The sequence below is a fragment of the Salmo trutta genome, chromosome 13, assembly GCF_901001165.1.
Source record: "Salmo trutta chromosome 13, fSalTru1.1, whole genome shotgun sequence".
NCBI classification, from domain to species: domain Eukaryota; kingdom Metazoa; phylum Chordata; class Actinopteri; order Salmoniformes; family Salmonidae; genus Salmo; species Salmo trutta.
The window spans coordinates 51,158,598-51,220,825 of NC_042969.1; the positions used below are offsets into that span (position 1 = coordinate 51,158,598).

General features: G+C 43.5%; 2 protein-coding genes across 4 annotated transcripts; one reads left to right on the forward strand and one right to left on the reverse strand.

Annotated features, from left to right (window-relative positions):
• Positions 1-7,310: 7,310 nt before the first annotated feature.
• Positions 7,311-25,697, forward strand: LOC115205971 (transmembrane protease serine 4). Of its 2 annotated transcripts, none has more exons than XM_029772429.1 (13): positions 7,311-7,584; positions 17,612-17,666; positions 17,826-17,969; positions 18,293-18,445; positions 18,654-18,780; positions 18,959-19,078; positions 20,079-20,122; positions 22,396-22,558; positions 22,930-23,096; positions 23,517-23,612; positions 23,762-23,904; positions 24,117-24,266; positions 24,548-25,697. In XM_029772429.1, exons 3-13 carry the CDS (start codon positions 17,858-17,860, stop codon positions 24,557-24,559), a joined length of 1,287 nt encoding a protein of 428 aa, XP_029628289.1. In that variant the 5' UTR covers positions 7,311-7,584; positions 17,612-17,666; positions 17,826-17,857; the 3' UTR covers positions 24,560-25,697. The 2 variants fall into 2 exon arrangements, with proteins under 2 accessions (XP_029628289.1, XP_029628288.1); XM_029772428.1 differs by lacking the exon at positions 7,311-7,584 and adding an exon at positions 10,590-11,412.
• A 4,912-nt stretch (positions 25,698-30,609) lies between these two features.
• Positions 30,610-56,588, reverse strand: LOC115205973 (sodium channel subunit beta-4). Of its 2 annotated transcripts, XM_029772435.1 has the most exons (6): positions 55,820-56,588; positions 34,371-34,534; positions 33,975-34,194; positions 32,870-32,999; positions 32,265-32,331; positions 31,930-32,101 (listed from the first exon to the last, which is right to left on the reverse strand). In XM_029772435.1, the coding sequence occupies exons 1-5, from the start codon at positions 55,911-55,913 to the stop codon at positions 32,283-32,285; spliced, it is 657 nt and encodes a 218-aa protein (XP_029628295.1). In that variant the 5' UTR covers positions 55,914-56,588; the 3' UTR covers positions 31,930-32,101; positions 32,265-32,282. The 2 variants fall into 2 exon arrangements, with proteins under 2 accessions (XP_029628294.1, XP_029628295.1); XM_029772434.1 differs by lacking the exon at positions 32,265-32,331 and having other exon boundaries at positions 30,610-32,101; positions 55,820-56,587.
• Positions 56,589-62,228: the final 5,640 nt, after the last annotated feature.

The window sequence follows — 62,228 nt, forward strand, 5'->3', positions numbered from 1 at the left end:
TTTGGCTGTCGGTTTTCTTATTTTTGTATAGTGTTCTTTCGTCTATTAAATATTCAATGATGAACACTAACTCCGCTGCACCTTGGTCTACTCTCTCTCACGACAGCCGTTACAGTATCAGAGACCATCTCCTTCATCAGAGCAAACTGAGGATCTGCCTCCTGTGACTATATTAACACTGATCATCACTTACCAGTGTTCCATGAAGTTCTGTACATGTTCTGAGCCAGTCGATCTCTGTTCTGCCACACATAGGGGACAGGCCAAAAGATCTTAGAGGGAGATAGCCAGTTAATATCAGAGAGGGAAATATCTGCAAAACAAATTTCAACAACACAAGGAACCGAGACTTCAAAGAAATATCGTCAACATGTTAATCGCTTTACCCACACACAGTCACACATGCATTTACAAATGAGTGTTATCTGTCATTAACAAATACACTTGATACCAAAACAGAACTGGCATGGAAACACATATCCCAGAGACAGATACGTGAGACAAACAAAGACAAAGAACCTGATGTATAAATTATCAAACTGACCTGAAATGAGACTTTAGAGGAATGTTTCCTCCAGCTTATAAGAAAGGAGATGTGACTTTCTGTGGTTCGCTTGTTGACAAGCAGCTAAGGTGCCATTCTCTTTTTCGTCATCATCACTCTTTCCTCCACAACCAACCCCTTAGTCTCACACCTCTCCATGTTTTCCCACTATTAATAGAGACACCCTAACCCACAAATTGGTTTTCATCCAAAGATGACAAAGCGTGATGGCTGAATAGTAATTACATGTATTATTTGGTTTTGTGTTATGATGGAAACAAAATGTGGTATTGCAACAAAGTTCAAATGAAGTCCCTGTTTTGTTTTAACTCTGTTTCACGTGGGCCGGAAGAGGGAGAGGGTTGTTTGAGGTCTGTGTGGTGAGATATGAGTGAGAGAGAGAGAGCATTAGGAAACATCGAGGTAACTGATGTGCTCCATCTTATGTGAGCGTACCTAGGGGTCATGCTTTAAAACACACGCTCCTCCGTTACTCTGCATCAGCGCCACACTCAAGGGACACAAAGGTTATGCTACGTAAGTCTAAGGGAAACTTTATTGGTCCGCACGAGACAAACGTTTGCCTTCTGCTTTTTTATATCCAACCCCTTGATATATGTGCACATCGCAGCGCAGCGCCCAATGAAGAGTCAGGGGGTTAAGTTCCAAGGGAACATTAGCGGTAGGTGGCACCTGAGATATTGATGCCAGAAACCCTCTTGTTACCAGCTCACTCCCCGTCAGCCCTGGGATTTGAACCGGCAAATCCTCCGGTCGCTGGCCCGCTTCTCTAACCTCAAGGTTACTGCTGCCCCCTCTACAGAGACATACTGCAGTATATTCACAGGAGACACAGTTTTATATTCAAACACAGTCAGTAACAGTACATTATTGCTTAGTCACACACTACCGATCACAAGGTCAATTCAAGGTCATGGATCATTTTTTCCTGACCACCCAAATCATCAACTGCTTTCTTATTGATTTAGTACTAGCTGTCTGATGAAGTTGAATGGGTAAATCAATCATTTGCTAAATGCTGAGCACACACACACACACACACACACACACACACACACACACACACACACACACACACACACACACACACACACACACACACACACACACACAGCCCAGTCTCATTTAAATCTGGTTGGAATTAGTTGGTTGGGAAGACCAGCAAATTGAAAACCAAACACAACCATCTTCGTAGCTCCCATCAGTGTCTGAGAGGAGAAACACTGGACAGGTAACACATTAACCACCCAACAAATTCATCATCTCCACATCAACAACTCTAGATGGGGAAGGACTCGAAGACGCACTCTGAGTAACACTTCACTAACAGTGTTGACTAGTTGTACATCCCAGGAGTCCCTCAGTGTTTCCCCGATTGACTTTTACATCTGGAGTTACATTAGCTAGAGTTACAGAGGAGTTACATCAGCCGACGGAAGCTAAGTGTTTATGTACCTGTTTATGTTTGAGTAGCTTTCAAGGCTAATGCGTGACAGTCACACTAGCAGCAGCTTGACTAATGGCTGTGTAATCCCGGAGACCTGGCAAACAGAGTTCAAGCTTCCGTGCTCGAGCGATAAAGAACAATTAGCCAACAATCTGAATCGCTCGGTAAGAGTGCAAAGACGTGTGCTGCGGAAGTTCTCTCCGCTACTCTACAAGTGTTACTAAACATCTGTGGAGTTGGCGACTCAAAAGCAGTAAATCACCAACAGTGTCCAATAATGTTGAATATACTGGGCACTACATACTGTAGTAAAGGAAGTAAACACACACCACAGTCAACATTTTAACCATTATGTTTCTTTAGTAGAAGCAGTGGCTTAGTTTTTCTTCTCCATCGCTGAATTGCCAGGCTCTCATTTTGGATGTCCCCCTCTCACTCTCCTCTCCTCTCTTCTCCTTTTCGTGAATGTTCTGTCAATCACTTGATTCGCGTTTGGCATATATATGTCCTTTATTAAATCATTGTCCTTAGATGTTTGGACCTGGAATCGTCTCTAATGTTCTGTCATGTGTATTTCAATACGTTCCCAGCTCCTCATAGCTAGGATCCCAATCTTTATTCTTTTAGTCGTTTATTCCCTGTGACATTTAATCACCTAATCCTCACCTAATCCTCACTATCTTTATTTAGCATTACATTCAGACATTCTCTCTCCCTTCTTCTCTGTGTCCTCTCTTTCGCTCTCGTACTTGGGACAGAGTGAATGGGTAAGCAATGCCTCTGGCATTCATTATCTTACAATAAAAGTTCAGTTCACTTTTAGCGGTCATTTAAACACATTTTGTATTTTTTTAAAGGAGCACCACAAATTCATCACTGAAACAGAGGTATTGACATGGCAAAAGCTTTGCAGCCATCTTAGAGCTGTGAGTAGCCTTCAGACTCAGACCAGAAACACCTTACCTACTCTAATTTGAACATTACAATGTGCCTTGAAAATTCCCCATGCATGTATTCTCTTAACATAGTGACATCCTCTTCACATATACTATTTGCCTTAAGGGTAGAGCAGCATTACGGTTTGTTCATTTCACACTGTTGACAAGAGGCTTCAATGGTAGGCTTGACACACAGCTGTGCATCTGCCACCTTACTCACAGTCCACGTAAGGGAGACACCTGCTGGCTGACTGTGATACTGCACGTTGTGCATCCGTGATTTGATGTTGGAATTTCCATTGTTGCATCTCAATCGTCAATATCTCCTTCGTCCTGAAGTGTGCACTTGTTCACTACGCTCCACACAGTTGAAGCATTGCATTGGCGTAGGCCTGGGCTAGAGGGAGTTTCCACATTCTTGTAATTTTCTTTCAAAGCCATGAAGGGGAGAAAGGAGAGATTGCCCTCATACCCCTGTAATGTAAGAAGGTTTTCCCAAAGAGGAGAGGGCTTTAACCCCTCATTACCAAGTTCCTATGCTGAACACCTACACACATGCATTTTGGGGTTCTCAGGTACTCTTCATACACGTGTTTATGAGCTTTTTTATTTATTTATATTTGTACCCAAACAATTCAACCAAAAAATCCTCTCTCAGTTAATTTCCTGTCTTCCTTTCTCCTGTCTGAGTTGTCTCCATGGAACCTTTGTGTCACAAACCCTGACTCACCAAACACATGAAGCTTTCGAGAATTAGCCCCAATGCTGTGTGATCATCACATCTTTTCTTGAGCATGGCCCAAACGATTGAGTAATCCTTGCACAACATCATCGGAAAGAGTTGAAAATGAATTCATGTTTATTGCCTTTGTGGAGCTGTATTATCCTTTACAACCACTGTTCATAACAGCTGCCTCTGCTAATCAGAGCTGCTCAGTTGAGCACAGTGGGAGGATAGATGGAAAGAAGAGGGATAGAAGGGTGAAGAGATGAGCTTGAGAATGAGGTAACGGTTCCCCTCAGGAAGACTCTTAGGCTACATGCTAGTCATCGGAGCATTTCCCCTTCTGGCTCATTTCTGGGTAAGATAGGCACGGCTACCAGTAAGGGAGAGTAGTGATTTACCTCACACCAGGAAGGAGACATTTTGGTAAGACAATGTGATAAGTATGACACAATAATAATGGAGAAAGGTGGGTTGAAAGACACACAAAACCTAGGTCGTGTAATGAATGATTTCAATAAACTGGTTCCCGTCAACCACAAAAGACACACAATATAGATTACACACAAAGCCCCAAGCCCATTCAGTGCCCAGGAGATATCCAGTGCCTTGAGAAAGTTTTCATGACCCTTAACTTATTCCACATTTTGTTGTGTTACAGTCTGAATTCAAAAGGGATTACATGTTTTCTCCTCTCTCACCCATCTACACACAATACCTCATAATGACAAAGTGAAAACATGTTTTTAGCACAATTTGTTTTACAAATGTATTAAAAATGTAATACAGAAGTATCTCACTTACATAAGTATTCACACCACTGAGTCAGCAACTACAGTTGTGACTCTTTCTGGGTAATCCTCTAAGAGCTTTCCACAACTGGATTGTGAAACACTTGCCCATTATTCCTTTCATAATTCTTCAAGCTCTGTCAAATTGGTAGTTGATCATTCATGTCAAAACTGTAACTCGGTCATTGAGTAACTTTCACTCTTCTTGGTAAGCAACCCCAGTGTAGATTTGGCCTTGTGTTTTAGGTTATTGTCCTGCTGAAAGGTTAATTCGTCTCCCAGTGTCTGGTGGAAAATAGACTGAACCAGGTTTTTCAAGGATTTTGCCTGTGCTTAGCTCCATTATGTTTATTTTTTTATCCTGAAAAACTCCCCAGTCTTTGACAATTACAACAATACCCATAACATGATGCAGCCACCACTATGCTTGAAAATATGGAGAGTGGTACTCTGTCAATTGAGTGGTACTCTGTCAATTAGGCAGTGGTGTGAAGTACTTAGGTAACAATACTTTAAAGTACTACTTAAGTAGTTTGTTTGGGTATCTGTGCTTTATTTTACTATTTATATTTTTGACAACTTTTACTCTATTACATTCCAAGAGAAAATAATGTATTTTTTACTCCATATATTTTTTTAATGCTTTTGAATGCTTAGCAGGACAGAAAAATGCACCCATTCATGCACTTATCAAGAGAACATCGCTGGTCATGCCTACTGCCTCTGATCTACCGGACTCACTAAAAACAAATGCTTTGATTGGAAATTATGTCTGAGTGTTGTAGCGTGCCCCTGTCTATCCGTAAATGTAAAAACAAGAAAATTGTGCCGTCTGGTTTGCTTAATATAAGGAATTTAAAATGATTTATGCTTTTACTTTTGATACTTAAGTGTATTAGAAATTACATTTACTTTTGATACTTAAGTATATTTAAAACGAAATACTTTTAGACTTTTACTCTATTATTTTACTGGGAGACTTTTCACTTTTACTTGAGTAATTTACTATTAAGGTATCTTTACTTTTACTCAAGTATGACAATTGGGTACTTTTTCCACCACTGCAATTAAGTTAGTATTGTGGAGTAACTCCAATGTTTTTGATCCTCAGTTTTCTCCTATCACAGACATTAAACTCTGCAACTGTTTTAAAGTTGCCATGGTGAAATCCCTGAGCCGTTTACTTCCTTTCCGGCAACTGAGTTAGAAAGGAGGCCTGCATCTTTGTAGTGGCTGGGTGTATTGATACACCATCCAAAGTGTAATTAACAACTTCACCACGGTCAAAGGGACATTCAGTGTCTTATTTTTTACACATTTTTTTTTTAACCCATCTACCAGTAGGTGCCCTTCAATACGAGGCATTCGAAAAAAAAACCTGGTCTTTGTGGTTGAATCAGTATTTGAATTGCACTTCCTGACTGAGGGACCTTACAGATAATTGTATGTTTGGTGTACAGAGATGAGGTAGTCCTTCAAAAATCATGTTAAAAACTATTATTGACCACAGAGTTAGTCCATGTATCAGACCTCAGGATAAGACCCAGATGCAGACAGTTTTTACAAAAACAGGGGCAGGCAAACGACAGGTCAAGGGCAAGCAGAGGTCAGTAATCCAGAGCAGAGTCTGAAAGGTACAGAACGGCAGGCAGGCTCAGGGTCAGGGCAGGCAGAGGTCAGTAATCCAGGGCAGTGTCACAAGGTACAGAATAGCAGGCAGGCTCAGGGTCAGGGCAGGCAGAGGTCAGTAATCCAGGGCAGTGTCACAAGGTACAGAACAGCAGGCAGGCTCAGGGTCAGGGCAGGCAGAGGTCAGTAATCCAGGGCAGTGTCACAAGGTACAGAACAGCAGGCAGGCTCAGGGTCAGGGCAGAATGGTCAAAACTGGGAAAACTAGAAAACAGGGACTAGAGATGAAAACCAGTAGTGCGGGAAAACCGCTGGTAGGCTTGATCAGACAAGACAAACTGGCAATAGACAAACAGAAAACACAGGTATAAATGCACAGTGGATAATAGGGAAAATGTGCGACAACTGGAGGGGGGTGGAGGTAAGTACAAGACAGTTCAAACAGATCATGGTGTGACACCATGCAACTTATCACGTGGCTTGTTAAGCAAATGTTTACTCCTGCACTTATTTAGGCTTGCCATAACAATGGGGTTGAATACTTATTGACTCAAGACATTTCAGCTTTTAATTTTTAATTCTTTTTTTGGGGGGTGGGGACAGAATTCCACTTTGACATTATACGGTATTGTGTTTAGGCCAGTGACAAAAAAATCTAAATGTAATACATTTTAAATTCTGTCTGTAACACAAAATAATGTGTAAAAAGACAAGTGGTGTGAATACTTGCTGAAGGCACTGTAGACACACAGCATTGAGACTATGTTCCTATCTCTGAGTGCATAGTTACTGACAAATAGTGTTGGCATCGGGTAGGGGTCTGACTGTTTTCCACATACACCTACACCGGTGTGTATAGAGGGGATACCTTGAGGTGGCGAAGAAAAAGCTTCACAGAGAGTAGGAGTATCGTGCATGACCTGCCTGTTGTCTATTTTGACCTTGATGTTAGACAACTTTAAATGTTATCAATCCAATTCCGTTTTATATCGTCATCACAGAGGAGTATTTTCCCTGAACTGTTTCCTTATATCCAATACCTCCAGCACACAGACAGAGGTGGTGTGTAACGTGAGAGTGAGGGCACTGACCAGAAACGAGTCTGAATATGTTTCCCTGTATTCATTCTCAACCCCCCAAGCAAAAAAAAAAAAAAATACACAGAGATAGAGAGGTGGGATCACATAAAATGAAGGTTGCTCCCTAGGTAGGCAGGCTTGAGCAACACAAACAAAGAGAGAGGGAAGGAAGCAGGAAGAGAGGATAGATTCTGGCATGTAAAATGTTATATTCAACGTTGTAGTCAAAGGGACAGAGAAGGTGTAGAGAAGTGCAAGCATATTCAAAGCTTCTACCTCTGCAGTCTTACTATAAGGATCCAGGTGGACCCCTAAAGACAACCAGGCAAACACTGACTCCAACAACCAGAGACCACCTGATCAGGACTGAGGGTGAAAGACTGACAGGCAATAGTAACTGGTTAACCTCATGTAAGTGACACAATTTGATAATTTAATTCTTAAGATTCCAAGCCGTGGAATGACCATCTTGTTTAAAGATCTTGTTTAAAGATGGTCATACCATGGATTGTTTAGCTATTTGATTTTGAATTGTAGGTATGTAAATATTTTTCTAAAAGTATTTTATTAAATATTTTATTAAATATATAGCTCATAGAAATGCATTGAATAACACATTCATAAAAGACAGTCAAAAAATAAATCATGTGGAATAAGGTTTTGAAGTGTTATATATATATATATAAGGGGGGTAGGCACAGAACTACCTCCATACTTCCATTCATTTTTTAACACAATACCGGTTACCTTCACACTTGTGGGGGTCGTGTTATTGACAGTCCCCCCTTTCCATAGAATGGACATAATAATCTGTAGGCCAAAACGTTCGGACACTACAGATGTTTTTTGTGAGAAGATACATTTTTGGGATGTCTCATGGTCTGACAAACACCGCTGTAGCTCAGCCACCTTCCACGCAAATGCAGAAGGCTGCCACAGATTGCAGATATTTCTAACGTAAACTGACAGATTTTGATGGGGATTTTTTTATTATGTTACTTAAATTGATGCATCGGTACATCAATAGACTCTATGGGGTTCAATAAGCAATGTTGTGTTGTGTATTGTTGTGTATTGCAACCTGGACTCAGGGGTAGACGTAACATAGTAAAATGAAATCCAGGATACTCCAATTATTGTGATATGTTACGTTTCGTATGGTACATATGGTGCATCTATTTTGTACGATATGTTACAAATTACAATTTATATGATATGTTCCGATTTGCAATTCTTACAATATTTTATGAATTTCAATTCATATAAAACTTTACGAATTTACAAAATGTTTGATATGTTCCGTATTCCAATTTGTGTGGCTGACATTAGCTAGGTGGCTAATGCTAACTTTAGCTAGGTGGCTAATGTTAGCTAGGCTAGGGGTTAGGGGTTAATGTTAAGGTTAGGGTTAAGGTTAGGGTTAGGAGTTAGGTTAAATGGTTAAGGTCAGGCTTTAGGGGAAGGGTTAGTTACAAAGTAGCTAAAAGTGGTAATTATCTAAAATGCTAAAGTTGTACTTGATGAGATTTGAACACAAAACATTTGGGTTGTTAGATGTTTACTTATAACCCTACCCATTCACCCTGTCCAACCACCCTACTTTTGTTTTTGCATTAAGTAACCTTCCGTCTCATGTAACCATACCAAACGTAACATATCATACTAATTTGAGTGTCCCGGATTTACATTTACTATGTTACGTCTAGTCTATGAGACCAGGCTATGCATTATTGTGCATTTTAGTGTAATGCAATTATGTCGGGGCACCATTGCTTGTGCAGGCTTTATTTTATTTCTAAATGACAGTGTTGAGAGTGAACAATGGTTGTAGAACCTCATGAAGTTTTGTGTTTCTGTTTAACAGAAGCCAGGCCAGGTCAGGAGAGAACGATGATAAAAATGATCTTCGGCAAGAGGATGGTCAATGTCCATTTTGATTGAGCTTGCACTAAGATTTAAAGATAGGGATTGTGAGATACTCAAGGTTAGGTATTGGGACACTAAAGCAAACGTAATAAACCACTCCACACAACTATAGAGACCTGAGGGTAACGTTAGTTCAGTCTGGATAATATTTAACCAATCCCAGACAATGTGGTACAGACTATGCATACATAGTGTACATGTAAAATGCCGTCCAAATCCCATGAATCGACCTCATGAAAATTGTGACTGTTGTAATTTATCTATACAAATATCCACTGGTGAGGAACACTCACAAGCAGCTAATTTGGTTTGGATAGCTCTTATATGTTGAATGAATATTTTTGACAGTGAAATAATCTTTGGTACGACACTGTAAGATACTGTCTGTGCTGTAGAGACGATTCAAATTCCTCTTTTCCCTCTCTTCCTTCACACTCTCTCTCGCTCTGCATCCCTCACTCACTGTCTCTGTCTCCCTCCATTCAGACTCTTTATTTCAGTGTCTGAACTTTTTATCACAGTTGGGTGGAAATAACATGAACAGTTCATGGTGACACGTCGATTGTACTGTAATGTGGAACAGCGTTTTGTTATCTATTGCTGACATATTAATGTCATACTGAGGAGATATTTTGGTTTGGCTGTGCTCATTAACGGAGGCCGAACTTTGAAACCAATAGAAAGCTCTGCACTTGCATTACTTCCTTGTTCTGAAGTGGAAAACAGTAGTGTGATGAGAGGGCCAGGGGTCACAGTGTGGGTCATTATGGATGACAATCAGCTTCTGTTCTCAACAGAGGACCATTCTCTTTTATCCTGTCCTCTCTTTGTCGCTCTCTCTCTCTATCTGTCCCTCTCTCTTGCTCACTGTCTCATAACCTCTCGGACAACACGAAACCACATAGGTTCTGCAAAGTAAACCAGGCAATTTGCACATTACATAGACTGTTTTGACTGTGTTGATCCCTTGAGTACATTGTAAACCTTAGGTATAACTCCTTGATCCTTTTGTATAGCATGACCACAAAGCCACAGTTTTGAAGTCAGAGTTCATTTGTTACTGCTCGATGTTGCCTAGCAATTCAGCATTGTTCAATGAGGAAACAGTCGGGCTCACAGGGAAGTAAGTGATTGGGTTAGAGTATGCAAGCTGTTAGTTGAAATCAAAGAAAAAATTGACCTATTGTTGACCATTGACTGGAAGGAAGGAAACATTGAGAACCCAGAAGAAAACTGACAGATTATTTACTCCAGTGACACAATTAAAACATTTCCAGAAATGTCACCCATGTGCCACACTGAGCCTGAGGGGTGGAGGGGTATTGTATCAAGCTTTTAGCAATACGATTGTCAAATCCCCTAGTGAGGAGGGTTTTTGAAAAAGAGGAGTTACAGTAGAAACAAGTTTCTGTCCCAAAGTATGATTGTGATCACGTATGCATTCCTGGGTTATGAGACATATGTCCTCTGGCTCAGAGAGCAAAGTCGGACTGGAACTCCAACTGATTCTACAGACTCCTAATTATTCAGTCAAAACAACATGACAGGACTGGCCCACGCCCTGACCTGAAGGCCACTCACTACACACATCAGGTGTTTGTGTTTGAATGTGTGCGTGCACGTGTGTATGCGTGTCTGTGTTTGTCCGTCTGTGTATGTCTGTTCCTGTGTGTCTGTGCTTATTTGTGTATATGCATTTTTTTCATACATTCATGGACGAGAGATAGAAGAACAGAAAAAGAGAGAGAGATAGAGCCACCAGATCAGTCGAGGTAGTTTGCGTGAGGAGAGAGATAGAGGAAGTACACATGTAGAGAGAGGAGGGCATAAGGTGTCCTATTACAGATAATGGTTTGATGTTGTTTAGCGAGCATGGGCTGGGTCACTCACAACAGATCCCTATGGATTTCAGCAGCACGGATACGCACAGAAACACACCGGCAGTCGCTAACACAGCACCATACTTTTCCAGCAGCAGGGCAAGTTAGGCAGCCTGCAGGACAGATCAAGTTTCACTGCCTGTGAATTGAGGGACAAAGAACAGGGTTTCGAGAGGAAGAGAGAGAAAGATAGAAAGAGAGAGAGAATAACCATACGGACCGGCACAGAGTTGTGAGAGGTAAAACTGTAGAGGAAGAGGGAGAGAAGGCACAAGACGAAGGGAAGGGAGACTCTGTTGAAGGGAGACTCTGTTGAAGGGAGACTCTGTTGAAGGGATTTCTACTTGCTCCAGAGAGTGAAGTACAGTGCATCCTCTGTACTCTGTGACCTGTGTGTCTGGGCCAGCTGAGAGGGGACTTCAGCACCATGAGTGTGAGTAGAGATGGAGACTACAGTCTGTGAAAATAGGGGATCAGGCTAATCGCCTGTGGAGTAGTATTGATCACCTGTCCCTCAGCTCTCACTGTGGACTCGTACAGTAGTGGTTTACAGGTTCACAGGGATGAGACTTTAGAGAAAACGAAACATATGGGATAACATGGCCATGTGTACCTGTATATAAATGTACGGTCTGTGTGTTTAAGCGATCCTCAACTGCATTTTAAAGTATTACCATGTTGAAGTTTTAAAGCCTCATTTTGAGGCGACTGTTCTGACAATGTCTAGATTCTTGTGAGATCTATATGTATGAAATAGACATAGATTAGGGTTATTGGGATTGTACACGTCTGTAGTTTTTGTGGTCAGCCTGCAGCATTACGTAGGAAGACGATGTGCCTTGGTGCCAGAAAGACTGTTCAGCGATCAGTTCGTGTACGGAACTGGTGTGCATTTGAGTGTGTATGCCCATGAGTGCGCATGAACGTGTCTGTGTGCTTGTTGCTGGAGATTAAAACTCACAAGTAACTTCTCTAAAGGCCTTTCTTGCTCTGTCACTTTAAAGTACAATCCACAAAGGAGAGAGAGCACTTTTTGATACACCAAGGTGAAACATGCCAAGTGATTTTATCAGTGAAACCTTCTGTGGCTCAGCTCTGCTTCCCAAGGTGCTTCCTCAAATGCAAACTGGGTCTAGTCCCAGTGTTTAATCTACTGCATGGGCCAAATGGGCCAACCTACCTGAACACACCTTTGTCTTGTTCACTCACAAGCATATACATCTCCATACATCTGTCTACATGTCTCTTCTATGTGTTTAACTTATCCTCTCTCTCGCTCTCTCTTTCTCTCTCTCTCTTTATCTCTGTCTTGCTCTGCATATTTCTCTCTCTTTCTCTGTCTCTGCATATTTCTCTTTCTTTCTTTCTTTCTCTCTCTCGCTCTGTGTCTCTGTCTTGCTCTGCATATTTCTCTCTCTCTCTGGGATTTTATTCCACCACACCTTGTAAGTGTATGCCAACTGTTTGTCAAATTGAATTTGAGCAATGAGTTCATCATTGACATACAGCAGATTGTGTGATTCAGGTTTGGGTTGTACTTTTAGATATGTTGTTGCAAAGTATGCGATCCTTCAAGATACACATTGAGTAAATTAATGGAGAAGGGCCAGCAGTTAGGGATCTCTAGTTTATATGTGGTCTACAAATCACTAGGAGTCTATGTTTTCAATAGTTTGCTATGTACTATATATTGCTGGTCACCTTTGATGAAACATTGCAGGCATTTCTGTTAAGTTTGGTACTGGGCAGTCAGCTGTCAGCTCCAAGATGTGTATAGTCACATGTCAAGTTGAACTGGCTCACCCTCCTCTTCTCCCACCTCTGTAGTCTACCGTCCATTCTTTCTTTCTCTCCTTTCTGCTCGCTCTTTGTAACCATATTTCCTGGTCACATAGCCTGCTGATGTTCACCTAGATTAGTTTATGTTTACAGTACATCTACATGGAGAGTTCCACCAACCAGCAGCGTTTCTATGACTCATGCAAATCATAAAGGATTTTGAATAACACACTCACACGTCTCTGTGCGTGTGAGTGTGTCATTCAAATCAACATTTACATATTGTCCGTGTGCACAGGCATGCAATCCGTGTTGTGTTTAATGCTAATCTTATGGGACCGATCTCTTTCACTTATCTGCCGTTGTCTTTCAACACTTTTCCTAAATGAGCAAGCATTTTCCTTAGTGAAAGACTGGTATCATACCCTGTAGCCGTCCAAATTATTTTATATAATGGAAGATTATACAGTAAATGAATCAAATATCAACATGAAATTTGCTTTTTAGGTAAACTTTTGTATCTCTGGTCTCACTGTTGTGTTAGATGTGGAAGCACTCCAAGGCAAACTGAATGCAAACCCATGTCTAGCAGTTACTTCATTTGAGGCTTTGCCATAGGACGCTTTGCAAACGTTTGCAAATGTATAAAACATTTAAAACAGAAATACCTTACTTACACAAGTATTCAGACCCTTTGCTATGGGACTCTATATTCAGCTCAGGTGCATCCTGTTTCCATTGATCATCCTTGAGATGTTTCTACAACTTGGTTGGAGTCCACCTGTGGTCAATTCAATTGATTGGACATGATTTGAAAAAGCACAAACCTGTCTATTTAAGGTCCCAAAGTTTACAGTGCATGTCAGAGCAAAAACCAAGCCATGTGGTCAAAGGAATTGTCCGTAGAGCTCCGAGACAGGATTGTGTCGTGGCACAGATCTGGGAAAGGGTACCAAAAAATGTCTGCAGCATTGAAGGTCCCCAAGAACACAGTGGCCTCCATCATTCTAAATGAAGTTTGGAACCGACAAGACTCTTCCTGGAGCTGGCCACCCGGCCAAACTGAGCAATTGGAGCCTTGGTCAGAGAAGAGACCAAGAACGCGATGGTCACAATGAAAAAGCTCCAGAGTTCCTCTGTGGAGATGGGAGAACCTTCCAGTAGGACAACCATCTCTTCAGTAGAGACGGAAGCCAATCCTCAGTTAAAGGCACAGGACAGCCTGCTTGGAGTTTGCCAGAAGGCACCTAAAGGACTCTCAGACCATGAGAAACAATATTCTCTGGTGTGATGAAATCAAGATTGGAGGAAAATTGGCACCATTCCTATGAAGCATGGTGGTGGCAGCATCATGCTGTGGGGATGTTTTTTAGTGGTCAGGACTGGGAGACTAGTCAGGATCGAGAGAAAAATGAACGGAGCAAAGTACAAAGGGATCTTTGATGAAAACCTGGTCCAGAGCTCACAGGACCTCAGACTGGGGCGAAGGTTCATTTTCCAACAGGACAACAACCCCAAGCACACAGCCAAGACAACGCAGGAGTGGCTTCTGGACAAGTCTCTGAATGTCCTTGAGTTCAAAGCCAGAACCCGGATTTGAACCCGATCAAACATCTCTGGAAAGACCTGAAAATAGCTTTGCAGCGACACTCCCCATCTAACCTGACATAGCTTGAGTATGTCTGCAGAGACGAATGGGAGAAACTCCCCAAATACAGGTGTGGCAAGCTTGTAGCGTCATACCCTAGAAGACTCAAGACTGCAATCGCTGCCAAAGGTGTTTCAAAGTACTGAGTAAACTGTCTGTATACTTATGTTGTAAATGTAATATTTCAGTTTTTATTTGTAATACATTTGCAAACATTTCTAAAAAACTGTTTTTGCTTTGTCATTATGGGTTTGTAGATTGAGAAGGGGGGAAAAACAATTTAATCAATTTTAGAATAAGGCTGTAACGTTTCTGAACGCAATGTACATCTGACTGCTCTTTTTCTCCTAAGTTGTGGTTGCTTTGCTGTTCTTCTCCTCTGTTGGTAAATCCCTCTGTTTTAGTTTCCAATTTTAGACCAGTCTCCATGGAGAATAGACAGGAAGACTTGATGCAAATGATGGGATTTCACTGGAAACTGATTTGTTTAAATAGGGGACACTGTATATTAATACCACTTGAGAACAGCTCACTACCTTGCTGCTTGATGTCAACACATACAGCGCAAAAGTATTCACTCCTTGGCATTTTTTCTATTTTGTTTCATTACAACCTGTAATTTAAATGTATTTTTTATTTGGATTTCATGGAATGTACATACACAAAATAGTCCAAATTGGTGAAGTGAAATGAAAAAAGTTACTAGTTAAAAAAAATGCTGAAAAAAATTAAAAACGGAAAAGTGGTGCATGCATATGTATTCACCCCCTTTGCTATGAACCCCCTAAAGAAGAACTGATGCAACCAATTACCTTCAATAGTCACATAATTAGTCAAATAAAGTCCACCTGTGTGCAATCTAAGTGTCACATGATCTGTCACATGATCTCAGTATATATTTATATATACACCTGTTCTGAAAGGCTCCAGAGTCTGCAACAACACTACGCAAGAGGCACCACCAAGCAAGCGGCACCATGAAGACCAAGGAGCTCTCCAAACATGTCAGGGACAAAGTTGTGGAAAAGTACAGATCAGGGTTGGGTTATAAAAAAAATGTCTGAAACTTTGAACATCCCACGGAGCACCATTAAATCATTAAAAAATGGAAAGAACACGGCACCACAACAAACCTGCCAAGAGAGGGCTGCCCACCAAAACTCATGGACCAGGCAAGGAGGGCATTATTCAGAGAGGCAACAAAGAAACCAAAGATAACCCTGAAGGAGCTGCAAAGCTCCACAGCGGAGACTGGAGTGTCTTTCCATAGGACCACTTTAAGCCATACACTCCACAGAGCTGGGCTTTATAGAAGAGTGGCAAGAAAAAAATAAGCAAACATGTTTGGTGTTCGCCAAAGGCATATATGGAAGACAGTACTCTGGTCAGAAGAGACTAAAAGTGAGCTTTTTAGCCATCAAGGAAAATGCTATGTCTGGAGCAAACCCAACACATCTCATCACCCCAAGAACGTCATCCCCATAGTGAAGCATGTTGTGGGGATGTTTTTCATCGGCAGGGACTGGGAAACTGGTCAGAATTGAAGGAATGATGGATGGCGCTAAATACAGGGAAATTCTTGAGGGAAACCTGTTTCACTCTTCCAGAGATTTGAGACTGGGACGGAGGTTCACCTTCCAGCAGGACAATGACACTAAGCATATTGCTAAAGCAACACTCAAGTGGTTTAAGGGGAAACATTTAAATGTCTTGGAATGGCCTAGTCAAAGCCCAGACCTCAATCCTATTGAGAATCTGTGGTATGACTTAAAGGTTGCTGTACACCAGCAGAACCCATCCAACTTGAAGGAGCTGGAGCAGTTTTGCCTTGAAGAACAGGCAAAAATCCCAGTGACTAGATGTGCCAAGCTTATAGAGACATACCCCAAGAGACTTGCAGCTGTAATTGCTGCAAAAGATGGCTCTACAAAGTATTGACTTTGGGGGAGTGAATAGTTATACACGCTCAAGTTTTCCGTATTTTTTTGTCTTATTGTTTGTTTCGCAATAAAAATATTTTGCATCTTCAAAGTGGTAGGCATGTTGTGTAAATCAAATGATACAACCCCCGCAAAAATTGTAATTCCAGGTTGTAAGGCAACAAAATAAGAAAAATGCCAAGGGCAGTGAATACTTTCGCAAGCCACTGTACCGATAAAAAAACTAGAAAAACTAAAATAAGTATATTTGGATTTGGGGTTTAATGGTAAAATCTGTAAACAAAAGCACAGAACTTTAAATACAGAAGAACAGCAGCAGTTAAGCACTGTGTTTACCCAGCCACTAAAAGCCCTCCCTATAGCAACCACCTTCCTTGTCCCTCCGTACAGTATGACCCTCCATATCTGCGGGATGGTGTATTGTATGGGGGGCGCCCATATTAGGACAGCCTCAGTCTCAGCAGGACTTGGGTTCACTGTTGCTCAGCGTGTCAGGAAAGACCAGGTGACAGTCCGTAGACTGTACACATAGTGTATTAGTCTGGTGACAGATTTGTACAGTATTTTTGCCGCCAGTTGGAGAGATTGGACAAAACAGCCAGTACTGTAGATACCTAACAGACTGCTTGAGAGGCTAGTCTTTGGTATTTTGGGATGTTGTTGCTTTCGGGTCGTGACGGTTGTTTCACCAGTCAGCAGGTTTCATCCACCGAGGCAATGACTTATGACTCATGACAGTTATGATGGCAAGTACTTGCGTTGCTGTACAACTGAAAAATTCTATAATCATGAACACAATGGCATATAGAGAACAGTTAACTAAGTATATATTTTATAACACAATATATTTGTAAAGCTGGGGCAGAGCTGTCAATTACATAACTTGAATTAAGTAATGTATATCTTGACTCATTATAGTACTGTGTATATAACCTGCTCCACCATTTAAGATCTATTGTCCTTAAACGGAGTGGAATTGAACATCGTAAAGCAAAGACATACAGAGCAAAGAACCACACCTGAGCCTTTGTCATATGACTATCTCTGTCTCTGTGTCGGACCGGGCCTTGGAATTGTGCCCACTCCGTGTTTCGTGCGTGTGCTCCTGATCCAATCTGTCATGCCTCCCCTTCTCTCGACCCTAGAACCTCACACTCTTGCACACTGTCACACATTCTGCACTGAGCACAGTAAGATCCCCTTTGTCTCATTCACTCTCCCCTCTCTCTCTCTCTCTCTCTCTCTCTCTCTCTCTCTCTCTCCAGACTGACACCTGGCTCGCTGAAGAAAGCAATAGGCCATTAAATTCTAGACAGCAAGGTAAGCCATTGTTGTGGAATTGATACATTTTGAAATGATATTGCACAAGTATTGAATAATATGCAATGTCATACTGTCCAATTATGCTTTAGTTGCACGTGTCTACGTTTGAAATGGCTACAAAATGCTGATTGCTCTGTCTCTATCTTCCTCTCTCAGTTGTAGTGCGGCCTGGTCGAAAAAGAAAACCGATGACGGCTCCGAACTCCCAGAAAGGGAAGTCCTCGTCGAGGAAGAGGGTCCTGATCACCGTGTTGATGGTACTGGTAGTGCTGGGGATCCTGGTCACGGCTGGCTACTTCAGTGAGTCCAGCTTCAACACCCATCATAACATGCATCCCAAACTGCACCCTATTCCCTACGTAGTGCACTACTTTTGAACAGCGCCCATAGGGATCAAGAGTAGCGCAGTCAAAAGTAGTGCAATATGTAGGGAATAGGGTGCCGTTTGGGACGCTCAACCATCTCTGCACCCTCTCCTAACCTTCGCTAACACAAGACATGCTAGTACTTATCCCCCCTTTTGTGAATGTTTAATTTCAGTCGCCAAACAATACATTTTTAGAACCTGTCTCTGTCTTCTGTACTCTCTTCTCCTTTCATCCCCCCTTCCTTTCTGTCCCTAGTCACACAGCTGATCAACAGTAAGTACTTCTTCTGCTCCTGGTCGGTGAAGTTCATTCCCCTGGACAAAGCGTGTGATGGGATGGCGGACTGTTCAGGAGGAGAGGACGAGCTCACCTGTGTGACCAACATGACGGTCAACACTACCTTTCCAGGTAAACACACACACACATACACATGCACAAACACACAAGCATGCATAAGTGTACAAACACACACACACACACACGGACAGGAACTCACACACACCACTCCATCTATACATCTTTATACATCTGTCTCTGTGTCACTTCTATATGTTTCCTCTCATTCTTATTCTCTCTCTCTCTCTCTCTCTCTCTCTCTCTCTCTCTCTCTGTGCAGTGCGTCTGGTCTCTAAGCAGAGTATTCTCCAGATCTACAGTGCCGGGACAGGATGGAGGAGTGTGTGTAGTGAGGACTGGACCCAGCAGCACACAGAGAAAGCCTGTCAGCAGCTGGGCTACACCTAGTGGGTCTCCTCCCTCCCTCCCTCCCTCCCTCCCTCCCTCCCTCCCTCCCTCCCTCTCTCCCTAACTCACTCACTCACCACTGATCACTGGGCAACTTAGCTACAGTTTCCCCCTTTACATATTCAGTTTCTCTTCAATGTCTTTAAAATGTCTCTCCGTCTCCACTCGTTCCCACAGTAAACCCGTCAGTAGTACCATCTCAGTGCGGAACTTGTCCTCGTCCCTGAAGACAGGACCGTTCTCAGGGGTCAGGGTCGCAGCCGAAACCACCCCCATTTACCAGACTGTCATTGACCGGTAAGCATTAGAAGATGGGTTGTAATTGAGCCTGTTACCGTGGTGTGACTCTACTGTGTTCTGGCGCTCACTCGGACACTTTCCAGCTATGAGATTAAGTTTCAACAGAAAGGAGAACGGATCAGTTAAAATATACACAGTTCCTTGGTATCAAATACGGTTGGATAATTATCTTCATCAGGGCAGTAAATGGAGAATTGAAACAGGTCTAAATTAATGTTCCCCACTTTGGGTACTTCTGTCTGTACTTCTCTTATTGTACTTGGCTTATTTTCGCCAGACCACAATTGTAAACAGTCATTTGTTCTTTATTGAACTGCCTTGTAAAATAAAGGTTAAATAAAAGTAAATGACTATATTGACCATGCAGCTATGCCTGCATCACTGTTACACTGTTCACTATGCAGTGTTTCTGTTGGTTCACTCCCATCCCACTGCCACTGTTTGTAGTAAGATGGCAATTTAGGCTCAGGCAGTTGATACATGCCAAATAGAATGCATGAATGCCACTCATGACAGATGGCATGACACCACCCTGTCTGTTTACTCTAAAATAGCCAAAGGAACTGGAAAAACAGGTCCTCTTCTTTCCTTCTGTTTCCTTTTCTTGTCTCTCTCTACTTGTGATGCGTACAACTGCGTCATTGTTACGTATACTCCCTCTACGACTCCCAGCGTACACGTTACAGTCATCTCTCTCTCTCTCTCTCTCTCTCTCTCTCTCGATGTGTGTCACTGACTGTGCAATACTCTCTGTTTTCTGACACAAACAATTTAGGAGTTTCTGTTCTTTCCCCATCCTTGTTTCCGTAATTAGAGGAAACAAGAAGAACGAGTATGTTATGTCTGACTGACACTAAACCAACACTGAAGATTAACTCTGGAATCTGACTGTCTACCTATGACATTTGGTAATTGCGTTTTGAATGTGTTTCTATGCATACCACATGTGATGTGTGTATGTACTGTGTGTTGAATTCCCCTCTCTGTTTGATTCCAGCCAGGTGTGTAACTCAGGATCCGTGATCTCCCTGACCTGCTCCGGTAAGCCTTGCCTCTGCCTCTGATACCCAGCCTCACACTGCAGTGCATTCGGAAAGTAGTCAGACCCCTTGGCTTTATGTTACTTTAGAGCAAGGGTGGGCAATTCCAGTCCTCGAGGGCCTGATTGGTGTCATAGTTTTGCCCCAGCTCACACACCTGATTCCAATAATCACCTAGTCATGATTTTCAGTTTAGAATGCAATTTGATTAATCAGCTGTGTTTGCTAGGGATGGAGAAAAAGTGACACCTCTCAGGCCCTCGAGGACTGGAGTTGACCACCCCTGCGTTACAGCAATATTCTAAAATGGATTGAATAAAATAATTCCTCAACAATCTACACACAATACTCCATAACAACAAAGAGAAAACAGGTTTGTAGACATTAATGCACATTTATTAAAAATAAAAAACAAATACCTTATTTACATAAGTATTCAGACCCTTTGCTATGAGACTGAAAATGGAGTTCAGGTGCATCCTGTTTCCATTGATCATCCTTGAGATGTTTCTACAACTTGATTGGAGTCCACCTGTGGTCAATTCAATTGATTGGACATGATTTGGAAAGGCACACACCTGTCTATATAAGGTCCCACAGTTGACAGTGCATGTCAGAGCAAAACCTAAGCCACGAGGTTGAAGGAATTGTCCATAGATTGTGTCGAGACACAGATCTGGGGAAGGGTACCAAGGAATTTCTGCAGCATTGAAGGTCCCCAAGGACACAGTGGGCTCCATCATTCTTAAATGGAACAGAATTGGAACCACCAACACTCTTCCTGGAGCTGGCCGCCTGGACAAACTGAGAAATCAGGGGAGAAGGGCCTTGGTCAGAGAGATCACCAAGAAGTTGATGGTCACTCTGACAGAGCTCCAGAGTTCCTCTGTGGAGATGGGAGAACCTTCCAGTAGGACAACAATCTCTGCAGCATTTCACCAATCAGGCCTTTATGGTAGAGTGACCAGATGGAAGCCACTCCTCAGTAAAAGGCACACCACATCCCACTTGAAGTTTGCCAGAAGGCACGTAAAGGACTCTCAGAACATGGAAAAGAAAGATTCTCTGGTCTGATGAAACCAAAATTGAACTCTTTGGACTGAATGCCAAGCGACACGTCTGGAGGAAACCTGACACCATTCCTACGGTGAAGCATGGCGGTGGCAGCATTATGCTGTGGGGATGTTTTTCAGCTGCGGGACTGGGAGACTAGTCAGGATCAAGGAAAAGATTAACTGCACAAAGTACAGAGAGATCCTTGATGAAAGCCTGGTCCAGAGCTCTCAGGACCTCAGACTGGAGCGAAGGTTCACCATCCAACAGGACAACGACCGTAAGCACACAGCCAAGACAACGCAGGAGTGGCTTCAGGACAAGTCTCTGAATGTCCTTGAGTGGCCCAGCCAGAGCCCGGACTTGAACCCGATCAAACATCTCTGGAGAGACCTGAAAATATTTGTGCAGTGATTCTCCCCATCTAGCCTGTCAGCGCTTGAGAGGATATGCAGAGAAGAATGGGAGGAACTCCCCAAATACAGGTGTGCCAAGCTTGTAGCGTTATACCCAAGAAGACTCGAGGCTAATCGCTGCCAAAGGTGTTTCAACAAAGTACTGAGTAAAGGGGCTGAATACTTCTGTAAATGTGATAGTTCTGTTTATTATTTGTAATACATTTGTAAAAAAACTGTTTTTGCTTCATCATTATGGAATATTGTGTGTAGATTGATGAGGAAAATAAACTATTTCATCCATTTTAGAATAAGGCTGTAACGTAACAAAATGTGGAAAAAGTCAAGGGGTCTGAATACTTTCCGAATGCACCTTATGTCACCTCCCTCTCCCACTCTACTGGACTCCCCCACTCTTTCCCCCTGACTGGTCATTGGGAAAAGACTCGAGTGATATGCATCATCCAAGTTCTCTAGGAGTTGAGTTATACAAGAGATTGAGACAGAAAGACTGAGACACAGAGACAGACAGACAGGTTCGGACTACAATCTCCATCTCTGACAGTGATGGAGAGTGCAGGCAAACATGACAGGATCCAGGCAACAAGCCACTTTGTAAAGGGTCAGTGCTAGATTGAGTGTGTTACTTAACTGACAGGTAGCAATGCTAACTGCCAAAGTTCTAATTTGCGTTATACCCCACTGCTAATTCTACATTTACACATCAAACTACCTTCGTGTACAAGGCAACTCCTGTGATGCTACCTTTAGTACTTTACAAAACTCTTCAGTGGACTAAACGGTCTTTCCCCTGTGTGTGTGTCAGACTGTGGAGAGCGGGGGCGGTCTGACCGTATCGTGGGGGGGGTGGATGCGTCTATAGAAGAGTGGCCGTGGCAGGTGAGCCTGCAGCAGAACGGACAACACACTTGTGGAGGGTCACTGGTGTCACCACGCTGGGTCGTCACAGCAGCGCACTGCTTCTCTGGGTCAGTACCACTGGACATCCAACAGGGGGGCGGGTAGCCTAGCGGTTAAGAGTGTTGGGCCAGTAACTGGAAAGTTGCTGGTTCGAATCCCCGAGCCAACTAGGTGAAAAATGTGTTGATGTGCTCTTGAGCAAGGCACTTAACCCTAATTGCTGTCTGCTAAATTACAAAAATGTCAAATAATATACACTGTAGAATGTGTGTGTATCTACTCTGGATATCTACAGCTGGCTTAACGAGACAAAGGATTTAACTCTGACCATCCAATGTGTACCTCCCATAAAGTGTGCAATCGTATACTATGCTTAAACATCTAGAGACAGAGGTCCTGCTGCTAACCCCTGTACCTCTTCCTTCTCCTGGTCCTACAGTAGCAAGAAGGAGCTGAGTCGCTGGCAGGTGGTGTCTGGGAGGACCTACATGGGCACCATGGGAGGCTCGTATGTAGACAGGATCATACTGAACGGACACTACAACGCAGCCCGCAATGACTACGACCTGGCCATGATGAGGCTGACCAAACCCATCACTGTAGGAAGTATGTCACTTCCCCCAACGTGACATTTTAGCAAAGCACAGACTGTGGTACTGAATTTGCTGGACAGTTCCAGGTTTCTCAAAGGCTAGACATAACAAAAGCCCCACATCCACCTATTCTGGTTTTGAATTGACTTACCATGAAGAACATTTCTCAGCACTCTCAAAAATGAATGCTAAAGCACTACATAATGATATGGAAATATCTACTTGTCAAAACAGTTTGATTCAAGGAAGAGTGAACACATTCATGGTAGATTCTGACCTCTAGTGGCCAATTTATCAAACTGTCAATTTCAATGAGTCTTGCAACATGGGACATCCCTCGAGGGAATTACTGTATATTTAGATTGTGATGAGAGTAGGCTGTGATTTATTTATGAAGAAGTACATGTCAATAAAGTTCTGTTTCCTCCACCAGACTCTCGTCGGCCCGTGTGTTTGCCCCCTAATAACCTGGGCCTGAAGTCAGGAGACACTATGACGGTGACAGGCTGGGGCTACCAGGAGGAGAAGGGTGAGCATACAGCAAACAAAACTTGCCTTTCTCTCACCCTCTTCATCTCTGTCCAACAAGCACATATACTCAAAATTATTCTCACAGAATGTTAATAGTCACTTTCTCCTCTTCTCCTTCTCATCCCACTGTCACCTTTTCTCTCTCAGGTAAAGTGTCTCCTGTCCTCCAGAAGGCTACCCTTCCCCTTATAGACAGTGATCAGTGCTCCAGTCTCACTGTCTACGGTTCCTCAATTACTCCCAGGATGCTTTGCGCTGGTTACCTGAAGGGCAAAGTGGACGCATGTCAGGTACGAAGTGGAATGTTTGCTTTGAGAAAAACAGAAGAGAAACTAAGATAGATTTTGGCGTGAACACGTTCAACGACTCGTCCTGTAAGAAAACAAATGGGAAGACCTTATGACACTCTATCGAGTATCCACCCTCAACTTTGACAGTTGCCATAGGTGTATAGTGCGTAATTCCGGTGTACCTAATGCCATTGTTGGGTCATGTGTTGTAGGGAGACAGTGGTGGTCCTCTTGTGTACCTGTCAGAACAATGGCAGCTGGTGGGGGTGGTGAGCTGGGGGATCGGCTGTGGCAGAGAGGGTAAACCAGGGGTCTACTGTAACGTGGACGATATGCTCAACTGGATCCACACTGTCCTGGAGGTAAGTATGTATGTATGTATGTATGTATGTATGTATGTATGTATGTATGTATGTATGTATGTATGTATGTATGTATGTATGTATGTATGTATGTATGTATGTATGTATGTATGTCTGCTCACACAGGAGAGGCAAGGAGCTAGTGCATTTTAATAGTGTTTCTTTGCACTTTGTTCTATGTAAAGTCTAGATGTTGTATGTCGCTGCCCTGAAAACTAAGACTAATAATAGTGTGTTTTACACTATATAATGGTTTGACCATGTGTACTTTATTGTTCTAGAAAAACCCTTGAAGCCTCAAACCGTGACCAAAATGCCCTATTGGGTTGGGCTATCCGAATGGATTTCGGCGGATCTACATAGAGCTCTGTTATGGGAATTGAAGAGGAATCCTCTTCAAAGTGCAATTTAAAACCCCTACAACAATACATAACTCAAACCAACACGCACACACATGCCCGCACACTCAGATAGGCACAAAAGTGCACGGACGCAAACACACACGGACACACACAGCACTCCTTCTTTACTATAACAGGTTTTTCACGGTGTGGCTTGTGCCATTTTTAGGTATCTCAGGGACCACTGACGTGGCAATGTAAAACGGTCGCTTAAGACGACAGTCGGTCTGGGCCCGCATCCCAAATGGCACCCTATTGCCTTTTATAGTGCACGACTTTTGATCAGAACCCTGCGGGTGAAAGTGGTGCACTATCAAGGGAATAGGGGGCCGTTTGGGTCGAAGCCTGGGTTTTTCACATGGCTGAGCGCTTGAGACAGAACTCTCACCAAGGGCCTCTGCTGTCTTTTATGTCAATGAGGTTGCGAGAAGACAGCCATGCACACTGTGCCTGACCACGTTTCTAAATGTAACGTGGTCATGTGACCACGTCTTTACGTGAGTATCGAAACGCATTGCACAGTGTTCAACATGTCCACCCAACTGTCCATGGGTGAAATGTCTCCATGAAAATATACGTCCATAAAGTATATGTGCCATGCAGTTTAAAATGGCATTTTTACCAAATGTTAAATGAGTATGGCGCTGTGACGTGACGTGAACCTCTCTTCATATTATATGTCAATTGAGGGGCCATTAGTCTCGTCGAAATACCGTGCTGTAAATCCCATCATGGATTCACTTGTGCACTTTCAGGTGGTCAGACCTCTTCACGATGTGCCAATAGATTTCCAGTGTGCAATTGGAATAATCCCTACGATATGCACATGTGCAAGGTTCTGATTAATGACATGTTTTTTTGTTTGTTGACGTTGTGAACATTTCGTTTCTTTGTATAGCTGTGCATATTGTATACTACGCAGAAGTTGTTGTGTAAGATCAGAATGTCTGTATTGCACGTGTTGTTGGTATGTTTTATAAAAGGATGCCTGTGTTAAATAAATGATCAGATTGGGATGAACTTTGAGTAATTGAATGTCTCGGAAGTGTCTGATTGTAATGCCTAAACCCTGTATTCATGATGTGCAAGCCTGAGTCATCCAGTTGGCTATATGGGGAAGTTACAAGACAGTAGTGACAGTAAAGTTACTCCACAGCCTCAGCAACAAACAGACACAAATACTACAATAACTCCTTTTATGCAAACCTTTATTTGATATATATATATATATACTTGTTTTCTACAGTCCAGAGAAAAAAACGATTGAGGTGCATAGTTATGAGAGGGGAGAATGTGGGACATTAGTACAGAGACATAGTAAGGGGAGTTGCACATTCACTTTATAGTTAAACGAAGCATCGTGTTGGAGACCGAGGGAGTTGAGTTGGGTCAGTCATTGACTGCCTCACAGTAAGTGGGTGAGTATGTTTGGTGGGTAAGAGGGCGAGCTGTTTTCTTCAGCACAAGCCACGTTAGCCCTCATACTCAGCTTGGGCTTGACAGTGGTCGTTACAATTTAGCAAGACATTATGGAAGTACAGCACTCTTTAATCCCAATAACAAATAGCAAATGTACTGTACTTAGTCATCAGTTAGGATGATATTGCCACTTGAGTCCATCCAAGCCTGGCCGTCTAGTGACTACTACCCACAGACAGTAACGCCGTGGGTGAGGCCAGCGAGGGAGTGAAAACAGCCCCTCCTCAGAACCCTGGACAGCTCCTTGGAGTAGAGGATGATGGGTAAAAACTTTGTACACCTATAGGTGTGCGTTGTGATTCTATCAGGCAGTAACCTGGCTACCTGTGAGCTCAGAGTAAAAGTCCAATCTATTTAAATATAGAGTAAACTGTGCTGTGGGTAGCTTGAGTTGGCTACAAATGCACATGCACACCCATCGTAAGAAGGATTCAAATATATACTTTTTTTGCTTGTTTGTTTCACTTGGCCTTGGTGGGCTCAAACAGTGCACAACAGAGCCTATAGAAAAGGAGTTTTAAAATGCCTGTACTATACTGTTCTGTACAGTATGCTGCAGGTTGGAGCAGGGGGTGTTCACTGCATTTGGAATGTGGCAAGCAGAGAGCAGACTTCACAAACTCTTGGCTTGGCAGTGTGAGTAGGAGTCGCTCCGGCAGTGGGCCGCAGGAAACCCATATTAGTATCAAATCAGATGATTATTACATCTACTATATACGAAGCAGACAATGTTAGGACTGAGTGGATGTATTTCTATTTCTGTCCCCTGACTGTCATTGTCGATCTTTATATTGGATAAATATACCTTGTGGCAATGTAATCTACAATGCTTTGTTAGAAATTGGAGTGTTCTTTTTTGAGCTGCAGAATAATCATATAACATAATTTGTTTCATTTCAAGGTTGTGCAAGTGTGATGAGAGTGTATCAAATGCTGCTTAATAAGACTGTGCTATAACAGTACTCATAATACTACCAACCATGCTGTTAGTCTGTGTTGCCTGAGACATTGGCTCTCAGGGTGAGTCATGTGGATCTGCCATGCTGATGCAGACTTGAGCTGATTGCAGCTTTTAGTCTATCATAACATGCGATCCACAATGCATCACTGCGGCTATGCGGCTGCCTCTAGAGCAGCACTACATTGGGCATGCTCACTGCTGCACCCCACAGCTCAGGCATGCACAGTCAAGCTCAGAGCTTGTGGATCTCAACTCAGACATGGCTAGTCGAGCGCAGAGCTTGCGGAACTGAACATACTGAGGGGCTTGAACAGACAGTGTTCTTCTAGAGATACTGAAACTGTGAACGATAACTCTGTACTTAGTAACACACACGACATGAAATACCGATGGTATTTCTGGACATTCTCAGATCTGATTAAAGTTACAGAAGGGAAAATGAATCTGCTAAAAACAAGATACAAACACAGTAACTAGCCTCATTTTCTTCATCGACATGATCCTTCTGAATACATCCACAGAGGCATATTATTATTATTATTATACAAAGACACTGACAGACAAGGATCAACTGAACAATATTGCTTTTCTCCCAGATGCAGGCTTTGGTGCTTTTCCTCCAATGTGAAAGGAGTAACGGTTCACAGACTTCATGTGGAACCAATATTGTGTGTGTGTGTGTGTGTGTGTGTGTGTGTGTGTGTGTGTGTGTGTGTGTGTGTGTGTGTGTGTGTGTGTGTGTGTGTGTGTGTGTGTGTGTGTGTGTGTGTGTGCATGACTCTGTGTGTTTCTGGTTTTCTACGGAGTACCACAATGGACAGAAGAGCCACCATGGACCACATAATCACAAACAGTTGGTACATCAGTGCATAGAACAGGCAGCACACCACCTTACCCAATATCTAAATACATGAGCGGATTCATGAGCTGTTTTACTACAACAATAGCACATTCAAGTTGTCAACCTCATTGCTTCTATTAAACATAGGTATGTTTGAATAAAATATGGAAACCACAGTGGAGGTAAATAGTGAACAAGGTGATACGTGATTCTGCAAGAACCTGCTGAAATGTCGTTGCTATATCACGTATGCTACCTTGTGCTCTCTAAAGCTAAGACATTACTTGGCAAAAGAAAGTCCAGTGCCACTACTACATCCATCAACTGATCCTATTAGATTCAAATCACAACCATGGGATATGGGTATGGCAGTGCTCTGTCTGAAAGCATTCCCTGGCTCTCCACGTCACCAGTGCCCCTTGGTAATACAACAAAAAAAGGTACTGCAGGTCAAGTGATAAGGAAGACCTTTCCAAAGGTGCTAACCTCAACACGGTGAGGGAATAGAAGAAGGGAGGTCTAGAATGGATTACGCCCGGACAGACTAGTTGTCCATCTCAAACTCTTTATCTCGCTATCACCACACACAATCTGGTTACAATCAACCCGGGCGACCGTCACCCTACCTGCAAAGTCTACTAGCACACCTCTCTCTAAATCTAGAATCGGCTTCCTATATCGCAGCAAAGCATCCTTCACTCATGCTGCCAAACATACTCTCGTAAAACTGACCATCCTACCGATCCTCGACTTCGGTGATGTCATCTATAAAATAGCCTCCAACACTCTACTCAACAAACTGGATGCAGTCTATCACAGTGCCATCTGTTTTGTCACCAAAGCCCCATACACTACCCACCATAGTGACCTGTATGCTCTCGTTGGTTGGCCCTCGCTTCATACTTGTCGCCAAACCCACTGGCTACAGGTTATCTACAAGTCTCTGCTAGGTAAAGCCCCACCTTATCTCAGCTCACTGGTCACCATAGCAGCACCCACTCGTAGCACGCGCTCCAGCAGGTATATCTCACTGGTCACCCCCAAAGCCAATTCCTCTTTTGGTCGTCTTTGTTTCCAGTTCTCTGCTGCCAATGACTGGAACGAACTGCAAAAATCTCTGAAGCTGGAGACTCATATCTCCCTCACTAACTTTAACCACCAGCTGTCAGAGCAGCTCACAGATCACTGCACCTGTACATAGCCCATCTGTAAACAGCCCATCTATCTACCTACCTCATCCCCATACTGTATTTATTTATTTATCTTGCTCCTTTGCACCCCAGTATCTCTACTTGCACATTCATCTTCTGCACATCTACCATTCCAGTGTTTAATTGCTATATTGTAATTACTTCGCCACCATGGCCTATTTATTGCCTTAACTTACCTCATTCGCACTCACTGTATATAGACTTTTTGTTTTCTTTTGTTCTACTGTATTTTGTTTATTCCATGTGTGACTGTGTTGTTGTATGTGTCGAATTGCTATGCTTTATCTTGGCCAGGTCGCAGTTGCAAATGAGAACTTGTTCTCAACTTGCCTACCTGGTTAAATAAAGGTGAAATAAAATTTTAAAAAATAATATTCCTCACATCCACCACATTCCAGATGTTCATAAGGATACCCTATATTAGTAAAGTGCCTACAATACCCCTCCTAAGTCTACAGCGCCACCCTCTCCCTAAACCCCTGCACATTGTATGATCTCAGGGTTGAGGAGAAGTATGGAGAGGAGATGGAGGGGCCTATTACATTTCCATCTCAGATGAGTAAACCCTATGAAGTGGACATTCATGTATAGTCCTAGCTCTGCAACTACAATGATACTTTATACTCGCATAGATGTAGAGAGGTGTGGCCGTCATTTCAAGTGGCATCTCTGAATTTGAATAAACGTGGACAAACTAATAACACATTTGCCTTAGAAACAAGTTTGAAATAAATGCATTTAAACAGATATGTTATGGCTTTGCCTAGTTTGTCGTGGAATATTATCGCTTTGAGAATTGCATGATTTACATTAACCAGGCAATATGACATTCATTCTTGAGGGGACAGAGTCCTAAGGGGAATGCTTTGATGAGTGACAATGGATCTTTATACTACTTGAGTCATTGCGGTCCGTAGTTCAAATTCCTACTCCCACAGCTGTCTCTATTTTGGGGAACAACCAACAACAGTGGGTATTCATTAAAGAATCATGCACATCCGTAGTGGGGATTTTGGTTCATATGGTGACTGATTTGAATACGGGACACAAGGTCAAGGGGTACTGATGATGAGCCTGCTTGGTAGTTGGCATCAGAGTCATCAATACAATGTTTTGCACTGTTGAAGTCGTGGGGCATTATCCTGTATTAGGCCAATAGCCACATTAACATGTTAGTCCTATGCGGTTGAAGTGGATGTGAATAAACTGCAAGTAGCCTACAGATTCACTATACATACAGGCCAGGTGATGGCAGCACACTAAACAGCAGTCTTTCCTGGGGTATGGACGTGTCGCGTACATAAACAACATTCACATGCTAAAAAAATGCATTTGTTATTTGTTAGAAGCAGCGTCATAAACTTGAATTCATTTTTATAGGGAAATGGGTTTCTGGGAATTGTCTTTAGTTTAGGTCTTGTTCTTCATGTTATTTCCGTTTCTTTGTGTGTTTTTTTTTCTTGTTGTGTGTTTTTCACAGCGGTTTTAAGGCTCCCTAAAAGCGAAGGGAGCGGGAAGTGAAAACAGGCACCTGTGTTCATCTAATGCAAAAATGAATCAAAGCATTTCTGGGCTGGATCTAACATACACTCCAATGACTCCCATCTTCCTCTTCTCCTTTATCACATTCCTTTCCTCCGCAGTGACACTGTCCTCATAACCAGGCCACTGCTTTGCCTTCCAAAGCTTCTGAACAGTATTTGTGTTCAGTATGCAGATCTAATAAAGAGCCTTGACCTCAATAACTGTATTGTTGATAATTGTGGTAAACATCTTTCAGTTACTATATATACTATGGAATAGGCACAATTGATACTGGATGAAATTTGTTCTGCATCAAAAATGGACTGTAAACGTTCGTTATAGTTAAAGGAGGGAAGCTGTTTGCTCCCTGTAAAAGGTTTGCAGAGAGTATAAAGAATCTCCATTGGGCAGTAGGCAACCTTAAACATGGCTCTTAATCAAAAGAGCTGTAGAGATGGTCAGAATATATTGATCTGTTATAGATATACAAAATGGCAGTTAGTAAAACTTGACAGTGTGGGAGTTACTGTGTGTGTTTGTGTTTTTATGCAGGTTGGCATTTATTGGGATGAATCTTGTCCTGGAGGCAGTTCTGCAGGGTGGTCACTTCTGGCCTAGCCACAAAGTCTTAAAATGTGATTTTAAACCAGAGGAGGCTGGTGGGAGGAGCTATAGGAGGACGGGCTCATTGTAATGACTGGAATGGAATAAATGGCAAGGTATCAAACATATTAAATATATGGAAACCATGTTTTACTCCTTTCCATTCATTCCATTCCAGCCATTACAATGAGCCTGTCCTCCTATAGCTCCCCCCACCAGCCTCCTCTGGTTTAGACCTAACCTTAACCCTGACCATAATTACACTGTTAACCTTATGTCTAACCCTAACCTTAAATCTAGCGGAAAATGCTCAGCTCTGCCCCGATGACAAGATTCATCCCCATAAACGTCAATCTGCTGTTTTTACGTAGTGTACATGAATGAGTAATTGGTGAGACGTCGATGTTGATTCCAGAAATGTTTGTACAGTAAATAGACGTTGAGCTGATTCAGATAAATACTGCAATAAACCCCAATCTGAATACAAAATATATAAGGTGTCATTGGAGTGTCTGATCCAGCCCTGATCACCTATCATGTTCCCCAAATCTCAAGCACAATTTAAAATATACATATAATTTCACATTGGTTCATGTTATACTTGTGTCATTAGATAAAGATAAAACAGTCCATTGATAATAGCTTTCTTTCTATGTCTGTTCAATATATTTGCATGTGTACATGTATACAGACATATATGTACATATACACAGCTGTATATGTTTCATGCCTTTGGTGTGGCTTTGTTGTCCGCTTTGGCTGCGTTGAGTCCATTGTCTGTGTTGTCCTGTCCTGAGCTCACAAGGCACTCTTTACTGAGAGAGAGAGAGAGAGAGAGAGAGAGAGAGAGAGAGAGAGAGAGAGAGAGAGAGAGAGAGAGAGAGAGAGAGAGAGACAGAGAGAGAGAGACAGAGAGGGGTCAGAGTCAGTGTGAAGATAAAAAGGCAAGTAAAGAAATGTTGATAAAGGCATGCATACCAATGTTCCATGACAGTTTCAAAGGGGGGAGGCGGTAGCCGAAGAGCTGTCGGTTCGAATCCCAGCGCTGACGGGAAAAATGTGAAGGGGGTGAGCTGGCAACCAGAGGGTTGCTGGCATTAATATCTCAGATGCCCTTGAGCAAGGCACTTAACTCCCAAACAGCTCAATGGGCGCCACACTGTGGCTGATCCTGTGCTGCTCCCAGCCTGTGTGCGCTATCTCTGTATCTGAAATGTATTTTCCTTTTTGCAGCTGCACACACTCACATAATACATACTAACTGTATACTCTGCCATCACTTATATACCTGAGTTGTCATCACTTATGCAACTGAGTTGTCATCACTTATGCAACTGAGTTGTCATCACTTATACAATTGAGTTGTCATCACTTATACACCTGAGTTGTCATCACTTATGCAACTGAGTTGTCATCACTTATGCAATTGAGTTGTCATCACTTATACACCTGAGTTGTCATCACTTATGCAACTGAGTTGTCATCACTTATGCAACTGAGTTGTCATCACTTATACACCTGAGTTGTCATCACTTATGCAACTGAGTTGTCATCACTTATGCAACTGAGTTGTCATCACTTACTTCTTCTCTGCAGACTTTTTTAAGATGAGGAGCACCACAGTCTTTGTCACCATGACAACAATGATCAAGCCAATGACTCCGCCCACGACAGACACGATGATGGTGGTTACGGTATTGTCAACCACTTTCACTGGGGAGAGGAGGTGGATAAGACAGGAGAGAGGGCGGAAGGGAGGGAGGAATGGGATGTTGAGAGGAGGAGAGGGTTCTGTAAGATGAGTACTCAGCTGTTTCCCTATAATGATAGTCAGGCGTACGTTCTAGGAGAATATGAAGAAGTCATTGGACCCAGATCTTTGACATTATGTCAAAGGTGAATCTTTTAACATTGAAGAAAAACCAACTGGCAAACATCTTTTACCAGGCAACGAAGAGAGAGAAGGAGGGAAAGGGTAGAGATGGTGTGGTCAGTCTCACAACCACAGCGCTGGGTGATCGATTGATCCGCTCATGAGGAGACATGATACATTTCCATATAGCTTTTACCTCCAAGGAATTGATTCTAGTGTAGAATAACAATACATAGATCATGCTGCAACATGGAACTGATATCAGGGTATTCTTGAGCCATTATATACTGGGTGGTTCGAGCGTTGCGTCGTGCGTAAGAACAGCCCTTAGCCGTGGTATATTGGCCATATACCACACTTCCTCATGCCTTATTGCTTAATTATAAACAGTGTAGTTCCAGTCCTGAATGCTGATTAGCTGTCAGCCGTGGTATATCAAACCGTATACCACGGGTATGACAAAACATTTATTGTTAGTGCTCTAATTACGTTGGTAACCAGTTTCTAATAGCAATAAGGCACCTCGGGGGTTTGTGATATATGGCCGATATACCACGGCTAAGGGCTGTGTCCAGGCACTCCACGATGCGTCGTGCCTAAGAAAAGCCCTTAGCCGTGGTATATTGGCCATATACCACACCCCCTCGTGCCTCATTGTTTAATTATACAATGTGAAACTTAGACACATGACAAATGAATCAGATATTTGCCCCTACTTCCACCTGAAGGCATCAAAACGACTGGCCTAAACCTAAATGATGAACATGTCGTCAATGAGTATGTTGTATGCAGTCAGGGAGTGTGCAGTGCCTTACACTCATCCACCACGAACAGGGTGAAGATGGCGCTATGATTGCGATGCTTCTCCTTGGGATTCCGGGCGAAACAGGTGTACTCTCCCTCGTCCTCGAAGGTCACGTTGAACAGCAGGATGGAGATGTTGTTGTGCTTACTGCTGCCCACAAACTCTATCCGCTCGTGGTACACCTGCACCCGTGGTTCTACACCTTCTACAGGGATCACTGCATCACACAGCTGGAGAGGAATCGGGAGGGGGAGGGGGAGAGGGGAGAAGGAGAGGAAGGGGAAGAGGGGGAAAGAGGTGGAGAACAGAGGTGAGGGGGAGAGGTGTTGAGATATGAGTGGGAGGTCAAGTTGCTCATTGAGGGGGTGTTAGTGATGGAGATAACTCCTCTCAGTCAGTGTCTTGCCTTCATAAAGGTGCCGTTGTCGTTGTATTGCCAGTTGAAGTAGAGGTTCTTGATGCCGATGCAGCTGGAGTAGGTGCATGGTAACAGCACCGTGCTGCCGTTCATTGCCTCCATGAAGGGCACCTTCCCCACTGAAACCTCCAGCGCTGAAGCACACCATACCCCTGGAAAGGACGGAGGCAGGAGGGAAGAGAGCGAGAGAGACAGAGAGAGAGAGAGAGAGAGAGAGAGAGAGAATATGATTAGATTTGTAAGTAAACAATTTGGGATTCAATGATGTGGCAGACTGGAGGACAGAAATATAAATTCTCTACAGAGAGAGAAAGAGAGAACAAGGAAGGGAAAGTGTGAGGACATCATTTGTTTTTCCCCAGCAGTAGTAGCTTACATTACCGTCTTCTCTTATCTCTGGCTATTTTTATAGCGGCCTGGCTGTTAAATGGCTGTTACTATCATCACTTACCCAAGGAGCTGGCACTGGGGCACAGCACACACACAGTCAACCTCAACAAGCTCTCACAGTCTCACGTCAAAATGAGATATTCATCGATGTTCCTCAAAAGTCACATTTCGAAGTTGTTGAAAATGTCAAATTTCGAATGTGTTTAAGGTGAAGTTTAGGCATTAACTCTGAAATCAAGGGTTAAGGAATGAGGGTTAGGGTTAAGGAAGGGTTAAGGGTCAAGGGTTAAGGGTTGAGGAATGAGATAGGCTTAAAACAAAACTAACTTTCTATTGCTGGATCTCAACCTTTGGAATAAGAGGCAGATGCTTACACCAATCTGTTATCACCGTCCACAACGCTCTAGCAAAACCGAAACCTACTTGAAGGTAACAGCGCTCACTGTTGCCCCTAGTGGTCGGTTTCTATGCCATCACCTGACATCCTCAGACATGGATGGACGTCAAATACTGACTTGTATCACGGGTGACCTGGCTGGTCAACCTAGGCCAACATAGACCTGTTTAACATGACACACTGGTGTGTGTCTGCGTGTGTTTTTTGTGTATGTGTGTGTCAGTGTGTGTGTGTGTGTGTGTGTGTGTGTGTGTGTGTGTGTGTGTGTGTGTGTGTGTGTGTGTGTGTGTGTGTGTGTGTGCGTGTGTGTTTGAGTGTGCGTGTGTGTGTTTGAGAAGGTGTCCATGATAAGTCATCATGCCTCCCCAGTCAAAGCATCCGCGTGGTCTCCAAAATATTTGAGTCCTCCGCATTCTACTGCATCCAAATCAAGTATTCTACTCAAACATGTTTTCATGAGAGAGCGAGTGAGAGACGGAAAGTGAAAGAGGAAATGCGTGTGTGTGGGAGTGAGCAGGAGGAGGGACAGAGAGAGAGAGAGAAAGAGAGAGAGAGAGAGAGAGAGAGAGAGGGGGAGACAAAGAGGGAGAGTGGAGGAGGAAAGAGAGAAAGATAGACAGAGAGAAGAGGCAGGTTGTTTTCTGTCTGGTCCTGTGGGCCATGCAGTGCAGCACGCTGCAGCACGGCGGGCGGTGGGATTCTCACCACGCGGCTTGGCATCAGTGCTGAGAGGACTGCACAGGGGCTATATTTAAATCCTCCCAAATCCCATCTCAATATTTCATTCTGGGAAAGAAATAGTGAGTGTGTGTGCCGAGTGTATGGGTGGGCCTGTTACCAACCCTGGTACAAGTGAGTGTTTTTTTGATGGTAAATGACTGAAGACTATAGTACTGTAGTCCCACCAGCCTTGCACAACATGGCAATAGATCAGATCAGGAGAACCAAGCAATCCCATCAGCCAATTACCTCAGCTTAGCTCAGCTCAGCCTAGCCCCTGCGTTACCATAAGCATAAAGTGAAAATGAAATAAAACATTGCCCTTTCCAAAATAATTGAAATGATGAATCAAGGAAAATAATTTGTTTGTACTTCGCCAATACCACGGTATGTTAACACACTGATGATTGCCAATAGACAGGTGGGTTGGTAGCCTGGGTACCAGTCTGTTTCTGTTAACATTCCACTCCTTGTGTCTCATATGCCATGTTTAGAGTGGAATGTTAACAGAAAGAGAACCCAGGCTATTGGGTTGGCAACTCCACGACAAAAACGCAAAAGGCTGTGTATTGTTGTTACTCTGGTCGGTCAGATAGCTAGCAGAAATGACTAGAAGCCTGAATGCAGATGGCTTGTTTCAGCTAGTTAATAGGGCTAGTTAATAGAGTCCCCACTTAAAATATTCAACAAACTTCTTCTTATTATAATTTCTATTTAACACGCTACTCCTCTTACACCATCTAAGCTAGGAAATGTCATTCAAACTTTAAAACATGCAGACTGGTCTGGACTGAGTTGCTTGTTGTAAGGTTCTGCTTTTCTTTTCTTAGTCAACCTTCTTTTCTTAGTCAACCTGTTCTTTTATGTGTGTTCTTGAACGTAGCCCTGTTTCTTTGTGTTCTGGAATGTAGCCCTGTCTTTCATTTCTGTTCATTGATTTCACCTGTGTTCGTTTCTCACCTGGTCTCATCAGCTCCCTATTTAGTTCCGTTTTTTCTGTTTGTTCGCTTGTGAGGTATTGCTTGTGTTTGACTGCCTGCGTTTGACCGTTGCCTGCCTGCATTTGACCGTTGCCTGCCTGCATTTGACTGTTGCCTGCCTGCATTTGACCGTTGCCTGCCTGCATTTGACCGTTGCCTGCCTGCGTTTGACCGTTGCCTGCCTGCGTTTGACCGTTGCCTGCCTGTGACCACGATTCCTACCTTCTGCAGTATTCATTCTGAGTATTCATTACACTTGTATCCAACTTTTTGATATATTTCATACTTTTTAAACTATCAAACTTTGTCTTTTTTGTCCTCCATCCACTTTCAAGAGATTTCTTCAACATTCTAAAGGCCCCATTGTGACATCATCACTTTCGACCTTCCATTCACTGTCAATGCAACTTTTGACACAAATCATCTACTTTGACCACTTTGCCTAGACAAAAATTGAGGGTATGACATCTTGGTCTACTTCCCTGCTTTCCAAATCAAATTGGAACAGAATTATCTGTTACCAATCTAACAATACTGCTGTTTTAGTAAATGCATTAAAAAAAGCACAATTGCTGTTTTGACCACTCCCCCAATAAGTCAGACAACTTTAACCAATCAATAGGTAGAGCTGTTTTAGTAACACATCAACTGCTTTCATTAAAGATGCAGTAAGTTATGTCAGAAGTTAGCAGATTCATTACTCACCAACAACACCTGCAAATTCCATTTTGAAACATTTTGAAGTTCACTTTCCTTGCTTTGTCCAACAACACTATCACGAATCAGGCAAAGAAGTTATGTGGGTCAGAGTTCAGTATTTATTTAGTTTCATAGCACAAACGTTTTCTAGCATGTTTCTCACACTGGCTTTAGCCATGAAGGAGGCAGGCCTGCCAAGGCCACTGTTGCCTAGCAACACATGCCTCGGAAGGAGACAATATCTTCAGCGCGCGACAAATTCCCATCATTTGTGAATCTGTTTTGAGCCGAACGGCTAGCGCTAAGATTTCGATTGCTTCCCCGATTGCTTCTGGACAACCTGGAATGCTACAGAGAGGATCTCTAATGCTCACTAGCTTTGTCCTCCTTCTCAGGATGGTGCCCCATGCTATAAATAACTCAACTGGCTAATTTGCATGTCTGTAGATAAGGGGCGTTGATCCTGCTGCTCTGATTGGATAGAGCACAGTTGTCTCCGTTCACTCAATTCATATTTCACCCAATCACTTCTCATCACGTCTTTCAGTTTTTACACGCAACAACTGTAGTTTAGACACTGATCACAACCACACAATGACTGAACCACACAACCACTGACCACAACTACTGACCACAGCTACTGACCACTACTAGCCAATACTACTGACTACAACTACAGACCATAACTACTGACCACAACTACTAACCACAAATACTGAACACAACTTCTGAACACAACTACTGAGCACAATCACACAACTACTGACCACAACCACACAAAAAATGGACCACAACGTCTGACCACAACTACTGACTACAATTACTGACCACAACTACAGACAATAATAACACAGCTACCAACTACTGAACCACACAACTACTGACCACAACTCCTGACCCAAACTACTGACCACAATCACTGACCACAACTAGTGACCACACAGTTACTGAACCACGCAACTACTGACCATTAATACTGACCACAACTACTGACCAAAACCACACAACTACTGACCACACAACTACTGACCACAACTACTGACCACTCTCAATTAAATGAAAGTAAAGTTTCAAACAACATTGAAAGGCTAGACGCAGGAGACGAGAAGCAGGTACAGGGAGTGAAGGTTTAATAGCTGGCGGACATGAAACGGAACAGGAATAGCGTCTGGACAGGAACACATAACAACAATTAACGCGGACACAGGGAACACCACCAAGGAACAGACAGATATACAGGGGCAATCAGTCACGTGAAGGAGTCCAGATGTGTCCAATGAGCACTGCTGCGCGTAATGATGGTGACAGGAGCGTGTAAAGATGGGTAGCCTGGCGCCCTCGAGCACCAGGGAGGGGGAGCAGGAGCAGGCATGACAAACATAATGTGTGAGCAGCATTAGATGAAAAGGTATGAGAAATACTCCCTACTAGACAGATTGACAGATGTACTTTCTTTTTAGTGTATCAATAACGTCAGTCTGGCCATTCTCTCATCAGCAGAAAAAAGCATTGAAACAATAATTACATGTACTGTTTTAAACAAATCAAACAATGTAACAAGTTTTAATCAGGGTATAGACAAACATTACATCTTTCTTGTCTTCATTGGATAATGAGGGCACTTGTTTGTCATGCCATCAGCTTGAGTAAAACATTTTCAACCTCTTCCACTACTACAAAAATACTTTTAAAGAGCTAAAGCACGTGACAACAACTTTATTTCTAAAGTTACCATCTAGATGTATTTTGCTATTAATACCATCTCTTGCTTTGGCACTTGTCATGTCTATGCTTATATGGATATGGATAGCTAGCTAACCAACAACTGTATTAATGTATTTGAAAGACGAAAAAGTTCATTTCTGTTTTCAAAAAACATTTGCAGGCGGAAAATAGTTTATGTTGTCTATAATAATTGGATTGTAAGCCAACCCCGTCTGTTTTTTGCCTCGTGTTTATTTTTTTGTGAGGGCATTGGTTTTGTTGGTAAACAACCCACCTGTCTGTTATAAATTAGTCCTTTAAGGCTGCAGTTATGGTGTGATTGGAGGTATGTCCAATGCACAGGTTCCATCTTGAGCCAGCCAAGCCCAGCCCAGTCCCACCTAGCGCAGTCCCACTTAGTCCACTCCCACCTAGCCCACTCCCACCCAGCCCAGCGTAGCCCACTCCCACCCAGCCCAGCGTAGCCCACTCCCATCCAGCCCAGCCTAGCCCCCTCCCACCCAGCCCAGCCTAGATAACTCCCACCTAGCCAACTCCCACTCAGCCCAGCCTAGCCCACTCCCACTCAGCCCAGTCTAGCCCCCTCCCACCCAGCCCAGCCTAGATCACTCCCACCTAGCCAACTCCCACTCAGCCCAGCCTAGCCCACTCCCACTCAGCCCAGTCTAGCCCCCTCCTACCCAGCCCAGCCTAGATCACTCCCACCTAGCCCACTCCCACTCAGCCCAGCCTAGCCCACTCCCACTCAGCCCAGTCTAGCCCACCCCCACTCAGCCCAGCCTAGATCACTCCCACCTAGCCCACTCCCACTCAGCCCAGCCTAGATCACTCCCACCTAGCCCACTCCCACCCAGTCCCACCTAGCATAGTCCTACCTAGCTAAGCCCAGTCCCCTCCTAGCCCAGTCCCACCTATCCCAGCCCAGTCCCACCTATCCCAGCCCAGTCCCACCTAGCATAGTCCTACCTAGCCCTGTCCCACCTAGCATAGTCCTACCTAGCCCAGCGGAGTCCCACCTATCCCAGCCTAGTCCCACCTAGCCCAGTTCCACCTATCCAAGCCCCACCTAGCCCAGCCCCACCTATCACAGCCCAGTCCCACCCAGCCCAGTCCCACCTAGCACAGTCCCGCCTAATCCAGCCCAAAATAGCCCAGTCCCACAAAGGCTCTAGCTTTCCCTCCCTATGCTGAGATGGAGCCTCCCATTCAGCTCCAAGGTCAGTGGTGTTGTATGTAGCCAAAGCTTTTGATTTGTTCATTTTCACACTGCCTGGTGCCATTATATGGAACACTTCATGATGACTATTATGATGGAAGTGTTCACATTTCATCAGGTGTCACAGCTCTGCGATCCACAGAGAGGTGATGATGATGCACTAAAATAAGGTGTCTTCATGAAGGAAAGCAGGGAGGGGGGTTTGTGTGTCGAAGAATGGTGGCTGCAGTGGTGGATTGGTGTGTTTGTGTGTGCACAATCTGCTTCTGCAATAGAAAATGCATTCAACTTGTTATTTCCGTTTTATACACTGAACAAAAATATAAATGTATCATGTGAAGTCTTGGGCCCATGTTTAATGTGCTGAAATAATAAATCCCAGAAATGTTCCATACGCACAGAAAGCTTATTTCTCAAAAAAGGTGGTGCACAAATGTGTTTACATCCCTGTTAGGGAGCATTTATCCTTTGCCAAGATAATCCATCCACCTGACAGGTGTGGAGTATCAAGAAGCTGATTAAACAGCATGATCATTACACAGGGGCACCCTGTGATGGGGACAATTAAAGGTCACTCTAAAATGTGCTGTTTTGTCACACAACACAATGCCACAAGTTTTGAGGGAACGTGCAATTGGCATGCTGACTGCAGTAATGTCCACCAGAGCTGTTGCCAGAGAATTTAATGTTAATTTCTCTACCATAAGCCGCCTCCAATTTGACAGTACGTCCAACCGGCCTCACAACCGCAGACCACGTGTAACCACACCAGCCCAGAACCTCCACATTCGGCTTCTTCACCTGTGTGATCGTCTGAGACCAGCCATCTGGACAACTGATTAAACTGAAGAGTATTTCTCTGGAATAATGCCCTTTTGTGGGAAAAAACTCATACTGATTGGCTGGTCCTGGCTACCCAGTGGGTGGGCCTGGCTCCCAAGCTAGTGGGCCTATGCCTTCCCAGGACCACCCATGGCTGCGCCCTTGCCCAGTCATGTGAAATCCATAGATTTGGGCCAAATTAATTTATTTCAATGGACTGATTTCCTCATATGAACTGTAACTCTGTAGAATTGTTCCATGTTGCGTTTATCTTTTTCTTCAGTATAATTCATTGCAGATCAATAGACAATTTGATGTGCCAGTGAATGGCAATACAGTCTCAAATGACAAGGTATTGACTGAAAAAATGTTGTCTTAGTAAAATAGCTTGTCCTTGGCTGTGATCGATAAGCTATTTAAAGCAACTTACTTAGGAAAACAAATAACAATTCAACAGATCATTAATTGCACCGATTACCTGGGGCAATTACCACATTAGTGCTGATTCTTCCACTTCAATCCAAATAGTGTAGATCATTCTTTATGAATGTCCCATCCGAAATCTACCCCTAGCCCCTAGCTCCTACCCCCTAGCTCCAACTCCCTAGTCCCTAGCCTCTAGCCACTTCAGTCCAAATAGTCTCGGTCATATTTATATTGCATCTGAAATCTAACCCTGTAATCTGCATTGTGTAATCAATATGGTGTGAATTCCACCTAGAGGGCTAGTTGGTGCTATTGGCATATAGTTTGTATCCATCCAATCCACTGTCAGATCTTGACAGATTGTTCTTTTAACTGGGCCGCTGTGGCTGAGAATGACAGTGTTGAGAATGACAGACGCTAGCATCAATCACCGTTCAGCAAAGAGAGGGAACTGACTGAGGGAAGCAGAAGGAGAATGAGCGAGGGGTACCTGCAAAACAATCCAAGCTCCCTATTTTGTACTATTTCAATTTTGCCTTCCCGGGTTATCTCCCTTACCTATCTCTAGGGATGCACAGGCATAGACATATGGTACACACAAACCCTTGCATGCACGCACACTCCCTCTTCCTCGTCGCAATATATCCCTCCCTCCATCCATTTCGTTCACGCTCTCTCTGTAATGCAGCAAAGTAATTCTTCAGTGGCTCAATATACTCTGTTTCTTGCTCTGCCTCTGCTCATCTACTCCTCATCTTTACACAATTTACAGGCAACTGTTTTGTGGTGGTGTTGGTTTTGGCCTAAGGGGGCTCAAGGGCTCTGAGGCCAGGGTTTGGCAACACTATAAACTGTATGATGCCAGCAGTGCTGGGCTAGCTAGGTTGGGGAGAGCATGGCTGGTCAGTCACGTGTGTGTGTTGTGGGTCCCAGGAGGACAGGACAGAACTAATCTCTCAGTGGTTTTAATTAAAGAAACATCCTTTTGCTCATCGGCCTCGACTGCCTGCCTGCTGCCTGGCAAATATATTACCTCCAATCACTTTGTCACACATGCCCAGACACACACACACTCACACACACACACACACACACACAAACATTTGACCAAAGACACACACACACGTACACACCCACCCACCCACCCACCCAACCAGCCACCCACCCACCCACACACACACACGCACACGCAATCGTTGCCTCTAAGAGAGAGAGAGAGCGAGAGAGAGAAAGAGAGAGAGAAACAGGCTGCCATTGGACTGGTGTGTTGTTTATAGCGAAGGCTTGACTCCTCGTCGATTAGCAGTGACTCAGCAGACTGTTTGTTCTGTTGACCCAGTCAACATACAATTGTGGAGATACTGCTGTTACCATAGTCTGAGAGTTTTACATTACTGTTGTACAACACTGTAATATCCAGTGAATGAAGAATAGTTCTTCTCACCTGATATGATATTTGCCTTGTAGTTTAAGAGCTAGTGTCTATCATACTGCTCATATCACGACTCGGCACATTTTGAAGCATGTGTGGTGTGTGTGTGTGCCTAAATTCTTAAACCTGCCTGTCTGCGTCTCTGTGAGGTGTTTACTTGTTTGTCCTCTAAGCTACATCCGTCTAGACTAGCAACCCAAACTGGCAGCCTCCCTGTCCTCTCCTGATTCCTTTAGTGGCCCTTGTGAATGCATCACAGCTGTGATATCTCATGCTAATCTCAGATTAAATCAAGAACAGCTGTCCCCCCCCCCCCCGCACACACACACACAGAAATACACACATCCAATGACCAAGGGGATATACCAGTTGCTAAAGTTAGATCAGTTATGATCCTAACATGAGCGACAGAGACAGTGGTTTGTTTGGGGACAAGGCTGGATTATATTCCTAATCTCATCCTTTTGGCATTTTCATCTCGTCCGGGGATTGATCACTAATGTAAAGTGACTGCTGGCCTGGAACTTCCTGTCAGATGCTCCATTCAAACTTCTGTTGTAATTTCTATTCCAAGGGAGTTGGGAACAGAGAAAGGGCACCCTTCTTCAAAACATCCCCATCTGAACGGCCTGTTCAGAACCCAGGAAGTGGTCATTGGAGTGATGCATTTCAGAAAGAACAGAAAAGAAAGAACAGAAAGGACACAGCCCTCCATTTACTTAGCTATCTCCCATTTATCGTTCTTAGTTGTGTATCTGACTCCACCCGTATCTGTCCCTCTCTTCCCTGTCTTCCCCATCTTAACCATTCCGCCACCCCTGCCTCTTTTACCTCCGTCCCACCATCACTCAGAATCTCTCGCTAACTATTCCTCCTCACCTCACCCCTGCCCTGTACTTCCCTTCACTGCATTAAAAACTCAGAGCTGGTTAATAATTCATCTGCCCTTGGTTCTCCTCTCTCCTCTAGTCTCTCCTCCTCTCATTTCTCTCTCCTCTTCATTACAGGCCCGCCACACTTGTCTCCACAGGCTGCGTCAGACACTGGGGAAGACTCTTTATTTCCACTCAAACTTTTATCCATCCCTTCTTTCATGGGAGCTCCTAATGTAACTTAGCTCTGGTAAAATACATCTATTTCTGTATTCTCTCCATCCCTCTTCACATTCCTACTTCTTCACTGAGTTGACCCTTCTCTCATTCAATTTCTCTTCCTCCATCTTCCTCTCCGTGCGTGTTTACTAGTGGCCATGTGGCCTTAGCCTGGTGCTTGGTTATCCATCTGGTTCCTTGAGCCCTCCACTTGGTGACTACAGATGTAGGCTGCTCTATTGCATATGGAAACGCATCAGGAGGGTTTTATAACACAGTCATACAGAAGCCCGTGAGTCACTCCATAGACCTGAGAGTGAGCATGAAGTTCAGTAAGTACACTCAGCCTGTGCAGCAGGCCTCTCTCTCTCTCTCTGGCCCTCTTACAGGCACATTGCTCCCTCAGCTACAGCACACCAAAACACAGTGCAGAGTGGAGGACATTGTTTCTTCTTGGATCACTGTCAAATCAAATCAAAGTGTATTTGTCAGGTGCGCCGAATACAACAGGTGCAGACCTTACCGTGAAATGCTTACTTACAGGCTCTAACCAATTGTGCAAAAAAGGTATTAGGTGAACAATAGGTTAGTAAAGAAATAAACCAACAGTAAAAAAACAGGCTATATACAGTAGCGAGGCTATAAAAGTAGCGAGGCTACATACAGACTCCGGTTAGTCAGGCTTATTGAGGTAGTATGTACATGTAGATATGGTTAAAGTGACTATGCATATATGATGAACAGAGAGTAGCAGTGGCGTAAAAGAGGGGTTGGCGGGTGGTGGGTAGGACACAATGCAGATAGCCCGGTTAGCCAATGTGCGGGAGCACTGGTTGGTCGGGCCAATTGAGGTAGTATGTACATTAATGTATATTTAAAGTGACTATGCATATATGATAAACAGAGAGTAGCAGCAGCGTAAAAAGAGTTTTTGTGGGGGTTGGGGGGACACACAATGCAAATAGTCCGTGTAGCCATTTGATTACCTGTTCAGGAGTCTTATGGCTTGGGGGTAAAAACTGTTGAGAAGCCTTTTTGTCCTAGACTTGGCACTCCGGTACCGCTTGCCATGCGGTAGTAGAGAGAACAGTCTATGACTGGGGTGGCTGGGGTCTTTGACAATTCGGCAACGTTGCTTCAGCTACACCGGAGAAAGCCAAGGAAAGGTTGTTTTGGAGGAAAAAAAACGAACAAACATGGAATCGCGCGTATGCTAGAGGTATCCAGTGTCATTTTAGCTGAACCCTCCAACCCTCTCAAGAGAACATGACTCACCTAAAGAGCAACATGACATAATGACAACAGACCCCTATTAGAACAGAACAGAATTTGGATTTCTCAGAAAGTCGCCATCTTATTTTTCCAGTATGTGAGTCTTGGCGGATTTGAACTATTGTCTACCTTTATCTGTGTTCTAACTTAATGATAAAACACTGAATGTGGAGCATAATGGCTTAGGATGCCAAGATGGAGATCATTTTCTTAAGCATTTTTGTTGAGAACATCAGCAATTAGTCATTATCTTTTGAAATTGTTTCCAATTCCAGGGGGACTATGACAAACTGTATTAGCACAAACGAGGCATCTTTCAACTTATTTGAAAACAGGAACACACAAGAATTCAAGTCCACAATAGACCCACATACAGTGGGGGAAAAAAGTATTTGATCCCCTGCTGATTTTGTACGTTTGCCCATGTCAAAAATGTTATAAATTGATTTGCATTTTAATGAGGGAAAAAAGTATTTGACCCCTCTGCAAAACATGACTTAGTACTTGGTGGCAAAACCCTTGTTGGAAATCACAGAGGTCAGACGTTTCTTGTAGTTGGCCACCAAGTTTGCACACATCTCAGGAGGGATTTTGTCCCACTCCTCTTTGCAGATCTTCTCCAAGTCATTAAGGTTTCGAGGCTGACGTTTGGTAACTCGAACCTTCAGCTCCCTCCACAGATTTTCTATGGGATTAAGGTCTGGAGACTGGCTAGGCCACTCCAGGACCTTAATGTGCTTCTTCTTGAGCCACTCCTTTGTTGCCTTGGCCATGTGTTTTGGGTCATTGTCATGCTGGAATACCCATCCACGACCCATTTTCAATGCCCTGGCTGAGGGAAGGATGTTCTCACCCAAGATTTGACGGTACATGGCCCTGTCCATCATCCCTTTGATGCAGTGAAGTTGTCCTGTCCCCTTAGCAGAAAAACACCCCCAAAGCATAATGTTTCCACCTCCATGTTTGACGGTGGGGATGATGTTCTTGGGGTCATAGGCAGCATTCCTCCTCCTCCAAACACGACGAGTTGAGTTGATGCCAAAGAGCTCCATTTTGGTCTCATCTGACCACAACACTTTCACCAGTTGTCCTCTGAATCATTCCGATGTTCATTGGCAAACTTCAGACGGGCATGTATATGTATTCTTGAGCAGGGGGACTTTGCAGGGGCTGCAGGATTTCAGTCCTTCACGGCGTAGTGTGTTACCAATTGTTTTCTTGGTGACTATGGTCCCAGCTGTCTTGAGATCATTGACAAGATCCTCCCGTGTAGTTCTGGGCTGATTCCTCACCGTTCTCATGCTCATTGCAACTCCACGAGGTGATATCTTGCATGGAGCCCCAGGCTGAGGAATATTGACAGTTCTTTTGTGTTTCTTCCATTTGCGAATAATCGCACCCAATGTTGTCACCTTCTCACCAAGCTGCTTGGCGATGGTCTTGTAGCCCATTCCAGCCTAGTGTAGGTCTACAATCTTGTCCCAGACATCCTTGGAGAGCTCTTTGGTCTTGGCCATGGTGGAGAGTTTGGAATCTGATTGATTGATTGCTTCTGTGGGCAGGTGTCTTTTATACAGGTAACAAGCTGCGGTTAGGAGCACACCCTTTAAGAGTGTGCTCCTAATCTCAGCTCGTTTCCTGTGTAAAAGACACCTGGGAGCCAGAAATCTTTTTGATTGAGAGGGGGTCAAATACTTTTTTCCCCTCATTAAAATGCAAATCAATTTATAACATTTTTGACATGCGTTTTTCTGGATATTTTTGTTGTTATTCTGTCTCTCACTGTTCAAATAAACCTACCATTAAAATTATAGACTTATCATTTCTTTGTCAGTGGGCAAACGTACAAAATCAGCAGGGGATCAAATACTTTTTCCCCCCACTGTACCATAGCAAGCATCCCCTAACCCAGGGGGATGGGAATTCATTAAAAGAATCAACTCCTCAGCGCTGACCTTGTAACCTATATGGGAAATCTCTTGACGATTACTACAATGTACATTTCGTACAAAAAAGCAAATTGAACAGCATCAAGTTGCTTTCTGGTTCATTTGGGCTGGTTTTAGGAAATATCCAAGAAAAAGTCCTAGTTTTCATTTTTTCCTAATCAACCCTATTCTCCCAAGATACCTTAATTCATGAAGTCATCAAACATTCCCTCATAACCTTGACATACATAATCCTCCAGTAAATCTAAATGGCCCAACCACGGCCCAACCACCTATGATGTTAGTACAGCAATTCAAACCATCACTTCAGCAGGTGTGCAATACAAAAACAAGTGCCACCGCAGTTTTTCAGTCTAACATCACAACCACAGACCACAGCAAGGAGTCTATCATTACATGTTACATTCCATGTAGATTAATGTCGCAAACAATGCCAGTGCATAGTGTTAGTATTACAACACATTGCTATGTACAGGCCGTCAGCACGGTCCAGTAATAGTACACAGGGGAGGAGTGCTGAGTGTCCGTGTGTGGTCAGTGGAGTTATGTAGCTCTGGGGAGTACATATCTGTATGTGGGTGAGGGTTGATGACATTCAAAACTGTGTGTCTCTCGCTCTCACTCTGTGTGCGTGTGTGTGTGTGTGTGCTTGCCAGCCTGTGTGTGGGCACGTGTTTGTGCGAGTGGGGGAAGGGGGAATTCTTACGGTATTGGCCGGGCTGAAATAACTATTCGGCCTGAAAGAGTGGCGTGTGTCTGAAGAGGAAATGACATCAGCCCGGGATGTGGGTGCTGGTATTGGCAGGGGCACAGACCAGCTTAAGACGAGTATGGTTATGAACACCAGGGCAGCTGGTGCTGTCGGCCCTCCCCATGATTGTGGCTCAGTCCAGACTAATCTGTGGATCAACAGGATGTCACAAGCTCATAACCAGAACAGTGTGCTCATAACCAGGACAGTGTGCCCCGTCCATAACACACACAGAGATAATTAAGTGCACGTGCCGCAGCACTTATATGCAAACACAAATCTACACACACTTGTTAATGCACACATCGCACTCACACACACACATTTGAATAATAAGACCGTCTGGACGTTAAAAAGACTAAGTTGAACTTTGTTACTGGAGACAAACAAGCTCATGGTCAAAGGTCAAAGAGTCAACTGAAGCTCAACATCTGACCAGCCTTATGGTGTCGAGGTCTCTGAGACCAGACCGTTGGTCAGGTAATCAAGTCAGAGGGAGATGTAGAGGGAGACAGGGGCATCCCTCTAATCCCATTCACACTCTGACAATAATAAATGATCTACTCTCCTTGGTCCCAGCCACTTCGTCTATTTCTGCTGAGCTAGGTCTTTAACATTCACTGCTGCTGGCTAGGAACGTTGTTCCACCACGGTTGTTTCAGCTCTGTGTGGTACCCTACACGCTATTCATGACTATACAGAGTTAGGTCATACATGATAAATAATACTACGTCTAAAGGCTTTAGCATTACATCCACAATAAATGGGATGTGTTGTGGTGGGTTTGCAGGAAATGGATTGCTTCCCAATGCCATTTCTGTTCACAACAACATAACAAGCCGACATCACAAGCCATACCAAATAACCTCTAAAAAGGCCACACCCTTAGTTATAGTGGGGCTAAGAGGACAGGTTCAGCTAGGAAGAGAGAGGACCACCCCTGTGTTGTTTTCATGTTGTGTTGCTACCATGCTGTGTTGTCATGTGTTGCTGCCATGCTATGTTGTTGTCTTAGGTCTCTCTTTATGTAGTGTTATGGTGTCTCTCTTGTCGTGATGTGTGTTTTGTCATGTTGTTGTCATGTTGTGTTGCTACCATGCTGTGTTGTCATGTGTTGCTGTCATGCTATGTTGCTGTCTTAGGTCTCTCTTTATGTAGTGTTGTGGTGGCTGTCTTGTCGTGATGTGTGTTTTGTCATGTTGTTGTCTTGTTGTGTTACTACTATGCTGTGTTGTCATGTTATCCCCCGTCCCCACAGGAGGCCTATTGCCTTTTGGTAGGTCGTCATTGTAAGTAAGAATTTGTTCTTAACTGACTTACCTAGTTAAATAAAGGTTAAGTAAAAATGAAATAAAATGAATAAAAATAGAGTCAAATGCTACACCATTAAACATGGTCAAAGTCTTGACCTCCAAAGGCATGGCATGTCAGTGTATTATCTCAGGAGTCTATTGTCATGACTGACCATGAGAATCCAAATAGGTCAGATCAGGTTTGCAATTAATAATTTCAATCAGGCCCCCTCTCAGAGGTGGGGAGGAGGGAACTGGTGGGGATTAACAACTCACATCCTGTTGTAAATCAAGAAGAGAAGATTCAGGTCTCCCTCTCCAATATTCACCAAAGGAATGTCCTTTGTTACAAGATACTTTTTCCCGCCGAAACTCTAACATGTTCAGAAGCTAATACTGGAACAATATTTCCAACCTAGAATGTTGGGAATGGCCAAAGGCGATCTATAGAAAACGAATGTCATTTTGTTTGTTATTTTGTGATGTCATTAAACATGTTGTAAAGGAAATACTTTAACTTGGAAAGTATACCCACTATGTGTACGAAGTGTCCATCCTATGCGTTGTGCATGTAATATGAAAAATGATGAAAGTGTTTGTGTTAACCTCTCTAGGGAAGGTGGGACGAAATCGTCCCACCCAGTGAAAAATCAGAGCGCCAGATTTAAAACAACAAAATGTCATAATTCAAAGTTCTCAAACATAGGACATTGCTGCATTTCAAGACATTTCACGTAAATACATTCATGATTTCTTACCCAAAGAGGGCGGCGGTTCGTGTGCAAAGTATATGATTACTGTAAGTGAGAGTAGTTTCCAAATGTACCCATGTTAAGTGTCATTGTCCCTCTCTGCCTCCCCCCATCTCCCTCCATCTCTTTTGTAACAAGCAGCCATGTTGTGTCATTCCACTAGGGACCTTTTTTAACATATTAAGTGTGTATGTTTATCCTGTGTTCCCATTTAATTAGCTAGTAAATAAATTATTAAACCAATTTGTGTAGTACTGAATCATAAGTAAGCCTCGGGTTTTTGCAGATGCAAGGAGGTTATGACTGTTCAGAATGATGGTATGATACGAGGTTATGATTAATAAGTTGATCGTTTATAGATGTGATAGGTAAAGACCTTTTAGAGTTTGATTTGGGAGATGGTAACTCTTTAAAGAACCGCTCTCGTGGTGACCCAGATCTTAATGAGTTAATTGTTACATGATTATTTTAATTGGGTAACAATTAAACACAGTTGTTGATTAGATAAATAACAGATTCATGTTAAAGACAAGTCATGACACTATACACCATGGGTATTTATAGTATGTCATGTGTGTGTACATGACTTAAACGGCTTAAAATCATCTGTATTTTTAGCTAAACAACAGATATCCAACAGATATCCACCGGGGTAGTTTACATGACTCTTTCAGAGACAAAGTATCACTACCCCTCCAGCAATTCAATGCCTTGGTAATGGTCAAAGTTATCTGATAGCAGACCCGACCACTTATCCACCCAGTCTTGTCCTGCAAACTTGACTTTCATATAGGGAGCTGAATGCAGATTCAAGTTACACATACACTCAAATCAAATTTTCTTGGTCGTGTGCACATATTTTGCAGATGTTATCGCAGGTGCAGCAAAATGCTTGTATTTGTAGCTCCAACAGTGCAGTAATACCCAACAATACTATATATATATATATATATATATATATATATATATATATATATATATATATATATAAAGAGCCATGTAAACTATATTTTAATTTAGAAATATCAATACGTCCGGAATATAAATATATGATGTATAGAGACTATATTAATAGAAAAGGTGTGTACAGAATGAGTTATTAAGGATGAGCCATGACCAGAATACAGTATATACTGTACCTATAAAGTGGGTAAAACAGTTTGTAAACGTTATTAAAATGACCAGTGTTCAATGACTCTATGTACATAGGGCAGCAGTCTCTAAGGTGCAGGTTAGAGTACCCAGTGGTACCAGTCTGATGGCCTGGAGATAAAAGCTGTTTTTCAGTCTGTCACAAACTCAAATGAGTGCATTGTGTTATAGGTTTTATGATGCGAGTACCGTATCTTAACCAAAGTAGATTGTTTTAAGATTGTTTTATACATCAGTTGGGGTCTCTATAAGCTACAATATGAGGTCCTAAATCAAGCATGAAAGTGCATAGCTGTGTGGGCTAATATAGTCAAAATGTTTGCCTTGGGGTAAGTTGAGCTAATGGCCATGGGGCAAGTTGAGCCAATGGCCACATACCCATACAAATGATAATTACATTTAGTCAGTTCTACGCATAATATGCATAGTATTTTTTGTCAGGCATATGAACTCAAGATGCATTTTTATTGTTACAGAGCAGACATCATCATGCCCTGTGCATGCATATGTGAAAGTAGCGGTTAGCCCCCCTTGAGGTTCATGAGAGAACAGGACATGAGAGAAGGGAAGAAGTCCTTTGAAGCAGCAGCACATGATGAAAAAATAGACTGAATGACACTGAAGAAGTACATTGAAGAAAAAAAAATATATATATGTACAATACCAGTCAAAAGTTTGGACACACCTACTCATTCAAGGGTTTTCTACATTGTAGAATAATAGTGAAGACATCAAAACTATGAAATAACACATATGGAATCATGTAGTAACCAAAACAGTGTTAAACAAATCAAAATATATTGGTGTGGGGGTGCTTTGCTGGTGACACTGTCAGGGATTTATTTAGAATTCAAGGCACACTTAACCAGCATTCTGCAGCGATAGGCCATCCCATCTGATAACATGGAGTCTGAGCTTGTTAAACATATCAAGCATTTTGCAGACCAGTTTCATCCCACTGAGCACAGACCTCAATTCTACGATGGTTCAACTTAATGTCATTGAAATGACATGGAAACAACGTTGATTCAACCAGTGTGTGCCCAGTCGGATGGGCTTAGAAGCCTTGACTACTTGCCTACGAATATGCACATTGAAACAACATCCCTGTCCCAGACAACTGGTCAATAAATGGAAGGGTAAGTGATATTGAACAGAGAGATCTATATATGAATGTCGGCATACATTTAAGATATACAATATACCATACCCCCATTCCATGAATTCAACTTTGACCTACCAGCACCATCACCCACTGTCACAGGACACCATCACCCACTTACCCCAAGGCAGCTCAACTTGTCCTGTCCCTATGCTCAACTTACTCCATACCCGGGTTAAGTTGTGCCAAGAGACCACTTTTTTTTGGACAAGCGATGTTTTCAAAACTGTTATGTTTACATAAATTCTGATTATTTCCAGGGATACACAACGTCCTGAAATATATGTAGATATCTTTGTTACAAAGAATACTATATTTCCTTGACATAGTGGTGCTGAATGTAAAAAATGTCTCAACTTACCCCAGTCTCCCCTACGTTAATTACCCATTAGTCTGGCTGAGGGTGAGAGTTCCCGTGGGTCGTACAAGTAGTTTTCCTCCATTAGACTTACAGGAAAAATAGATGAATAATGCCAGTACAGATTTTGGGTATTTCACGCCTGCTCTCTCACTTCAAGCACAAACAGATGAGAAGGGGCTTGGTTTTTCATCAGGACTGCACAGCCCTTAGTAAAGATGCACTCCGGGATCTTAAAGGTGCAATATGCCGAAATTGCTCTGCCATTTCCTGGTTGCAAAAAAATCAAATTGTTCGCTTCATTTCAGTTTATGTAACAAAATAAGCATTCAGAATGTAGAGAATCATTGTACTATCTAAACCGGTGTGAAATATATTTTCAATAAGACACAATATTTCATTTTCAGCTGTTTGAAGCTGATGTACAAAACCGAATGTAAAAGACTCAATTATGAAACTTTAGAACGGGTAGCATAGAAAAAGTGCACACTGAATAGATATACCACTTCTTAGACTTGCTTTCAATGAGAATGGCAGATATATACACTGTAATTCACATTTTTATGTGAATTTGGTCGGGTCACCCAAAAAGTTACATTTTGCATCTTTAAGCATAACAAATTTGCAACATATAGTACGAATTGGATTTGTAACATATCATACAAATTGCAATATATATTTTTTGAAAATGCAGCAAGTAACATACCATACCAAATGGATAACATAGTACAGAATTGAATGACATAGTATACAAAAAATGGGGACCACATTTGGCTCGTGAGCACCACTTTCAAAACTACTGCCTGAAATTATACCAAAGTTTAAGATTGTATCTTTAAGCCTTATATTGGGTGTTTGTCTGGCTACATCCTAATCTGCAACTAAAATATTGTAATTCCCTGACCTTCTGTCCATTACCTGATGTGAAGTACAAGTCTCACAGCTAACATCTCTCATACTGTAGTCTAATAGTCTCTCTCTCAACTCTGTTAATGTAGAACGACCATGGGATCTAATGATATGATAACTGCCGGTCCATTATATGTGACATTTTGGTCGCACAAACGTTCCAGCAACATTAAAGATCCTTCCCGGGTCTCTGATGGATGTCTCGAGGGGGTGTTGGATTGTCTTAGGCCTGGCTGGTCGATATGTGAACCCCGTTCATTTTATTGGAGGTTAAACCCTCCACTGTACGCTTGGGGGATATATATGAGCATGCACATTAACCCTTCGCCCCCAGCTGTAGAAAAAATACCTGTACTTCACCTTGACGCAGAGCCTGGCAGAGAATCCAGAGAAAACTGACCAAGTGATACACACAGGCAAGAGATGCTACTTATCAGGTATGTCTTAATCTAATATCATGTCAGATTCCATCTCAAAGAAATATGAAAATGAAAAGCCTATTTATTATCGGTAGCTCTCTGCTGTGTCGGCCTCTTTAGAATTGTATGCTAATTTAGACTCATAAACATGTTTTAAGATGTTTTGTGTAATCTTGTAATCTTGCCAAAAAGGCATTCACCTCAAAAGATGCTGAGGAGTCTTAGGTTATTCCACGAATAATTGTGTCCATATTACAGTACGTGCTAACAATTAGCGATAACAAACTGACATGATCATGTGTGGATTCTCAAATACATCGGGCATAGTTTGTCTACAGCTTGAGTAACTATACTGTGTTATTGTGCATTATACAGCACTATATGTTGAAACAATATGGAATATGATACAATATCTGGCAGTCAGGTACTCTACTACAAAGCTAACCTATATACTACAGTAATTTGTATCAAAAAACATCATATCGCCCAGACATTTAATGTAGGGTACCATGTGGTTATTGGACCATTCTTAGTGGTCACACTAGTCTGTATGTAGCTAAACAAAACATTTTAAAAAGATAATAAAAACATAGCAGGAAGAAGACTGGGGAGAATAATAATGCACGGATATCCTGCGATTTGAGTAGTTATTGATCCAACCTGCTCATTATCACACTTTTTAATTGTATATTAAATATATTTTCCCCAAAATGTATAAATACAAAATATGATATTCCTCCGTACATTCTGATAAACTTCCCTCCCTGTATTAACACCTTACACTTGATCTCATCAGCTGTATGAGTTAAAAATGTCCCTGATTAAGTGGCATGTGTAAATGTAGCGTGACAGAATGAAGTGCGCAGTAGAATCTGCATCACTAGATCCTCTGACGGGAAGACAGTGTAAAGGGCTATCTTTTGACAACTACACTGTGTTCCTCACATGACAACTTCCATCCCACTGCCTCATCTAGATGTATATTGTCTTGTCCCATGGATCATTCTCTCCATTCCCCCCTGAAGCATGGCAGAAGATGTAAATATCGGACATCATCATACTCATTGACTTGGCAGGTCCATTGGCAGTGCCCGTAATTCCACTTGCCCTAAACAGGATCCATTGTTACCAGCATCTTCTTACTGACTCAGAATCTACGCAAGGATAGCTAAAATTGATGCCCTCCACTCACTCTCTTAGTGAACCGTAAAATAGCAAGAATCAGCACTCGCTGCACCGGCGTGGCTAAAACACACGACTCAGAGTCTCCCAATATAGAAAAGCATGAGCCATGTAACCAAATAAACCCCTGCCTTACAAGCAATAAGTGTGCAGCCTTGTCTGCCGGCGTCGGACACATTTCTGCAAGCTCGGCAGAAACTGTAGTGATTTGGCTGGCACCCTAGGGGTAGATGGAGGAAGACGGGTACAGAGAGAGAGAGCAAGAGAGAGTTAGAGAGAGAGAGAGAGGGTTAAGGAGAGGAGAGGAAAAATGGCAGTATAAAGTCAGCTTTTGGACTCACCGAGCAGAAGTGTGATGACAACACTGGCGAGGACGGTGTCTCCTGAGCTCAAACACCTGGACATAGAGAACCTGCCGCTTCCTTTGGACTCCATATCCTACTGCGTCTGTCTGGCAATCTGTCCGTCCGTCTGTTTATCTGTCTGTCTGCCCCTGGATACGCACTCTGGGTGTGTGGGTGTGTGTTGGCTGGAGCAAGCAGGGGTGCGGGTGGGATAGAGGGGAGGGGTAGGGCGAAGTAGGACGCAGAGCGAGCAAATAAAAAAAACAAGACTTGTCACTCTGCAAAGTCCTGCGATGAGTGTCTCCCTCCTCTTCTCTCCTTCTTTGAATTGAGTTCCAGAGAAGGAGAAAGAGGGTGAAGGAAGGCTAATTGCTGGATTATGAGTTATGTCTACTCTTCTGTATGTGCCAGGCAGAAAACAGACTGAAAGAGAGAGTAACAGAAAGAGACAGACGAAGTCAAGGCTGCTGCACCTGATCCAGGCTTTCTCTCTCTCTCTTTGCTTCAGTCCCTCACTCTTGCTCGCCGACACACTGATTATCCACTGAATCCCACAGCCTGAGAGCTAGACCAGGCAGAGGAGACGAAAAAAACTCACTCAGAGAGAGCGAGCGAGCGTCTGCACCGCAGAGCTGTGGAGCTGTGGAGGCAGTCAGTGGAGAGAGGATGTCAGCGTTCCCTCTGATGGAGAGCTGCATGCGGGGGGAGGGAGCGGAGGGGACAGCAGAGCCTGGAGCTCAGGCACAAATGCTGCAGGCAGCAGGCAGGCGATATGTGTCTCCCTAGCCGGCACAGTGACGAATATGAGTGGGGAGGGGGAACCACTGCAGAAGAGTCATGGAGGATAGAGCGAGAGAGCGAGAGGGAACGAGGGGAGGGGGACGGAGGGGAGAGGAGAGGAGTAGAAGGGGGGGCCTTCAGGCTGATTGAATCTGGGGGCTATCTCACACACAGTGCTGGGTTCAGCCCTTCACTGGAGGGTCTTGGAATCCACCCTGTCTACCACTGCACCCATGACCGGGTTTAGGAAGGTTTCTCTGGATACTCTGCCATCTATAACCCCCTCCATCCTGGATCAAATCAAATCAAATTGTATTTGTCACATGCGACGAATACAACGGTGTAGACCTTACCGTGAAATGCGTACAAGCACTTAATCAACAATAAAGTTCAAGAAATAGAGTTAAGAAAATATTGTTACTAAAGTAACATTTAAAAAATGTAACATTTGTAAAATATATAAAAAATAAGAAATCAAATCAAATCAAAAAGTAACAAGAAAATTACCTAACAATAACGAGGCTATATACAGGGAGAACTGGTACCAAGTCAATGTGGGGGGGGTGGGGGGGGGTTGATTATGCATAGACAAAAACAAAGGGGTGGGGGGGTGACCATTTGACTAATTGTTCAGCAGTCTTATGACTTGGGGGTAGAAGCTGTTAAGGAGCCTTTTGGTCCAGGACTCCAGTTCCATTGCCATGCGCTAGCAGAGAGAACAGTCTATGACTTGGGTGACTGGAGTCTTTGACAATTTTTTTGGGCCATTCTCTGACATCGCCTAGTATATAGGTCCTGGATGTCAGGAAGCTTGGCCCCAGTGATGTACTGGGCCCTACACACTACCCTCTGTAGCACCTTACGATCAGATGCTGAGCAGTTGCCATACCAGGCAGTGATGCATCCGGTCAGGAAGCTCTCGATGGTGCAGCTGTAGAACTTTTTGAGGATCTAGGGACCCATGCCAAATCTTTTCATTCTCCTGAAAGGGAAAAGTTTTTTTCGTGCCTTCTTCACAACTGTCTTGGTGTGTTTTGACAAGGATAGTTCATTGGTGATGTGGACACCAAGGAACTTGAAACTTTCAAACTGCTCCACTTGAGCCCCGTCAATGTTAATGGGGTCCTGTTCAGCCCTCCTTTTCCTATAGTCCACGATCAGCTCCTTTGTCTTGATCACATTGAGGGATAGGTTGTTGTCCTGGCACCACACTGCCAGGTCTCTGACCTGCTCCCTATAGGCTGTCTCAATGTTGACTGTTGTGCAAACTTAATGATGGTGTTGGAGTCATGCTTGGCCATGCAGTTGTGGGTGAACAGGGAGTACTTGAGGAGACTAAGCACGCACCCCTGAGGAGCATCATTGTTCAGGATCAGCGTGGCAGATGTGGTGTTGCCTCCCCTTACCACCTGGGGACGGCCAGTCAGGAAGTCCAGGATCCAGTTGCAGAGGGAGGTGTTTAGTCCCAGGGTCCTCAGCTTCAGTGATGAGCTTTGTGGGCACTATGGTGTTAAAAGCTGACCTGTAGCCAATGAACATCATTCTCACAGTGTGGAGTGCGATTGAGATTGCATGATCTGTGGATCTGTTGGGGCGGTATGCGAATTGGAGTGGGTCTAGGGTTTCTGGCATGATGGTGTTGAAGGGAGCCATGACCAGCCTTTCAAAGCACTTCATGGCTACAGTGCGGTAATCATTCAGGCAAGTTACCTTTGCTTTCTTGGGCACAGTGACTATGGTGGTCTGTTTGAAACATGTAGGTATTACAGGCTCGGTCAGGGAGAGGTTGAAAATGTCAGTGAAGACACTTGCCAGTTGGTCCACCCATGCTTTGTGTACACGTCCTGGTAATCCGTCTGGCCCCACGGCTTTGTGAATGTTGACCTATTTAAAGGTCTTGCTCACATCAGCTATGGAGAGTGTAATCACACAGTTGTCTGGAACAGCTGGTGCTCTCATGCATGCTTAAGTGTTGCTTGCCTTGAAGCGAGCATAAAAGGCATTTAGCTCGTCTGGTAGGCTCGCGTCACTGGGCAGCTCGCGGCTGGGTTTCCCTTTTTAGTCCGTAATATATTTCAACCCCTGCCACATCCAACCAGCATCAGAGCTGGTGTAGTACGATTCAATCTTAGTCCTGTATTGACGCTTTGACTGTTTGATGGTTCGTAAGAGGGCATAGCGGGATTTCTTATAAACGTGTGGATTAGTGTCCCGCTCCTTGAAGGCGGCAACTCTAGCCTTTAGCTCGGTGCAGATGTTGTCTGTAATCCATGGTTTCTGGTTGGGAAATGTACGTACGGTCACTGTGGGGATGACATCGTCGATGCACTTATTGATGAAGCCGGTGACTGAGGTAGAATACTCCTCAATGCCATTGGATGAATTCTGAAATGTATTACAGTCTGTACTAGCAAAACAATCCTGTAGCGTAGCATCTGCATCATCTAACCACTTCCATATTGAGTGAGTCACTGGTACTTCCTGCTTTAGATTTAGCTTGTTAGATAAATCTAGAATTATGGTCAGAATTATGGTCAGATATGCCATGTCTTGTCTAGATGACTCATCTAATTCCTTGTACCATTCCATCAGTTCATGTTCAATCCAGTTGGATTTCAAACAAGGACAGTTCATTTTTTTCTCTCAGGGGGGATTTAAATCCGAGGGATTCCTGCAACGCAGGTTGTAACCAGTGAAGCCACTGAGGTCGACTGCCAGATCAGATGCCATGCCAGATATTTGATGAGCGTGCATGCATAGTAACATGCCGTCATTGATACACGTTCAGATTTTATGGGAATTTACTGCAGCAACATTGATCGTACTTTATCACAAATGCGTTTCGCTCTATCAACAAACTCTCCAAATAATGACGAAATTCTGAAAACACCACTAAAATAACCAAAGTTTAAGAAAGGCTATCGTAATCACAATCACATTGACTGATTCCTGTGTGCACGTACAGAATGTCCTGTACATGTTGCTTTGAACTTGACTGACCACACCTCGCTCTCTGCATCTCTCACACACCCACCCCCACCCTACTCTATCACCCATATGATTGAGGGCCCTGAAAGCGTGGCCTCCACTCACTGTCACCGGTTGAGGGGGAGTAGGTGTCGGGTGACCCATTCCCAAGGTGGTGGGCGCTTGATGACTGGGGGGGGGGGAACTATGTTGATGTGTAGGGGTGTGAGAGGGGTGTGGAGATGAGGGGTGCTGCATTAAGCAATATTGTAGCCGAACATCGGCACTTTGATAAAGACACTCCCATACTGTGCACTCCAATTCAGTCCTTCCAACCAATACTCTTGAATGTGTAAACGTGTGTGTGTGTGTGTGTGTGTGTGTGAGTGTGTGTGTGTGTGTGTGTGTGTGTGTGTGTGTGTGTGTGTGTGTGTGTGTGTGTGTGTGTGTGTGTGTGTGTGTGTGTGTGTGTGTGTGTGCTTGCGTGTATGCGTTCGTGCATGTGTGTGCGGCACGCTATGCAGGGGTCTCCCTGGGAAGGTGACTCCATCCTTTTTTTGTAAATTCATATTTAGATTATTAATATAGAGAAAAAACCTTGCCAGACACAGTCCAATAACAGAGCAGACTCACAGCAATAATTCATATAACTGTGTGTGTGTGTTAATTGAATTATATATTGTGAAAACACTCCAATACTCTCCACATTCCAGTACAGTCCTCGTATAACACATTGCGTTAGCAAATCAGCAGTGGATCATCTTCTTGAATTATTCATTGTTCCGTTCTAATAAAACCACCTCATTCACCATAATGCAATTGTTTTAGCTGACAACGGCCGTGTGGAGCTGTATGAGTGGTTACGACGGCCGTGAGGAGCTGTATGAGTGGTTACGACGGCCGTGAGGAGCTGTATGAGTGGTTACGACGGCCGTGAGGAGCTGTATGAGTGGTTACGACGGCCGTGAGGAGCTGTATGAGTGGTTACGACGGCCGTGAAGAGCTGTATGAGTGGTTACGACGGCCGTGAGGAGCTGTATGAGTAGTTACGACGGCCGTGAGGAGCTGTATGAGTGGTTACGACGGCCGTGAGGAGCTGTATGAGTGGTTATTTGATATTGACATCGTCACTGAGGCAGTAACAGTGCTGTAGAAGTGACATGTTCAAGGCGGTTTGGAAAGATTTAGGATTCTGCACCTTCCCACCACACACACATAAATCATACGCGCGTACACGTGTACACATACACGTGCACACACGTGCATGTAGACAAAGCCAACACGCACGCATGCACGCACACACACACGCACGCACACACACACAAACACCGACACAAACACACACGCAGTCCTTCTGAGTTCAGGACGATGTGACCTTGGGCTACATATTGCCGCATTATGCGTGTTAGTTGAGGAAGGGGGGGGGGGATTGGGCAAGAAAGCAATTCCCATAATGTACTCTGCAGTATTGGGCTGGGCCGAGGAAGTAGTGCGGGTGTGACTGCTAGCAACTGAAAGAGAGATGGGATAGGGGAGAGAGGAAGAGAAGGAGGGAGGGAGTCAGACGGTCGGGACGGGATAGGTGAGACCATGGCGTGTGGCGGGGCTGGAAGGGGGATAGAGTATAAATAGAGTATAAATGAAAAGAGGACATTTGGGGGAACGGACAGTGAAGAGAGTGGCTACAGTGGATGATACATACCCTAGTAGCTGTAGCACTCATGACTAGCAGCAAGGGAAACAACGCAGACTACACAGGGTTCTGAACTCTGTCACTGAGCGCTGTCGCTGGACTTAAAAGGAACAAACAGAGCATTTGGATTTCTGAAGCACACAATGGAGCCCTATGGAGTATGAGAAAGAAACGCCTAGAGATGCCCCTCACCTGAAGACCAAAAAGCTATGGGTGCTGAGGAGAGGGAACCATAGTGATCCTATGAAATTACTATCTGTAATTCTTTGGACGGAACAACATGAAGTGGTGGGAGGGACAAGAAAGTAACTGCTTCCCTGTGCTACTGCAACTGAGGGGAGCATGATGAAGCAAAACCCTTTGGCAGAGTGAGAGAGTAGAGGAGGGTTGGGCAGCAGAGGGATGCAGAGGGGAGGAGAGGGGAGGGGAGGAGAAGCGAGGGAGGACAGGATTGGAAGACAGCTGGAGGGGAGATAGAGGAGGGAAAGTCTTCAGAGACATTTACTCATACAGAATGCTCAGCACTGACCTAGCATTCACTCTCCTTAGTCTCTCTCGTTCTATCATTCCTTCCCTCTTGGTCTCTGCCTTCACTATATCCCCTCCCTTTGAGAAGGTAAAATGGTGCCTCGAGCCTCACCTACCTGAGATGTAAGAATGTGACCATAGCCATCCCAGTAAGAACTCAACGAGACCAAAGAAAGGCAAGGAGGACAGAGCTGCTCCCCCTCCCTCCCTCTCACCATCCCTCTCTCCCTGCCTCCCTCCCGTCCACCCTCTGCTTCTCCCCCTCTCTCTCTCTATCACACACGCTCTCTCTTGCTCGTAGCAACCCGATGAATGTACAGTGCTCAGAGTAAGGCCTACATGCGAGGACATGGATGAGGATAGGATGGGCCGTAGTTCTCATTTTTGTTCCTTCTTTTACTCGTTGTTTTGCATATGTGGAGTCATTTGTTGACAGTG

Bases quoted from the DNA above. Each gene is read 5' to 3' on its own strand.
- LOC115205971 (XM_029772428.1), top strand. The intron at 17,667-17,825 runs GTAAGCCATTGT...TTCCTCTCTCAG, and splicing joins ATTAAATTCTAGACAGCAAG to TTGTAGTGCGGCCTGGTCGA. The intron at 20,123-22,395 runs GTAAGCCTTGCC...TGTGTGTGTCAG, and splicing joins GATCTCCCTGACCTGCTCCG to ACTGTGGAGAGCGGGGGCGG.
- LOC115205973 (XM_029772434.1), bottom strand. From the start codon at position 55,913: ATGGAGTCCAAAGGAAGCGGCAGGTTCTCTATGTCCAGGTGTTTGAGC. The intron at 34,195-34,370 runs GCAAGACACTGA...ATTCCTCTCCAG, and splicing joins ACAACGGCACCTTTATGAAG to CTGTGTGATGCAGTGATCCC. The intron at 32,102-32,869 runs GTAAGTGATGAC...TCTCTCTCTCAG, and splicing joins AAAAAGTCTGCAGAGAAGAA to TAAAGAGTGCCTTGTGAGCT.